We start from the raw sequence: 72089 nt of genomic DNA, 5'->3' as shown, positions 1-72089 counted from the left end.
GGAGCTACTAGATGTCATATAAAGAATACTGCCATAGCCTAGCTAAGAGCGGATTATCGCTCTATATATTTTAGGGAGAGATTCTTCATAAGCTCCCCAAGAGTAGCTCGCATGAGATTATTTAAGTAAATTGATTCTTTGGACACAGTTTCCTGAATATGCTGTCTCCAACTTTTTTTTCATCACTAGGTGGGGAATCTGCAAAAAGACGACGGAGGTAAACATTTCCGACAGTGCTGGGTTCCTGAGCTGAAACCTCATCAGCTCCGCTGTGGCCGGGACCAGCTAAACCCCACCCCTCTCATACTAGGGCATCAGGTTGGAATCTCCCGTTAGGGCATGACTTCTCCCCGATGTCCTTCTTTTGCCCGATTCTCAGTCGCTTGTCATCACGCATCAGCTTCCGTCTCTCGCACTCATCCGACCACCACGTCCGTTAATCCTATGCTGTCAACCTCTCATTCTTCCTACCTCTGCGGACCCAGTTCTGCCTCCTCGATTCGTGCTAGAACTGCGTCTAGCTCTCGCGCTTCCTTCTCGTTTATCGACAAAACCTTTCTCACATAATTGTGGATTATGTCCCACCATCGCTCATCCATCACCATCTTCTCTACCATCTCTCTCACAGACGCACACACTCTTTCCAGCTCATTCCTTTCCCTTGCCCATCTGACAGATAATAGTCTAGGCGCCTGTGTCCGCAGTCCAGCCAGCTTCGCAGATTCGGTATCAGTGACTTCGTCCACTGCGCCACATGCTCCGTTACATCCCACTCGGCCTGCCACATCTCAATAGATGTGGCTCTCTCCTCACTTCTAACGTTCTCCCCTTGTAGTTCCCTATTTCTCTGCTGGAACATATCTCTCTCACTCACCAACACATGTAAGGGAACACAGCCGGTGATCACCCACAGGGTAGCAGCAGACACAGTCCTGTAAGCACTTGCCACCCGCAGCAAACTAGTTCTGTTCGCGCGTACCAAAAGCCTCTTGTATGCCTATATTTCCACAGCTGCACTCCAGACTGGTGCCGCGTAGAGGATGACAGATTGAACAACACCGTGTAGAACCCTTCTCCTTTCGAATTTAGGTCCCCCGATGTTAGGCATTATCCTCCCCAGCGCAGCTGCTCTTTCCGCTGCCTTACGGGTCACCTCCCGGACGTGCTCTCCCCAACACGCCACGCAGGCTCCAATCGCTCCAGACACCTAACCGCCTCTGGCGGTATTCCGTCTAGACCGGGAGCCTTGCGCGACTTGAGGGACTCCGCCGTCGCTCGCCGCAGCGAGCTCCTCAGGGGAGAAGGGTACACCTCGCCGCGCATTCACGTCCCTCCGCACGCCATGCCAAATTCCGGGCGGGAATAACTCCCTGACAATCTCAAGTTTCTCGTCCAGCGACATGTCGTACGGACGATACGCTTTAAAATGCTTCATTACGATTTTATACCCGTCCCCCCAGAGGTACTCATCTAATCTGCTACACAGATCACTCCAGTGCCTCTTCTTCTCGGCTCTGATCGTCTTATTCAAATCCTTCTTCCGAGCTCTATACTCTCTTTCTTTATCTCTCGCTACTTCTTCCTGTCTTCTACTCCTCGCTCTTGTCATTTGTCGGCGTAGCGTGATGCACTCTCTTCTCAGTATTGCAATTTCATCATTCCACCAGTAAGGCATTCTGCTGGCGTGCACATTGCTCGTTCTACTATTACTCAACGCGGCTTTCATAACTCGTTCGAGACATTCCACCGTAGGTGGTTGGTCCCGGACGCATTGCACCTCCCACTGCACTATCTCTTCATATACGTCCCAGTTTATCTGACGGCTTCCTTGAATACTCGTCTCGCGCGCGGAGGACCTTCTTGTGGGAATTCCTGCCCCGCCTATCGCCAAGCCGATAAATCTGTGGTTGGTCTCAGTGTAGTCGATATATGTTCCAGACTCACCTCTCACAAACGTAGGCTCCAGGCCTGTATTTAGCACAACCAGGTCAAGAGCACCCACATACTGCATCATCACTTGCCCTCTGGTGTCAGTGATCGGCGAACCTTAAGCTGCGGATATCGCGTTGAAGTCGCCGAGCACTACACATCCGTTACTACTCTCTTTCCTCGCCTCTTCCTTTATTTCGTTCATTTTCCATTCGAAGTCATTCACTGGTATTTTTGGAGAGATATAGCAGCAAACGAGACTCACTCTCTCCAGCCTTACACACAGGAAGCCCATGTGAGCTTCGATACCTCTCACTCTTAACTTTGGATTCCGGATTCATACAGCGACGCGACCCGAGTCGTCCACATACCAGCCACGATTTCTGACCAAGGTAGGGTTTGGCTCCGACGCCACGAGAATGTCAAACATTCCTTCAGCGGCGGAAGCAATGGCTAGATCATGTGCCAATCTTGCCGTACCCACGTTGTACTGGAGAACCCTCAACTCAGGATAACGATTTTTATTCGCCATTTCAGACAAAGAGCTCACATCTACCGCACCGCGTTCGCAGACCTACGCCTGGCCTCGTCAACCAAACGCCTGAACTTCGGACACTCTCTACTCTGACCTCTATGACCTTCTACGTTATAGTTTTGCTGTCTCCAACTAAGCTTTTTGTCAAAAGTGACACCCAGAAGTGTGAAATACATGTTTACAAATTACAATGTTTGTAATCTAAGTCCGTTTAGAGTTATAGAAGGTGAATTAGGTCTATGCTTTTAGGAAAAGTGAACTTTGGATTTAGGAGCTAAAAAAACAAATCCAGCACGCGTAGATCAGATGTCTACTTTATTTATTGTATTTTGTAGCAAAGCGCTGGTGGTAGGTGTGTCTGCTTGGTAGTATATTATAATATCATCGGCATATATTCAGCACCTGATTGGTGGTTCAATACATGAGTGGAAGTAATTAATAATAAGTATAAATGAGCCGCTGAGAGCAAAAGTGGTGCAAGTAAAAAAATCCAGTCCTCAACAAGCAGGTGCTTTAGTAGAAATTCTGTACACACGAAGGTGTTTAGGGAATTTGTTTTTTTAAAATGTATACCATTTTTATTCCATTATTATATAAATTCCATATCATATAATTCCATATTATATAAATGTATACCATTAAACATTTAATTTGATTTTTGTTTGAACAAATAAGTATAATATATTCTTTTGTCCAAACAAAAAACAAATTCCATAAAAACCTTCGTGTGTACAGAATTTCTACTAAAGCACTTGCTTGCCGAAAACCTGATTTTTTGACTTCCACCACTTTTGCTCTCAGGGGCTCAAATAAGGTAGTGCTTAACACAGAACCCTGGGGTAAACCGTTATCTAGAGAGTGTGGTTTTAATATGTTACCAGTTAAATTGTGATCTGATTGTTCAGATACCGTTTCATTTTCACAATTTTCTGGAGGAGTGAGAGAGATGAGGTAAATTGGTTTGAGGTACATACGTTTCAGTATGAGAGGAAAGCTGTGTAATGTGTTGCTGTGGCGTTGATTCGGTAGTGGGGGTTAGGTCATGAGAAAAAGTAGCATTTTGTAAAAAAAGAAGATAGCGATTTCGCCAAAAGACGAAAGGCCTAAAACACAGCTTATGATTTACTATACGAAATATTGGAGGAATACGTTGTCAGAAAAAATGAATGTCTATTTTTTGATCATGTAAAGAAAGAATACCATAGATTATTATTAATTGAACGATACAATGGATTATCAGAATCCATAAACGACACCTCATTTTCAGATCGTCACTTAGAAAATAAGATACTGGAGACTTTTCCGAAGAACATCAAGTGTGTTTTTGCTGAAAAAAAGAAGTGCTCCCACATCGGCCAATATTGTTACTTGCAATTATTTAAAGCTATGTCAATGAAAGAAACAATTCGTTTAGTCGCAGCACAACTTCGCGAAGAAATTCTACATTCTATAACAACGAAATTGCCTGGATATTGCACTGCTGAAGATTTAATTAAAGGTGATTGTGATTATGTGCCAGAACTTTTAACGTGCTTTTTGGAAACATTTGTCTTGGGCGATGTTTCCCATTTATCACAGAAAAAACGTGATATAAAAAAACAGTAATGATCTCGCAAGTTTTGCAACTGCTTCCAGTCATAAAATCAAAACTTTCAAGCATATTACTTTAGGTTTGGCAGTAAAAAGCTTATGCAACAGCAAAATAATAATTAACTTACTGTCTAAATATGGGCACTGTTGCTCATATACTAATTTAGAAGAATTAGAGACCGAATTAACTTTTTCTACGGCAACCAGTAGTTACATATGCCCTGAAGATATTTTACATCGCGCGTCGTCCGGATTTAAATACGGCCGTTGCCTTTGACAACTTCGATCGCTTCGTTGAAACGCTAAACGGTAAGATACTCTTCACAACACGGTGGGGATAATTTTTCAAAATATTGCTCAAAATGAAGTTACGATGCCTATCATACCTTTAATTGACAGCGAAACTGTACACAGCAATATTTTATAATCTACGCTTTCGACACCGAGAAATCGAAAACGTAGAGCCTTTGAAGAAGTATCTTTTGAAATGCGCCCATTCACTAAAAAATTAAAAATGGCAACTTGGAACCAGCTTGACATTTCCGCACTCAATGAAGATCATACAAATGTGAATACAGTTAAAGAATTAGATATTATGCGGATGTTGTCGCATAAGCTCAATATACCTGATATTCCAATGTGGGTCGGATATCACAGTAAAATTTTAATTGATAATTCATTAGTACAAAAGATTTCTTCTAACTCCCATAAACGAATCTCTCACTTATCATTTTACAGTTTTGAAAACTTTAGAAATGAGCCAAGAGATTGCAAAAGAATGTAAAGCTCCATACATTCAGGTTACGTATGATTTAGCGATAGCTAGAACAAGTTATTGCATTCAAACTCAAGAATCTTCAAAATTCGACAACATTTTCATTCACTTGGGGGCCTTCCATATCGAAATGGCTTTTTTTTTAAAGCAGTTGACACTTTTATTGAAGAATGCGGACTCACCAATATCATGACCGAATCTGACCTAATTGCTGAAGGTTCAGTTTCAGGTTTTATTACGGGAAAAAATACAATAGGTGTAAAAGATTACATTCTATTATGGCGTTATCATTGCAACAATTTCATTTAGATTCTTTTTTGGAAAACACATATTTAACAATCGAAGAATCTGTAATTGACTACCACACCGCTTTCTCGCAACATAAAGATATCTTTCCTCAATTACAGCATCCAGAAACACAAAATCTACTCCAATTATATGATAGATATACAGCAGAGACTTTAGAGGGTAACACGGTAAAAGAGCACAATTTTATGCCATGTACATTGATTTTATAAATCTTTTTACCATATATTTATTAGAGAAATTAAGTGAATTTTACGTTAGATATACCCGTTGAAAAATTACAAGAGTGAATTGGTGAAGTTCCTGAGTAGGAGTTGCATCGGAGGCTCTGCAAGTCATATTACATTACATCAATAACAGTATTAAACAAGAATAAGCATTTAATAACACAAGAATAACCTTCAATTATTTCAATAATTACAAACAAGAATTCGTTATCTTTTTGTGTTTTGCACCGGTTAATTGGCTTCTTATTGTCTTAATACAGGACCGTAATCGGATCAAATGACTTATTTCAACGTTTATTTAAATGGATAACATAAATTCCGAATTAGCTCAAGAAATCAGCTCTATTTCACCACCAACACCTATAAAAACGTATTCAGCAGTTACCAGTACTCCTTCTAATGCTAGTTTTCCATCCACAAAGCAATCTGTTGTATTCATCTCGTTGGAAAATGTAAAACTTGAAGATTACCTTATATCACTTGGATCAGTTATATCTCCAAAAGATATACAATTCATCTCACGTATGTCTAATAACAGAATTTGTATTTATTTATCTAAAGAAGAATTAGTGAACAAATTTATCAATATTCGTCAAGGAAAAATCAGAGTTAACAATCAAATAATACAAGGCAGAAGATTAATTACTCCTAGTGAACGACTAATATTATCCAATGTATCCCTATCAATTCCACATACTATTCTAGAAACAGAACTACAGAAACTAGGTGTTAAACTTATGTCTCCCATATCATTCCTTAGAATTGGCACATCTCGTCCTGAATTTCAATACATACTAAGTTTCCGCAGACAGGTATATATTTCACCTTTAGTCGACCTACTACTTCCTGAATCCTTATTAATTTCTAATGACAATACAACCAATAGAATTTTTATGTCTTTAGACCAACATTCATGTTATATTTGTAAAAATATTGATCATGTAGCCTCAAACCGTCCTCAAAAAACTAATAACTTCAGTTCAGTAATAAATAACACGGTAACTACAGCAGACACTATATCTGACGTGACAATACATTCAGCACAAATACATTCTGAACCGAATCATTTTGTAGAAGATAGTCAATCTAAACAACATAAAAATAAAGACTTTAATATAACAAACAAATGCAACAAACCAAAGCCAGAAACCGAGAACCCGCCCACAAATAAAGATATAAACGTTAATGAACCAGGACCAGAAAACAATGAATCATCGTCCACTCCACAAATTAACGAAGAGTTAACACTACAAATACAGAGCAAAAGATCTTTCTCTGAAACAGTAACACCACCTGATACTCCCGAATGCTTTAAACAACTTATTACAGATACACGTTCAAAAAAGAAGAAAACTACCCACACAAGAGATACTATTGATATAAAGAAACAGATGGAACCAACTAAAGCATTTTTTGTAGACGAAAAAAATCACACTGTTCTTAATTATCAAGAAACGATACACTTTTTTGAAAACGCATATTGTTCAGCTGACACATTGAGTGTTGCTCAAACTTTCACAAAAGATATTCAGGGATTACTAGAATTATTAGACAACATCTATCCTCTGTTCGATGAAAAAATCATGAAAACACGTTGTACAAAAATTAAACGTAAAATATCTAAACAGTTGGATAGATAAACCTTCCTCCTCCGAAATAGATAGCGATCGAGTACAAGAATAAAAATTAACATATATGTATAACAAAATGTCAATACTGCAGTGGAACATAAACGGTTATTACACACAACTAGAAATGCTTAAATTATTAATTGCCAAACACTTACCGTGAATTATATGCCTCCAAGAGACTAATTTTACTGAACCGAAATTAGCAAAATTAAACCCATTTAAAGGTTATCATAAAAACCGACATGATTCTAAAAAAGCTAGTGGAGGAGTTTCCATTTATTTAAATAATTCATTGGAGTCTGAGCAAATACCTTTAAATACCAACTTTGAAGCAGTAGCAGTAAGCATAAAAACTCCCAAAATTATTAATATCTGCAACATTTATTTTCCACCAAATACTGATATAAGTATAAAAGAAATAACTAATATTATAGATCAAATTCCATCGCCTAAGATTGTAGGGGGAGATTTAAATGGGCACAATCCAATTTGGGGATCTAATAGCTATAACAAAATAGGACACATAATAGAAACTGTCATTAATAACACCAATATTACTCTGCTTAACGATGGATCTCCAACAAGATTTGATTCTTTTACTGGAAACACTTCCTGTATCGACATCTCTTGCAGATCCTTCTTTAGTAAAAAACATAACTTGGGAAGCTAGTACACAACTGTATGGGAGTGATCATTTTCCCATATTTATACATCTCGAAGATAAACAAGAAATTCAACCTTACACTAGATGGAATACAGAAATAGAGGATTGGTCACCATATACACAGTTCGTGGAGAATCAACTGGATTCTTTTTTAGATCCGTCTCCTAATGATAATATAAACGACATAGTAAATAAATTTTCCTCCGTCATACTTACCGCGCCAGATCATTTCATCGGAAAAAAGAAAATAGTAAGAAATCGCATAGGAGTACCGTGGTGGAATAATCACTGTCAAGATGCTGTAAAGAAGACTCACAGAGCTTTCAATAGATATAAAAAACAGAAAACACAAGAAAATCTCCTGGAATATAAGAAGTTAAGAGCCATAAGTAGAAAAGTGGTCAAAGAAGCAAAAAAGGAATCATGGAAAAAAAATTTTATCTACAATAAACAGTACAACCCCGGCAGCAATAGTGTGGAAACAAATTAACAAAATCTCGGGACGTCACACAAACTCTTCAATAAGATATTTAGAATATAATAACAAAATTCATACATCTAGACCTCAGATAGCTAATGCATTAGCCTCATCATATGAGTCATATTCAAGTAATGAAAATTATTCTCGAGTTTTTACAGTTTAAGACTAAAGAGGAATTAGTCGAATTCAGTCATAATGAAACCGATAGCCTGCCAATAAATTCACCAATATTAGAAGAAGAGTTAACTGAATCTATAAATTCTATTAAAAACTCAAGTCCTGGTCCAGATGATATCCCTATCATTTTCCTTAAAAAGTTGCCTAGAAATGGAACTGCCTATTTACTAAAGATATATAACAAAATATGGCTTGAAGGAGTTTTTCCAAACACTTGGAATAATGTTTACACAATACCTATCCTTAAACATGGTAAACCACGTTCAGACCCAAACTCCTACCGGCCGGTATCGTTAGGATGTGCAATGAGCAAAGTACTCGAGAAATTAATCAACCAACGCCTTATTTGGATACTCGAGCAAAGATCTGTTATATATAACAAACAAAGTGGATTTCGTAAAGATAGGTCAACCCTAGACAACTTAGTTGACCTCGAGTCCGAAATACACGAAACTGTAGCAAATAATCAGAGCTGCATAGCGGTATTTTTTGATATAACCAGAGCATTTGATACAGTGTGGCGCCATGGTATAATTAAAACTTTACAGGAATTAGGTATACAAGGAAATATTCTAAATTTTATCACTAATTTTTTAAAAAACCGAAGCTTCCAAGTAAAAGTAGACGATTTTATTTCTGACAAAAGAATACAGGAAAATGGTTCCCCCCGAGGATCATCGATTAGTGTTACTCTTTTTCTTGTTGCTATAAATAGCATTATGGAAAATGATACTCCACCAGTAAAGAGTAGACTATACGCAGATGACCTCATAGTTTATTGTAAAGGAAGAAACATAGAACTAATTAAACAAACTTTACAAGATGCTATTTTAAAATTAGAAAAATGGTCAGTGAAATCGGGAATGAAATTTAGTGCCAATAAAAGTAAATATATTCATTTCACCAGTAAACGCAATGTTAGTAGTCCCGAACTTTCGATGTTTAATCAAAAAATAGATTATGTTGATTGTATCAAGTTCCTTGGAGTATATTTTGACAATCATTTAAATTTTAAGCAACATATTTATCATCTTAAAAAATCTTGCCAACAATATTTGAACATAATGAAGGTCCTATCTACTAAAAATTGGGGATGTGATCAAGATATCCTATTGACAGTATATAAAAGCCTTATTAGGCCTAAAGTCGATTATGGCTCAATAGTGTATGGATCTACCAGTCAATCACTTTTAAAAGAGTTGCAAACAATCCAAAATGCTGCTGTAAGAATAGTCTTAGGAGATTTTTGTACTACACCCACAGATAGCTTACTATGTTTAGCAGGAGAAGTGCCTCTGGAATTAAGAAGACAATATCTAAGCCTAGCATATGCCGCAAATGTGTCAGCAAATAGTAAAAATCCCGTCAGAGATAATGTCTTTGCTTCTCGTTTTCACACAACATACCTTCAAAAGAAAAGATCTAAACCCCCTTTCTATGAAAGACTTAACAGATACATGACCAGTAATAATATTGTCTTCCCTACGTTATACCAAACCAACCTCTTTACCACTCCTCCTTGGATTGTCAGAAAACCCTTTTTAGACATGAGTTTAACAAAGACTAGTAATCAGCTGAATGCGTCCTCTATGGTTAAGCAATTTTATAGTAATATTGATAAGTATCAGAATTATCAACATATATATATATATATATATATATATATATATATATATATATATATATATAATATATATATAGTAAAGTTTTGAATATTGGGGAAATCTGCAAACCAAAACTCAATGCGTATCAATTGTACGGCCTAACGTTTTCGTGAATGATTATTCACTTCTTCAGGGCTGAAATAAAGAAAATGTTAATTAGCCATATATATTCCATGCAAAATGTTAGTTTTCATTACCAATACGTAGAATTGTAGAGTTACGTTGTTAAGTAATAAAAAAGACGATATGTATAAAAACATATCTCTTTTTGTTTGAAGTAAAAAGAAAACACAACACTTCAACTTGGAAAACTATGGCTATATGGTTACAATCAATGAATTATTTACTCAAGGAACCAATTACACTAGCATATAACTACATTTTATGTTGGAAGTAACTTTACATGTAGATGAGAACAATGAATGTTTAAATATGTCCTTCTTTTTTTGAACTTTCCCGTTCGGTGTTAACTATATTGAGCGCATGCTCATGAATAGACATGTAGGTTCATTTGACCTACGCATAGAAGTACCAAACACCCAATCGGTACGGACAAAAGGTATTATTAAACAAAAATATTAAGGTTTATTTATCTAAATATTACAAGAGGATGTACCGCAACATAAGTGTCATGTTACATAATTACATATTCTATTTATTTAAAGGTTTTTTTTTAAATTTTTTTTAAAATTATTGTTGATTATTGGCAAACAAAAATTACTTTTTATTCTAAGAACTATTAATATTGACAATTACGTATTATCAGTCAAGTTGGAGTCATGCAAATTCGATCTATGGCTGGTATCTGATCTGAGTAAAAGATGATAAATATCACTCAGATTTTTGAAGTCACCTTTAACATTAATAGAGGAATCATTAAGGAAGATATAGGACATTTCAATAAATTCCCTTTTAAATTTATTGTTCTCTTGATGAAGAACGAGGGTGTTTTCAAAATCCATGGAATGACCTGTGGTATGGACGTGTTTAGCCAATGCACAACGGTCGGGCTGAAGACGTGAATCACTTTTGTGTAAAGTGATCCTAAATTTAAGAAGTTGAGAAGTTTGACCAATGTACGATTTGTTACAAGAAGAACAGGGAACTTTGTAGACAATATTACTAAGCTTACCTATTTCTGTTTTATCCTTAACTTTTGAAAAAAGGTTGTTAATTGTTAAAGCTGATCTGAAAGCCACATTGATTTTAAAATGATTATCATTGTTGTTATTGTTACTTTCTAAATTATTAAATATCCTAGTCAACCCCGGAGTAATATCTTTGATATAAGGTATTGAAAAATATCTATTTAAAGTTGGAGTATTAGAGACCCTGTCATTGCCTAAGCCATCAAGGTCAACATTGTTAGTCGCGGGGGAAGGTGTTAAGTCTTCATTATGGACTGTGTTAAACAAGATCTTATTTATTAGTGTGGTTGGATAAGAATTTGAGATGAACAATTTAGTTAGTATTTGCAGGTTTTTGTTATGGAAGGAAGGATCTGATAATTTGATGACTCTGCTTTTCATCTGTTTTACTAAATTAACTTTGGTGGAATGTTTGTGATATGAATGGTAGTTTAAATACCTGCCCGAATGAGTAGGTTTCTGATACCAATCAATTTTAATTATATTGTTTGCATCCCTTATCATTCTGATGTCTAGAAAGGGTACTGAAAAGTTAGTATCCTCTTTCTCTATAGTAAATTGGATATTTGGGATGAAACTGTTGAAGGTGTTTAATAATTCATCAGTTTTATCAGATGGCACAGCCAAGATTATGTCATCAACATATTTTTTGATGAAGGGAATGTTGAAGGATAAGACAGGAATGACAGTGTCTAACACATAATCCATAACATAAGCAGCAATAATAGGAGAGATCTTTGCTCCCATAGGAGTACCGAAAGTTTGTTGATAGAATTTGTTGTTAAATGAGAAATAAGTGTTAGTAAACAAAAATTCGACGATGTTGATAAAGTTGTCAAAAGAAATGGAACAACAACCTCCAATACGGTCCCAATTAGCTTCTATGACCATTAAGCTTATTCTTAAGTAAACATTACTAAATAAGGATACGACATCCAGGCTGACGAGAACATAGTTATCTGGTAATTTGTAACCATTAAATTTTTCCACCATTTGAAAAGAATCTTTTACATAATACCTATTTTCATAATCGTACGCTTTAGTAAGAATGTCTGTGACAAAGGCAGAGATGTATTCAGTAGGGGTTCCATTGAAGCTACTATTGGACGCATTGATAGAATCGGTTTGTGGATTTTGGGCAATGCATAATTTCAGTAGGTTCAGTAGGGAAACCCTACTGAATACATCTCTGCCTTTGTCACAGACATTCTTACTAAAGCGTACGATTATGAAAATAGGTATTATGTAAAAGATTCTTTTCAAATGGTGGAAAAATTTAATGGTTACAAATTACCAGATAACTATGTTCTCGTCAGCCTGGATGTCGTATCCTTATTTAGTAATGTTTACTTAAGAATAAGCTTAATGGTCATAGAAGCTAATTGGGACCGTATTGGAGGTTGTTGTTCCATTTCTTTTGACAACTTTATCAACATCGTCGAATTTTTGTTTACTAACACTTATTTCTCATTTAACAACAAATTCTATCAACAAACTTTCGGTACTCCTATGGGAGCAAAGATCTCTCCTATTATTGCTGCTTATGTTATGGATTATGTGTTAGACACTGTCATTCCTGTCTTATCCTTCAACATTCCCTTCATCAAAAAATATGTTGATGACATAATCTTGGCTGTGCCATCTGATAAAACTGATGAATTATTAAACACCTTCAACAGTTTCATCCCAAATATCCAATTTACTATAGAGAAAGAGGATACTAACTTTTCAGTACCCTTTCTAGACATCAGAATGATAAGGGATGCAAACAATATAATTAAAATTGATTGGTATCAGAAACCTACTCATTCGGGCAGGTATTTAAACTACCATTCATATCACAAACATTCCACCAAAGTTAATTTAGTAAAACAGATGAAAAGCAGAGTCATCAAATTATCAGATCCTTCCTTCCATAACAAAAACCTGCAAATACTAACTAAATTGTTCATCTCAAATTCTTATCCAACCACACTAATAAATAAGATCTTGTTTAACACAGTCCATAATGAAGACTTAACACCTTCCCCCGCGACTAACAATGTTGACCTTGATGGCTTAGGCAATGACAGGGTCTCTAATACTCCAACTTTAAATAGATATTTTTCAATACCTTATATCAAAGATATTACTCCGGGGTTGACTAGGATATTTAATAATTTAGAAAGTAACAATAACAACAATGATAATCATTTTAAAATCAATGTGGCTTTCAGATCAGCTTTAACAATTAACAACCTTTTTTCAAAAGTTAAGGATAAAACAGAAATAGGTAAGCTTAGTAATATTGTCTACAAAGTTCCCTGTTCTTCTTGTAACAAATCGTACATTGGTCAAACTTCTCAACTTCTTAAATTTAGGATCACTTTACACAAAAGTGATTCACGTCTTCAGCCCGACCGTTGTGCATTGGCTAAACACGTCCATACCACAGGTCATTCCATGGATTTTGAAAACACCCTCGTTCTTCATCAAGAGAACAATAAATTTAAAAGGGAATTTATTGAAATGTCCTATATCTTCCTTAATGATTCCTCTATTAATGTTAAAGGTGACTTCAAAAATCTGAGTGATATTTATCATCTTTTACTCAGATCAGATACCAGCCATAGATCGAATTTGCATGACTCCAACTTGACTGATAATACGTAATTGTCAATATTAATAGTTCTTAGAATAAAAAGTAATTTTTGTTTGCCAATAATCAACAATAATTTTAAAAAAAATTTAAAAAAAAACCTTTAAATAAATAGAATATGTAATTATGTAACATGACACTTATGTTGCGGTACATCCTCTTGTAATATTTAGATAAATAAACCTTAATATTTTTGTTTAATAATACCTTTTGTCCGTACCGATTGGGTGTTTGGTACTTCTATGCGTAGGTCAAATGAACCTACATGTCTATTCATGAGCATGCGCTCAATATAGTTAACACCGAACGGGAAAGTTCAAAAAAAGAAGGACATATTTAAACATTCATTGTTCTCATCTACATGTAAAGTTACTTCCAACATAAAATGTAGTTATATGCTAGTGTAATTGGTTCCTTGAGTAAATAATTCATTGATTGTAACCATATAGCCATAGTTTTCCAAGTTGAAGTGTTGTGTTTTCTTTTTACTTCAAACAAAAAGAGATATGTTTTTATACATATCGTCTTTTTTATTACTTAACAACGTAACTCTACAATTCTACGTATTGGTAATGAAAACTAACATTTTGCATGGAATATATATGGCTAATTAACATTTTCTTTATTTCAGCCCTGAAGAAGTGAATAATCATTCACGAAAACGTTAGGCCGTACAATTGATACGCATTGAGTTTTGGTTTGCAGATTTCCCCAATATTCAAAACTTTACTGTTTAACTTATCTGCAAAGATTAATCTTTCTTTCTTTATATATATATATATATATATATATATATATATATATATATATATATATATATATATATATATACTTATGCATCCAAATCAGAAAAAGGAGTTGGATGTGCTTTTGTACACAATGACTATACTGCTTCATATAAAATCTCGAATTTTAGCACAGTATACATAGGAGAACTATTCGCAATCTACAAAGCATTAGAATATACCATAAATGTTAACATAGACAGATGCCTAATAATAACAGATTCTTTAAGTTCTATTAGCAGCTTAGGCACCATTTACCCAGCCCATCCTTTGTTGCGATTGATAAAGAACCATTTATACCAACTTCAGCAAAATAATGCCATAGTAAAGTTTATGTGGATTCCGTCGCATATAGGTATACATGGTAATGAAAGAGTAGATGCTGTAACCAAATCTTCAGTTAACAACGAAGAGTTAACAGACACCACATACAAGAAAGATTTTCATCACTGGATAAACTCCACACTAAGTGAACGGTGGCTTCAGACCTGGAACCAGTGTCAACAAAAGTTGCGGGACATAAAAACAACAGTTACAAGATGGAAGAGTAAGTGTACCAACAGGAAAGAGCAGACTATATTAAACACACTGAGATTAGGACATACACTCCTAACACATGAATACCATATTACTGGAAGTGTAAATCCAATGTGCGGTAAGTGCGGTAATAGCTTAAGTGTAAAACATATTATTATATTCCTTGAATGCCCGGCATATGCAAACAACCGGAAAAAGTGTAAACTACCGATAACGATACGTGAGTGTTTAGAAGAGGACTGTGACTTTTCGTCAGTTTTAAGTTTTTTGAAATCAATAGGGATCTACAACCAAATATAAACATCAACATTGTAAAAATCAATGTATGTGAAAATCTATGTATACGTATTAATGTTAATTTATGTATCTATCTATGTATCAACCATTGTAAACATACACTTTGTAATACCGAGCAGCGCTAATAACCATATAGGTTGATGCGCCTTAAATTTAAATAAAAAAAAATATATTTATTAGAAGTATAAGAGTTGGAGATTTAGATTTGTACTTTTATACCCTTGGAATAATTGTCTGTTTATTTTTTTACTTTAATCAACAAAATTACAGCCGGTGGCTTGTGTTTTACTTAAATCAACTTACTTACTTACTTAGTCCTAAGCCTTTCTACCTTTAGGTGTAAGGCTGGTGGAGTTGAGTTTGGCATTGTAGTCTCCATGCTTTCCGATCTTGCGCTAGGTTTCTTGCACTTTCCAATGTCAATCCCTTCTTCTCGACTTCTTTCCTGATTTCATCTACCCACATAACTCTTGGTCTCCCTCTTTTGTTTTTCCCCTGCACTCTCGTTTCGAACACTCGTTTTGTTAGCCTCTCGTTCGACATTCTACACACGTGCCCGAACCATCTAAGTTGTCCTTCTACTATTTTTTCATTGATTGGTTCTAGTTTTAGGTTTTGTCTAATTGTTTCGTTTCGTATTTTGTCTGTCCTTTTTCTGTTTGCTATTTTCCTCAGGAACCTCATTTCCATAGCATTGACTCTGGATTTTTGTCTCCCCGTCAATGTCCATGTCTCGCTGCTATACATGATTGTTGGTCTAACTACTGATTTAACGACTGCCGTTTTTACTTTTTCCGGTATCCCTTTTTTCCCAAAAAATGTTGTTTTCATAGTGTTAAATAAGCTTCCTGTTCGTCCCATTCTCTCGTTTATTTCCATGTCTTGTTTACCATTTGATTCGATTATTACTCCTAGGTATTTAAAATATTCCACTTGCTCTAGTTGTTTCCCGTCTAATTCTATTGCGTGTGTCTTCCTCGTATTTGAAATTATCATTGTTTTTGTTTTCTCTGTATTAATTTTCATATTTATGTTTGATAGTTCTTCTTCTAGGATTTCAAGATTGTTCTGTAAGTCTTCTCTGTTTTCTGCTATCAATACCATGTCGTCTGCAAATAGTAGCTCCGATAGTTGAGTCTGTTTCATTTGCCAGTATCCTAATGTTAGTTTTCTCATTCTTCTCTTGGCTTTCTTTATCGCTTCATCCAGTACCACTGAGAATAGCAGTGGACTCAGCACGCATCCCTGTTTGACGCCTTGACTTGTAGAAAATTCTCTGGATTCCTCGTTATTGGTTCTTACTGTATTTGTATTATTTTTGTACATATCCTTTATTACTTCTATTATGTGTCTGTCGACTCCCCTTTCTGTTAGTGTCTTCCAAACGTCCTTTCTTCGGATTCTGTCAAACGCCTTTTCCAGGTCAATGAAGCACATATATACTCTCTATTTTTCTTGATTACCTTCTCACTTACTTGTCTTAATGTGAATATTAGGTCTTGCGTGCTTCTGTCCTTCCTGAATCCACACTGTGTGTCTTCCATAGTTGTTTCTATTTGTGTTTTTATTCTTGTCTCTAGTATTCTTGCTAATACCTTCCCAGGGATACTTGATATGGTGATACCTCGGTAATTATTACAGTTTCTCTTGTCTCCCTTTTTGTGTATTGGTAATATAATGTCTTTCTTCCAGTCCTTTGGTAATTCTGCTCTATTTATGATATCATTCATTAGTTCTTTCATGCTATCCATTCCCTCTGTCCCCATGAATTTTATCATTTCCGGGGTGATATGATCCTTGCCTGGTGCTTTGCCCAGTTTTACTCTTTCTATTGCTTTCTCTAATTCCTCTCTTGTTATGGATTCCACTTGTTGTTCTTCATTCCTTTCTTGTATCTCCCCTATGTTGTCCTTGTCTACATGAGTTAGCTCTTTGAAATGTTCTCTCCATCTTTCCATTATTTGTTTTTCTTCTGTTAGTACGTTTCCATTCTTGTCTTTTATATTCGGCATCGTGTGCTCTTTCTTTTGTCTGAGTTGTTTTAATGCGCCGTAGAAGAGTTTTTGGTTTTCCCTATAATTTTTTGTCATTTTTTGTCCAAATATCTCCCATGACCTTTCCTTTCCTGCTTTCACCGCTATTTTAACCTCTTTCCTTTTTTCTTTATATGCTTCGTAATCTTCCGGGTGTTTTGTGCTTAGGTATCTTTTCCATTTGTCTTTTTTGTTCTTTATTTTCTCTCGTATTTCTTCCGTCCACCATTCTGTTCTCCTCATGTTAGTGTTTGCTATTTTTGCTTTCCCGCAAGTTTCCTCAGCTGCTTTGATTATGCTGGTTTTTAGATATTCCCATTTTTTTTCTATATTTGTATTTTTTGCCCTACCTTTCAAAGTATTATCTAATTTTTCTTGGAATTTCTTCTTATATATTTCCTCTTTTAATTTGTAACTTTTTATTTTTTCATTTACTACCTTTCTTCTCTTTTCTTCTTTTTCCTCTGTTGTTCTCATTCTCATTATTACTAGATGGTGGTCACTGCCAATCTCCGAGCCTCTTTTCACTTTCGTATCCTGTACTCTTTTCCATTTGTTGCTGCTTACCAAAAAGTAATCTATGATTGATTTTTCGTTTCTGCTGTCTTGTACTCTCGTGTATTTGTGTACTTCTTTATGTTTAAATTTTGTATTTGTTATAACTAGTTTATTCTCCATACATATTTCTATTATTCTTTCACCATTTCTGTTTAGCATTTCTTCTCCTTCTTTTCCCATGCACTCCTCTATTCCGCTGTTGTTGTTTCCGACTCTACCGTTTAGATCTCCCATTACAATTATGTTTTCTTCCCCATTATCAATTTGCATTTGGAGCTCCTCGAAAAATTTATCTTTCTCTTCCTTTCTTGCATCTTCATTTACTCCGTAGGCTGTTATTATTGTCCATATTTCTTCGTCCATCAGTTTAATTTTCACCGATAATATTCTCTGGTTAACATATGTTTCTTCTATAACGTGTTGTAGTCTATTCGGTGCAATTATTATCCCGACTCCTTCTTTTGCTCTCTCTTTTGTATCCGCTCCTACCCAAAGTAACCAATATCCTTTGTGTATTTTCTTAAGACCTTTTCCTTTCATCTTCGTTTCTGTTATTCCTAGTATTTCTATTTTTTGTCTTATCATATCTTCTACCAGTTCTTCCTCTTTTCCATTGATGCTTCTCACATTCCATGTTCCCATTTTTATCTCTCCTTTTTTCTGCAATCTAGCTTTCCCCTTTTTCCTATTTTCATCCTTGTTTACCTTTGCATCATCTTTTTCCCTATCGCTTTTCCCATTCATTGCCTTGGTTGTCATTGTTGTGGGTCCGGTCTCATTATTTTCTTTTAGTTTTTTGAAGTCCCTTCCCCGATATTTCTGTGAGTTAGTATAAGTTTCTCTTTATTATGGTCCCATTTCCACTCCTTTCCATTAATCTCCAGTTTCATATATCCTATCTTCGTAGTATTACCTTTGTCTTTTTCTTCTTTTGCCATTTTCCTAATTTTTGCTTGTATTTCCCTTTCCTTTCTTGTTAAATCTGATTCTATATACACCTTTTGTCCCTGTAGATTTTTCAGTTTTCCTTTGTTTTTTAGTACACTCATCTTATCCGTTAGGTTTTCCATTTCTGCTACAAAGATTTGGTCGCCGATCTTCACCGCTCCTCTCAGTCTGACCTCTAATTTCAGATTTCTTCCTATGAAGTGTTCTACTGACTCCTTTACAGGCTTTCCGTCGGTAGCATCTAGTGTTAGGCCTTTTAATACTATATTATTTCTCCGTCTATCTTTTTCCAATTGTTCTATTCTATTGTTTGCCATTTTTAAACCTTCTTCCAATTTTTCGTTTTTTTCTTTCAGCTCCTTAATATATTCCATCGTTTCTTTTTGGTCTTTCCGTATGGTTCTTATTTCTGCCATCATTTCATCATTTTTCCACATAACTTCCCGCATCATTTTTATCATCTCTTCATTTGTGTCGTTGCTTTTATTCGGTGTTCGTCTCGTCAGGTTACTCTTTTCAAAATATAATTTATCTTCTTTATATTTTTTCTTCTTAGATTCTTCGTCGCCACTATCAGATAGTTCTTCATTCTTTCTATAGGTTTCCTTTCGGATTGTTCCTGTTCCGCCACTGGCCATTTTAAATTAAATGTTAACCTCAGCACTAATATAAATATTATTATTATACACTTAGAAGTTTATTTTTATTTCGCACAAGAACGCTTTTTAAGTTTAACGATTATCGATAACGATAGGTCTTTTAAAAAACCGGTGTTTTTATTGTGATAGGTTTCGAATTCGAAATTACCTTATCGCCAATACACCTGCCACACGACCTCTCGCCTCGCTTGCCAAACTCGAACTCCCCCCGAGGATCATCGATTAGTGTTACTCTTTTTCTTGTTGCTATAAATAGCATTATGGAAAATGATACTCCACCAGTAAAGAGTAGACTATACGCAGATGACCTCATAGTTTATTGTAAAGGAAGAAACATAGAACTAATTAAACAAACTTTACAAGATGCTATTTTAAAATTAGAAAAATGGTCAGTGAAATCGGGAATGAAATTTAGTGCCAATAAAAGTAAATATATTCATTTCACCAGTAAACGCAATGTTAGTAGTCCCGAACTTTCGATGTTTAATCAAAAAATAGATTATGTTGATTGTATCAAGTTCCTTGGAGTATATTTTGACAATCATTTAAATTTTAAGCAACATATTTATCATCTTAAAAAATCTTGCCAACAATATTTGAACATAATGAAGGTCCTATCTACTAAAAATTGGGGATGTGATCAAGATATCCTATTGACAGTATATAAAAGCCTTATTAGGCCTAAAGTCGATTATGGCTCAATAGTGTATGGATCTACCAGTCAATCACTTTTAAAAGAGTTGCAAACAATCCAAAATGCTGCTGTAAGAATAGTCTTAGGAGATTTTTGTACTACACCCACAGATAGCTTACTATGTTTAGCAGGAGAAGTGCCTCTGGAATTAAGAAGACAATATCTAAGCCTAGCATATGCCGCAAATGTGTCAGCAAATAGTAAAAATCCCGTCAGAGATAATGTCTTTGCTTCTCGTTTTCACACAACATACCTTCAAAAGAAAAGATCTAAACCCCCTTTCTATGAAAGACTTAACAGATACATGACCAGTAATAATATTGTCTTCCCTACGTTATACCAAACCAACCTCTTTACCACTCCTCCTTGGATTGTCAGAAAACCCTTTTTAGACATGAGTTTAACAAAGACTAGTAATCAGCTGAATGCGTCCTCTATGGTTAAGCAATTTTATAGTAATATTGATAAGTATCAGAATTATCAACATATATATATATATATATATATATATATACTTATGCATCCAAATCAGAAAAAGGAGTTGGATGTGCTTTTGTACACAATGACTATACTGCTTCATATAAAATCTCGAATTTTAGCACAGTATACATAGGAGAACTATTCGCAATCTACAAAGCATTAGAATATACCATAAATGTTAACATAGACAGATGCCTAATAATAACAGATTCTTTAAGTTCTATTAGCAGCTTAGGCACCATTTACCCAGCCCATCCTTTGTTGCGATTGATAAAAAACCATTTATACCAACTTCAGCAAAAGAATGCCATAGTAAAGTTTATGTGGATTCCGTCGCATATAGGTATACATGGTAATGAAAGAGTAGATGCTGTAACCAAATCTTCAGTTAACAACGAAGAGTTAACAGACACCACATACAAGAAAGATTTTCATCACTGGATAAACTCCACACTAAGTGAACGGTGGCTTCAGACCTGGAACCAGTGTCAACAAAAGTTGCGGGACATAAAAACAACAGTTACAAGATGGAAGAGTAAGTGTACCAACAGGAAAGAGCAGACTATATTAAACAGACTGAGATTAGGACATACACTCCTAACACATGAATACCATATTACTGGAAGTGTAAATCCAATGTGCGGTAAGTGCGGTAATAGCTTAAGTGTAAAACATATTATTATATTCCTTGAATGCCCGGCATATGCAAACAACCGGAAAAAGTGTAAACTACCGATAACGATACGTGAGTGTTTAGAAGAGGACTGTGACTTTTCGTCAGTTTTAAGTTTTTTGAAATCAATAGGGATCTACAACCAAATATAAACATCAACATTGTAAAAATCAATGTATGTGAAAATCTATGTATACGTATTAATGTTAATTTATGTATCTATCTATGTATCAACCATTGTAAACATACACTTTGTAATACCGAGCAGCGCTAATAACCATATAGGTTGATGCGCCTTAAATTTAAATAAAAAAAAATATATTTATTAGAAGTATAAGAGTTGGAGATTTAGATTTGTACTTTTATACCCTTGGAATAATTGTCTGTTTATTTTTTTACTTTAATCAACAAAATTACAGCCGGTGGCTTGTGTTTTACTTAAATCAACTACAACACATTAATGAGACACATCCAGGCCTTCGAGAGGAAATTGCAAAAGGACCGTTTGGTATTAGAAGAACCAGTAAACCCTTCTCGCGGATCCTGGTTGATCTAACATTGGAGCAAACCATCAATGGTGAAGCAGCACGTCGTCTTACGGAAATCGTAAATCTACGAGTTCTATTTCTGCCAGACAACGTTGGGCGTGAAATCACGGAGCTCGCACTAGAATAATTTCACATGTTTTAAATCGTGCAGAGTTGAGTAACTGTAACGAAGACCTCACCGCAGACCTACATCCAGATAGACTCAAAAAGCATCAGAAGCAAATTAAAGCTTTCATGCATTGCATTGAACAGACTACTAGTCCATTCTCTTCTTCCTTAGATAACGACCAACTTTATAATATCTCTACTGGACAGGCTACTACCCCAGAAGTAGCTAATTGCTTGTTAAGAACTGTTTCGTCTGGGATGTTTCTCCGCGATCAGTTCATAACAGAATGTAATGTGGATCCGGATAGATTTCACAAATCATTGAAAAAAAATGCTGTACTGACTTTTGCAAGTCTCAAGAAGAAAAAGTCAATGAAGATTGGACAAAAAGTACATGAAGTCAAACTAAAGAGGGACTTATTTGGTAGATTATTAGCTCTATGTCTAGATAGTAATGTAAATCTTGAAAAAGTACTGTGCTTTCCAATAACACCTGTTCCGCTGTCACTATGCCATATGGATGGTTCCATCAATAAGACTGCAAAATCGATACTAATTCCAGAACTACAAAAACAGGTTGAAGAAATAGTACAACCACCACAGCAGTTAGATTGTCTAATTGTAGATGGTTTCTTCTTTTTAAATACTTTTAAACAAATGCCGCGCAGTTTTTTAGACTTATCGAAAAAAAAATTTGCAATCTCTGGTAAATACTTCAGCTAATAGTATAGCCATTGTATTTGATCGTTACTTCACACCGTCGATAAAAGATTGTGAGCATACTCTTCGAGGATATTCTGATAATAATCATGCTGGTCCTCAACAAATTAGAACTTCTGACTTCTCCAAAGATTTAAAAAACATTCAGTTTAAAGAAGCTTTAGTTAAATTTCTCATCGAGAATTGGACTGAGCAGGAAATGAAATCGATAATAGGCAACAAAACTATATTTCTAAATTATGATTCCTGCTTTTTATATAATGTTATTAACAATGAAGTTTAGAGAATCATTGATCATGAACTGTCATGTCCCGATAATAAAGAAGCAGATAAAAAAGTTGTATTTTTGCCTGTCAAATGAAAGAAGCCTCCACTGTTACCATCAGAACTTCCGATACAGATGTCGTGGTAATTATGCTTGCTAACATGGAGCATATTAAAGCATCGGTAAAAATCTGGGTTGATCTTGGAGTCGGCAATGCACGCCGATTTATCGACATTTCCGCTCTTTCTGCCCAATTAGGTCCACTTGTTTCACAAGCACTACCAGCTTTGCATGCGCTAACGGGATGTGATTTTGACCCAGCTTTTTACAGGCGAGGCAAAAAGAGGCCTTTTGACATTTTGATGGGATCTGCTTCTTTTCAATGGGATCTGAAGTTCATGATTTTGAAAAGTTCCTGTCATGGAATATTTTATATGCCATTTGTATGGATTAAAAAAACTAGCTGATGTCAACCGTGCTAGAATTGAAATATGTAATAAAACTTATAAAGTATCTGACACGTCTCAGCCCTTCTCATTAAATGTGCGCAACTACGACGCTTGTAACTTGCCACCTTGCCAATCAGAGCTACGGCAACATTTATTGCGAACTAAATACATCGCATGATTGTGGAGAAATGCGCACTATTTTAGCGTTTCTAAGATGTTACCAACAAACTGCGGTGGGAAAAATGTGGATGGAAAGTTATAACCGGCTTGGTTCGTTGGCAACCAACTTCCAGAAGCATACGAAGATATCGTACCTGACATTTTAGGAGGTACTTTACACTTAGGTACGTTGTCCTTTTAATACTATCATCCATAAAAAGCTAGTCTTCTACAGCTGGCACCGCTTCTCGGATCCTAAATTCCAGCATTTTCTGTGAAGGTACTCTTCAGTTTTTAGATCTCTGGCGGCCATTGCATCTTCGACATCTTCCCTTCAGGTTCTTTACTTACTCTATCGTGTTCGGACATATGTCATTCATAGAATTTCGGCTCAGTATCGGGCTACGTCGGTTCCATATTTGTTGGCGAGCTACAAATCTTCGAGGATAAACCGATGAGGACAGTTTCTGCATGTAAGAAAATGTTCTATATTCTGTATTTCTCCACAGTCACACTTCCCATCATCTTGATCTATTTTCCCATATTTGATTTTACTGGAGCGACCCTCTTTTTTATCCTATTCATAGTTTTCCACGTTTTAAAGTCTAGAGACTGGCCGGTCAGTTGAATCTGGGGAAGAGAAAATGTTCAGGCGGTTCATTCTGCACCGTTCCAAAGAAGCTTTTCATGGATTTTAGTCGCTTTCGTGGTATTCGAGGTTTGTATAGGGCATGCCGCTCGTCCGAGATCTGTTTAATTTTCTCTATGTGCACTGCAGCGCCTCTGCGTGTTGAAGGTTCTGCAAAACCCGCTGCTTTATCTAGATTTGAGAGTGGCGTTGGTTTCATGCACCCCGTTACTATCCTCCATATCTCATTTACCGCAGTATCAACATCAACTTGTTTGGTGGGGGCAGGTCTGCCCCGAATTGGGCACGCATATTCAGTAGTTCAGGCGAAACACAGTGCCTGTGTCGTTGTTTTTAAGACGCCAGGACATGCACTCCATTTACTTTGCGTTAGCTTTCTAAGTATGCTCTTTCTAGTTGTTACTTTCCCCTCTTGTTCTTATGTAATGTTCTCTCCGGGATCGTCTTGGTCTACCTCGTGGTCATCTAGTGGGCGGAGTCCATTTTTTTGTATACTATTTTCAGGAATTATCTGAAGGAGTCCATACCAATTAAGTCTTTTTGCTTCGATCGATCCACTAAAAATTTGGTCATTTTTGATGTTTCGAATTTCCTAAACCGGTTGTCCGATTTAACCGATTTTTTACCACGTTATAGCCTTATTCTTTGACAATATCGATGTAATAATATTGTTGCTAGACAGTCAAACTGTCATTGTATACCGGGTGTACGAATCAAACTGTGCTTTTTTCTCAAAGTTCGCATCACCCTGTGGATTTTTCTATCATTTATAAAATACTGAAATTAAAACCCAGCTATAGCCTCAGGTTTTCTTAACATTTTGTCTTTCGATTTATTCGCTTATGTTGGATAATAAAAAAGTTAGGTACTTTAACAACTGGCCATGTTCATCATCAGTACAGGGTGTTTTCTAAATAAGTGCGACAAACTTTAAGGGGTAATTTTACATGAGAAAATAATGACAATTTGCTTTATAATCATATGTCCGCAAACGCTTCGTTTCCGAGATACGGGATGTTCAATTTTTTTTACAAACTGACGATTTATTTATTGCTTTAAAACTAATTGAGATATGCAAATCAAATTTGGTGGGTTTTAAGACGTAGTTATTGCACATTTTTTGACATACAATTAAGAATTTAATATTCACCATTGGCGAGCAAACGGGTATTATGACCGATATTATTACTCGTACGCAAGCCAATGGTGAATATACAATTTTTAATTGTATGTTAAAAAATGTGCAATAACTACGTCTTAAAACCCACCAAATTTCATTTGCATATCTTAGCTGTTTTTAAAACAATAAATAAATCATCAGTTTGTAAAAAAAATTGAACATCCCGTATCTCGGAAACGAAGCGTTTGCAGACATATGATTATAAAGCAAATTGTCATTATTTTCTCATGTAAAATTACCCCTTAAAGTTTGTCGCACTTATTTAGAAATCACCCTGTACTGATGACGAACATGGCCAGTTGTTAAAGTACCTAACTTTTTTATTATCCAACATAAGCGAATAAATCGAATTCGAAGGTATTCAATGACAGTTTGACTGTCTTGCAACAATATTATTACATCGATATTGTCAATGAATAAGGCTATAACGTGGTAAACAATCACTTGAATCGGACAACAGGTTTAGGAAATTTGAAACATCAAAAATGACTAAATTTTTAGTGAATCGATTTTTTTGCACCGCAAATAGATCAATTTCCATTTTTTTCGTAATATCTTCGTTTCTCACCCTATCAAGTCTAGTGAGCCAGAACGTCGGCTACAATAATTCATTTCCATGGCCTTAATTTTTAATTTGTTTCTTTGGTATATTTCCCAGAGTTCGGCGACGTACAACAATAAAATAAATAAAAAATTATTCATAAGTTCATAAACATCCCTGATTACAGAAACACGAGATGACGAAGAAAGTGACCGAATGGAAACCAACTTCGAAGACGAATCCAGTGAGTAGGAACAATAAAATACTTAATTTTAACAATTTTTTACCTAGTTTTATATCAATAAATTATATACTTGTACATATCGTCGTCTTGGAAGCCAACTAGTCTAACCCACAAATTTAACAAAATGAGCCAAGTACACAATTTTGTTCAGAATCCACTAAATAATATGGTGGTCATTAATTCTAAGCCTCAAAAAATTTTCTGGGACTTATATAGAAAATTGTTAATAATACCAAGCCACATTGACAAAAGTGATGAAAAATTATATGCTGCATCGTTTTGTTTACCTCCAAAAGTAAAATGCTTTTGGTTTAGTTTTCAACTCAATTCAATTTTAGTTTTCAACTAGCCCAAGCGCACTTAGAATGGTTGACCACTGCCACATCTATTGTACTGTATTAAAGATAAGACTCGATTAGACTATGTCCTTCTAGGAAACATAACATTCTTGTGCGATAATCATCAAGTGTCTCACTCGGTCCTGCACAAATGCGTAAGATAACACTGACTGACAACACTTAAACTGAAATTTTTAACTGTTAGTTGAATGCTATCCTATGTAGAGTGAGTAGTGAGCAGTCTGTTTTTCGTATCTATATTAAGTTTTGTTAAAAGTTTTAAGTTTTGGTTTTCAAAAAACAAGAATAAAACATGAATAACAGTTCAACATGGCATAGATCTGGCGCAAGTATCATTAGGTCATCTCGTGTGAAAAAAATGGTTGAAGCAGCTTTATCACGACAATAAAATGTTCCTGGTAAGTAGCTGTTTTATTTCATAAATCAATAAAAAAATATGGAAACTCTGGTTTCTTAATTATTCCGAAGAGGCCTAGTACACATTAAAATTATTTTTAGAATGAATCACAATTTGTCTATCGGCGGAACGGGGTGGTGAAGAAAGAGAACCACAGGATCGGCTTGGATCTTCAAGCAAATGAAATGACTTGATGATTAATTTTGATGTATGAAATCTTCGTCTGCACATTGCATATCATTTAAGTAAAATAAACAGCATGATAATAAGGAACGTGTATTTTTGAAAAATTCGTATTTTAGTTACAAATGTTGAAAAAAATTAATAAAAACGATGAACTTAAAAAAACTACATACTAATAAAGTCATTCACGCACGTTTCAATAAACTGAATACATAGGAAATCAATCATTTTTCCGACTTCCGTAAAGGGACTTTATTGTTACATTGTAAAATAATTTTAATGTCTACTATAGCTGTATAAATTACACTACTAAAACCAGCATTTGATTTTCAGGTCCAGAACAAAGTGAAACAGTAACTGACTTCACAGTATTGCAGAATATTCTGTCAGAGCGAAACGAGGACTTTCAGAGTAAGTTGAAAGTTCACTTCAATACCTATAGTTCGTTCAGTACTATGCCATTAACATTACTAAGACTAGTGTTTCATTTTCAGATCCAGAACAGAGTGAGACAGTAACTAACTTCACAGTATTGCAGAATGTTCTGCCAGAACAAAACCAGAATTTTCAGAGGAAGTTGACAGCTCATTTCAAATCTATAGTTTAATCAGTACTATGCCATTAACATTACTAAGACTGTATTGGGATACACTGCATCTTAGTAATCATCTTAATAAGACAAATTCTTTAACAATTAAATGCCCTTGGTAAAAACAAATACGTTTGTTTTTAATAAATACGATTGACCTACATTACCACATCAATGCATGCGGTTTTGATACAAGGTCAGTTTGAAATAATAATTAGTATATGTTATTTATAATCTAGTCTATTTAGCAGTTTTAGTATCACTCTCACTTTTGTTTATATAAAAACAATAAACACGGCAATCCACTTTTAGATATACTTTCACGGAGAAAAGATTAGTCAATTGGTAGTTGAGATCCCAGCGGGTAACATCGCATCGATTAAATATTATACCACCAGCTACTTACCGTTAATACTCCAACGTACAAATAAATGTATGCACTGTGAGTATTATTTACTTCATCAACCCTTATGGTCGGGGGGTAACCACCCCTTAATTATCTGAGGTGGCTCAGAAGCTAGGAGCCACCATATGGCCATCCAAGAGCAGGGAAGAACACAGGACTAGTAAACGGGACGAGTATGGAGAAAAACGTCAATGTTCTGGCACCACGACCACCCTAGAACAGTGTGGTATATAGAAAAAGGATGGAGACGTCAGGCCCGAGACGGAGCTGAGTATGGTATGGAAAATGGAATGGTATGGAGATGGAACTTCGTGTGGACAATGGAAAATGGACAATGGTATGGGACGTGCAGCGAGGACTCTTGGTGATACGAACACAGACGTGTAAAAGTGGTAAGTCCATATTAGCTATTCTTATGGTATTTCCACGATATTACTCCTGATTCGTATAACCATATAATAAAGTAATATAATCGTAATTTAAGATACACATAATCTAAGTTTTACCTATTTTTATCTACCTATTCTATTTTAATTACCTTATTGGTATTATAAGGATTTTTTTTTTACAAATATTATGGTTATTTATAGGACGTAATGATACATTTTTATATGATTTTTATATATTTACTAGCATATATTTTTATCGTACCGACTTTTTATCCATTAATTTGATTTATCTACTGATTTATATTGATTGATATAATGATTTTTTATTGCAATTTACTATATTTTTACTATTTTTGACATAATATTTTATATACATATATATAAATAATGAATGGGTTGCATATGTGAGTCCATACTAGTGTAGTAAAGAAAAGAGAGACGTTCTCACAAACAATTTATTTTACCACTGACGACCGGTTTCGCTGTTTACAATTTGTACAGCATCATCAGGTCCGGTTAAGGTAAAATCAAATGCTACAAAACACAAAAAACCAGAGTTAGTTAGTCTGGTTTGAGTAAAATTTAATGATACAGCCAATATCAAAGTACATCATTCAAGTTTCATTCAAAAATTTCAAAAATTCCAAACTCCTGTTTGTCTATCTCCTATGTGTTTGTTCAAGAATTTTGTTATGTGTTATTTATCAACTTAAAAAACAAAAGAATTTTTTATCATTAAAAGAAACCATCAATGCAACAATACAGGTAATGTTTCACCATAAATTTTAAATTAAAATTAATTTTGATCTACACAACTATTTATTAAACTCAACAAATATTACTATACAATAGGAAAAAAGTTTTTACATAGTTTTTTCATCTTTCATTTATCATTAATAATTGTTCTACACTTTAACTTTTTTAAACTTCTAAGTGACATTCCATAGTTTATCATTGTACTATAGATAATTATAACTTCACATTACAGTAAGTTTAATTTACTTACTACATTACCTTAACACTTAGCTTCAACTCTGAGTCAGTTATGAATGATTTTAAATTTTGACTAATTTTTGACAATTTTAATATTTTTTAAATGAAAAAGTTTTAACAAATTACTATTGCTCAATTTCATCTTCAATTACAATTTTAAACATAGCAAATAAATATTCACAAACAGATCACATCTATTACATAAACGACCAATCTTTTCTTAAAGTCGCACACCCAACACAACATCTAACTATTATATATAAATAAAAGCTACATTAATAATTAAAATAACATCACCATATATATAATTAAAATAACATTACTATATACAGGGTGTCCAGAAACTCTACCTACAAACGAAAACAGGAGATTCTTCAGATAATTTTAAGATAATTTAACCCAATTCACTTAGTCCGAAAATGCTTCCTAAGGGAGCTAGAGCTCTTTGAAGATGGCGTCTTGTAATTAGTTTTTCTTAAATACCTCCAGAACGCTTCTATTTAGAAAAACAAAAATTGGTACGCGTATTTATCTTCAAGATATAAATTTAATCCATCCATTTCAAATTTCTAGTACCGATCATAGGCGTCCGTTTTGGGTAGGGCAACGGTTATTTTATCGCATAACTTTTTTATCTTTAACTTTTAAGCATTTCTGATACTGGATTATTAAATTAAGAAGTATTTTAGTACTAAAAGGTACTCTTTTTTTAAATCGATAGGACACACCGTTTTCTAGAAAAATCGATTTGAAAACTTTTCGCTTTTTAAATTAAAAAAAATTCAAAAAAAAAACTATTTAGAAAGGCGAAAACTGGTACATTTATTTATATTCCATAGATAAATCGATTTCATTAATTGCGAATTTCTAGTACTGGTCATAGGCGTCCGTTTTGGGTAGGTCAACGGTTATTTTATAGCATAACTTTTTTGTCTTGAATTTTTGAGCATTTTTGACACTAGATTATTAAATTATGAGGTATTCGAGTACTAAAAGTTACTCTTACTTTATGTTGGTAAAATACTTCGTTTTTTGTTGAAAAGTTCTTTCAATTTTTTTTCAAATTCCAAAAACGAACAACTTTCAAATCGATTTTTCTAGAAAACGGTGTGTCCTACCGACTTAAATCAAGAGTACCTTTTAGTACTGGAATTCCTCACAATTTAATAATCCGGTATCAAAAATGCATAAAAGTTAAGGACAAAAAAGTTATGCGATAAAATACCCGTTGCTCTACCCTAAACGCACGCCTATGACCGGTACTAGAAATTTGCAACGGATGGAATCGATTCATCTATGAAAAGTAAATATGCATACCAATTTTCGTTTTTCTAAATAGAAGCGTTCTGGAGATATTTAAGAAGAACTAATTTCATGACGCCATCTTCAAAGAGCTCTAGCTCCCTTAAGAAGCATTTTCGGACTAGGTGAATTGGGTTAAATTGTCTTAAAATTATCTGAGGAATCTCCTGTCTTCGTTTGTCGGTACAGTTTCTGGACACCCTGTATAATTAACAAATTAGATTATCGGTTTAATGTCGTATTTTCCTACTAAACCCTTCAAGACCCTATCGATGTTTAGTTAATATATTACATTGAAATCTTTCCCTTCACCAACCATCCCTCTAGCAAAGTGCATTAAAAGTATGATATTGAATACTACTACATTTTTCCCTTATACCGGAAAGTAAGTATATATCTTATACTTGACATACTTTTGTTTGCCACTGCACATGAATGCGTGCATGTTTGTGAGTATGAGGATTGTACACCATGCGCACGTACATTAAATTTTACTCAAACCAGACTAACTAACTCTGGTTTTTTGTGTTTTGTAGCATTTGATTTTACCTTAACCGGACCTGATGATGTACAAATTGTAAACAGCGAAACCGGTCGTCAGTGGTAAAATAAATTGTTTGTGAGAACGTCTCTCTTTTCTTTACTACACACACACACACACACACACATATATATATATATATATATATATATATATATATATATATATATATATATATATATATATATATATATAGTAAACTCTTAAATATTGGGGAAATCTGCAAGAAAGACTCTAATGAGTATCAATTGTTTCGCCGAACGTTTTCGCCAAAGAGAATTAATTTGGCTTCTTCAGGGCTGAAAGAGAAGAAATTATAATTAGCTACCATATATTACCTATTAAAAAAACATTGGAGATCTTACCGTAACTTAGAATTGTAGAGTTAGGATGTTATAAAAAACTTAGCTAGTAACAACATAGTGGTTTTTTTGTTACTGTTAGAAAAAAGTTACTGTTAGAAATGTATGGTAGCTGTGAACTTGAGACGCAAAAGTGTACCCAAGGGTAACCGAAAAAACCCAATGCAACTACATTTTGAAGGAATTAATTCTTTGAGTTGTCGGCAATAACTAAATTTTTGATTGTTAAAAAGATCACATGTGAGGTTCTGTTTTGCCAGAACGCATGCGCTGACATGTCAAAGTAGTTCTTATGATTCTTTATAATGTCGTTAAGGTTCATTGGTGTAACAAGATGAAATTAATTACCAGTTTAGGGTAATATTCTTATTTCAGATTTTTCTTGTTAAAAAATTGTTTTATATATTATATTGTTCATGTGATGTTATTCTAATATCTTATTGAGATGTATATAAGAAAAGCAAGGGAATGTTATCTTTTTTTTTTTTTTTTTTTTTAAATTAATGAAAATTATTATTTAAGTAGGTTAGTTATTAATGGATAAATCAGTCAAGTTAGTTCTCTGTGATGTTATACCTCTCTTGGTATCGGATTTAAGTAAGAAGTGGTATATATTGCTTAGATTCTTAATGTCACTCTTAACATTGATGGAAAAATCGTTAAGGAAAATATATGACATTTCAATGAACTCTCTTTTAGATTTATTGTTCTCACGGTGGAGAATTGTAGTGTTATTATAGTCCATGAGATGACCAGTGGAATGTACATGTTTGGCTAAAGCACAACGGTCTGGGTGAAGTCGAGAATCACTTTTGTGTAGTGTGATACGTGATTTCAATAATTGAGAGGTTTGGCCGATGTAAGAATTGTTGCAAGAGTGGCATGGAATGTTGTAGACAATGTTACTAAGCATATCTGTGGGTGTCTTATCTTTGATCTTAGAATAAAGATTATTAATTGTTAGGGCTGATCTACAAGCCACATTAAGTTTAATATTGATATTGTTATTACCAAAGCTATTTTCAACACTTTTCAGAATCCTTGTTAACCCCGGAGTGATATCACTGAAGTATGGTAATGAAAAATATTTGTTTATAGGAGTATCAGAGACTGGGTTCCCACTTAAGACATCAGGATCAGCATTGTTAGTCGCGAAGGAAGGTGAAGTACCCTCGTTTTGGACAGTGTTAAACAAAATCTTATTTACTAGTGGTGTTGGATAGGCATTCGAAATGAAAAGTTTCTGTAGGATTTGTAGGTTTTTTGTATGAAAAGAAGGATCTGATAGTTTTATTACTCTATTTTTCATCTGTTTGACTAAATTGACTTTGGTAGAATTATTATGGTAAGAGTGGTAGTTAAGGTATCTACCAGAATGGGTCGGTTTTTGATACCAATCTATTTTGATGTTGTTATTTTCCCTGATCATCCTTATGTCGAGAAAGGGGACGGACCAATTACCATCTTCCCTCTCTATAGTGAACTGGATGTAGGGGTCATAACTATTGAAGGTGTTTAATAGTTCATCTACCTTGTCATTGGGTATAGCCAAGATGATATCATCAACATATTTTTTAATGAATGGAATTTGAAAGGATAATAAAGGAATGACAGAGTCTAACACATAATCCATAACGTAAGTTGCAATTATAGGAGAAATCTTTGCTCCCATAGGGGTACCGAAAGTTTGTTGATAGAATTTTCCATTAAATGAGAAGTAGGTGTTATTAAAGAGAAATTCGACGATGCTGATGAATCTGTCATAAGACATGGAACAACAACCTCTAACACGGTCCCAATTGACCTCTATTGATGTCAAACAAATTCCTAGATGTACGTTGCTGAATAAGGATACAACGTCAAGGCTAATGAGGACATAATTTGATGGTAGTATGTAACCATTATATTTATTTACCATCTCAAAAGAATCTTTAATGTAATACTGAATTTCATAATCATATGCATTAGTAAGGATGTCTGTAACAAAGGCTGATATATTTTCAGTGGGAGTTCCAATGGAAGCTACTATGGGACGAACCGATAGTGTTGGTTTGTGAATTTTTGGCAAAGCATAAAACTTTGCAATGTTCCCATTATAAGTTGTTAATTTTTTCCTAGTGTTACGGTCAATCTCATTGGAAGAAGCTAAGGATGCTATTAATGTATTGCATTTCCTTTGTAGAGAAGAAGAGGGATTGGATGTAAGTGACGTGTAAGATCTATCGTTTTCAATGAGAGAAGAACAAAGTTGTAAGTAGTGAGTTCTTTCCAAGATGACTGTAACATTGCCTTTGTCTGCTTTTGTCACCAAAAGCTCAGGATTGGATTTAAGAAATTTTCTAGTTTTAGTATATAAGTTATGAAAAAAAGTATTAGATGGTTTAGAAGTATTCAAAATGTGATTAGTGATAATGTTGGTGGTTCTTGACCGGATTAAGTTTTGCTCTAATTCAGATGGCAATGATGAAATTATGTATTCCAAATCTGCTAACAGTGTTTTTACTTGACAATCTTTTCCTAACTTTGGTTCGATGCTAAATTTATTTCCTAACGCCAAGAAACCTAGAACATCATCAGGAATAATTGAGGTAGATAAATTTTTTATCCATTTTGGATCAGTTTTAAGAACAGATTTGCAACAGGACTGATATAGTGAGTCAATTTTTTTGATATTGTCAGATTTAATTGAAAAAAATATTTTATTATATCTAATAGATTGAATATGTGAAAATTGCAGCCAATCATATTCTGAGGTTGATCTAATGATTTCTGTTTTTTGTTCAGTAAGTGACTTTTCTAACTTTTTGAGAACTCTATGATTGGTTGCAATCTCAACATTTAAAAGTTTGCTATCTAACCTGATAAGTTGTTGGCATCCCTGCAATTGAAAGAAACCATTTCTGTGTATATAGTTTTGAACAGAGGAGGTGGCATGAACAATGTGTTTTGGTGTTATACCTTTAGAACGACATGATAATAAAAAAAGTCTCCGATTCCTTTCTTTAGCTAGTCTGATATTAGTTTTCTGGTAATCCTTGAGCAACCTCAACGCCTCAGCACCATAATTAACCCGTATGTTGTTATAGAACCCCATGTTCCTCTAAAAAAAAAATTAATTTAATCTTTGCAGATAAGTTAAATAGTAAACTCTTAAATATTGGGGAAATCTGCAAGAAAGACTCTAATGAGTATCAATTGTTTCGCCGAACGTTTTCGCCAAAGAGAATTAATTTGGCTTCTTCAGGGCTGAAAGAGAAGAAATTATAATAAGCTACCATATATTACCTATTAAAAAAACATTGGAGATCTTACCGTAACTTAGAATTGTAGAGTTAGGATGTTATAAAAAACTTAGCTAGTAACAACATAGTGGTTTTTTTGTTACTGTTAGAAAAAAGTTACTGTTAGAAATGTATGGTAGCTGTGAACTTGAGACGCAAAAGTGTACCCAAGGGTAACCGAAAAAACCCAATGCAACTACATTTTGAAGGAATTAATTCTTTGAGTTGTCGGCAATAACTAAATTTTTGATTGTTAAAAAGATCACATGTGAGGTTCTGTTTTGCCAGAACGCATGCGCTGACATGTCAAAGTAGTTCTTATGATTCTTTATAATGTCGTTAAGGTTCATTGGTGTAACAAGATGAAATTAATTACCAGTTTAGGGTAATATTCTTATTTCAGATTTTTCTTGTTAAAAAATTGTTTTATATATTATATTGTTCATGTGATGTTATTCTAATATCTTATTGAGATGTATATAAGAAAAGCAAGGGAATGTTATCTTTTTTTTTTTTTTTTTTTTTTTTTTTTTTTTTTAAATTAATGAAAATTATTATTTAAGTAGGTTAGTTATTAATGGATAAATCAGTCAAGTTAGTTCTCTGTGATGTTATACCTCTCTTGGTATCGGATTTAAGTAAGAAGTGGTATATATTGCTTAGATTCTTAATGTCACTCTTAACATTGATGGAAAAATCGTTAAGGAAAATATATGACATTTCAATGAACTCTCTTTTAGATTTATTGTTCTCACGGTGGAGAATTGTAGTGTTATTATAGTCCATGAGATGACCAGTGGAATGTACATGTTTGGCTAAAGCACAACGGTCTGGGTGAAGTCGAGAATCACTTTTGTGTAGTGTGATACGTGATTTCAATAATTGAGAGGTTTGGCCGATGTAAGAATTGTTGCAAGAGTGGCATGGAATGTTGTAGACAATGTTACTAAGCATATCTGTGGGTGTCTTATCTTTGATCTTAGAATAAAGATTATTAATTGTTAGTCTAATACTTTTTTTCATAACTTATATACTAAAACTAGAAAATTTCTTAAATCCAATCCTGAGCTTTTGGTGACAAAAGCAGACAAAGGCAATGTTACAGTCATCTTGGAAAGAACTCACTACTTACAACTTTGTTCTTCTCTCATTGAAAACGATAGATCTTACACGTCACTTACATCCAATCCCTCTTCTTCTCTACAAAGGAAATGCAATACATTAATAGCATCCTTAGCTTCTTCCAATGAGATTGACCGTAACACTAGGAAAAAATTAACAACTTATAATGGGAACATTGCAAAGTTTTATGCTTTGCCAAAAATTCACAAACCAACACTATCGGTTCGTCCCATAGTAGCTTCCATTGGAACTCCCACTGAAAATATATCAGCCTTTGTTACAGACATCCTTACTAATGCATATGATTATGAAATTCAGTATTACATTAAAGATTCTTTTGAGATGGTAAATAAATATAATGGTTACATACTACCATCAAATTATGTCCTCATTAGCCTTGACGTTGTATCCTTATTCAGCAACGTACATCTAGGAATTTGTTTGACATCAATAGAGGTCAATTGGGACCGTGTTAGAGGTTGTTGTTCCATGTCTTATGACAGATTCATCAGCATCGTCGAATTTCTCTTTAATAACACCTACTTCTCATTTAATGGAAAATTCTATCAACAAACTTTCGGTACCCCTATGGGAGCAAAGATTTCTCCTATAATTGCAACTTACGTTATGGATTATGTGTTAGACTCTGTCATTCCTTTATTATCCTTTCAAATTCCATTCATTAAAAAATATGTTGATGATATCATCTTGGCTATACCCAATGACAAGGTAGATGAACTATTAAACACCTTCAATAGTTATGACCCCTACATCCAGTTCACTATAGAGAGGGAAGATGGTAATTGGTCCGTCCCCTTTCTCGACATAAGGATGATCAGGGAAAATAACAACATCAAAATAGATTGGTATCAAAAACCGACCCATTCTGGTAGATACCTTAACTACCACTCTTACCATAATAATTCTACCAAAGTCAATTTAGTCAAACAGATGAAAAATAGAGTAATAAAACTATCAGATCCTTCTTTTCATACAAAAAACCTACAAATCCTACAGAAACTTTTCATTTCGAATGCCTATCCAACACCACTAGTAAATAAGATTTTGTTTAACACTGTCCAAAACGAGGGTACTTCACCTTCCTTCGCGACTAACAATGCTGATCCTGATGTCTTAAGTGGGAACCCAGTCTCTGATACTCCTATAAACAAATATTTTTCATTACCATACTTCAGTGATATCACTCCGGGGTTAACAAGGATTCTGAAAAGTGTTGAAAATAGCTTTGGTAATAACAATATCAATATTAAACTTAATGTGGCTTGTAGATCAGCCCTAACAATTAATAATCTTTATTCTAAGATCAAAGATAAGACACCCACAGATATGCTTAGTAACATTGTCTACAACATTCCATGCCACTCTTGCAACAATTCTTACATCGGCCAAACCTCTCAATTATTGAAATCACGTATCACACTACACAAAAGTGATTCTCGACTTCACCCAGACCGTTGTGCTTTAGCCAAACATGTACATTCCACTGGTCATCTCATGGACTATAATAACACTACAATTCTCCACCGTGAGAACAATAAATCTAAAAGAGAGTTCATTGAAATGTCATATATTTTCCTTAACGATTTTTCCATCAATGTTAAGAGTGACATTAAGAATCTAAGCAATATATACCACTTCTTACTTAAATCCGATACCAAGAGAGGTATAACATCACAGAGAACTAACTTGACTGATTTATCCATTAATAACTAACCTACTTAAATAATAATTTTCATTAATTTAAAAAAAAAAAAAAAGATAACATTCCCTTGCTTTTCTTATATACATCTCAATAAGATATTAGAATAACATCACATGAACAATATAATATATAAAACAATTTTTTAACAAGAAAAATCTGAAATAAGAATATTACCCTAAACTGGTAATTAATTTCATCTTGTTACACCAATGAACCTTAACGACATTATAAAGAATCATAAGAACTACTTTGACATGTCAGCGCATGCGTTCTGGCAAAACAGAACCTCACATGTGATCTTTTTAACAATCAAAAATTTAGTTATTGCCGACAACTCAAAGAATTAATTCCTTCAAAATGTAGTTGCATTGGGTTTTTTCGGTTACCCTTGGGTACACTTTTGCGTCTCAAGTTCACAGCTACCATACATTTCTAACAGTAACTTTTTTCTAACAGTAACAAAAAAACCACTATGTTGTTACTAGCTAAGTTTTTTATAACATCCTAACTCTACAATTCTAAGTTACGGTAAGATCTCCAATGTTTTTTTAATAGGTAATATATGGTAGCTAATTATAATTTCTTCTCTTTCAGCCCTGAAGAAGCCAAATTAATTCTCTTTGGCGAAAACGTTCGGCGAAACAATTGATACTCATTAGAGTCTTTCTTGCAGATTTCCCCAATATTTAAGAGTTTACTATTTAACTTATCTGCAAAGATTAAATTAATTTTTTTTTAGAGGAACATGGGGTTCTATAACAACATACGGGTTAATTATGGTGCTGAGGCGTTGAGGTTGCTCAAGGATTACCAGAAAACTAATATCAGACTAGCTAAAGAAAGGAATCGGAGACTTTTTTTATTATCATGTCGTTCTAAAGGTATAACACCAAAACACATTGTTCATGCCACCTCCTCTGTTCAAAACTATATACACAGAAATGGTTTCTTTCAATTGCAGGGATGCCAACAACTTATCAGGTTAGATAGCAAACTTTTAAATGTTGAGATTGCAACCAATCATAGAGTTCTCAAAAAGTTAGAAAAGTCACTTACTGAACAAAAAACAGAAATCATTAGATCAACCTCAGAATATGATTGGCTGCAATTTTCACATATTCAATCTATTAGATATAATAAAATATTTTTTTCAATTAAATCTGACAATATCAAAAAAATTGACTCACTATATCAGTCCTGTTGCAAATCTGTTCTTAAAACTGATCCAAAATGGATAAAAAATTTATCTACCTCAATTATTCCTGATGATGTTCTAGGTTTCTTGGCGTTAGGAAATAAATTTAGCATCGAACCAAAGTTAGGAAAAGATTGTCAAGTAAAAACACTGTTAGCAGATTTGGAATACATAATTTCATCATTGCCATCTGAATTAGAGCAAAACTTAATCCGGTCAAGAACCACCAACATTATCACTAATCACATTTTGAATACTTCTAAACCATCTAATACTTTTTTTCATAACTTATATACTAAAACTAGAAAATTTCTTAAATCCAATCCTGAGCTTTTGGTGACAAAAGCAGACAAAGGCAATGTTACAGTCATCTTGGAAAGAACTCACTACTTACAACTTTGTTCTTCTCTCATTGAAAACGATAGATCTTACACGTCACTTACATCCAATCCCTCTTCTTCTCTACAAAGGAAATGCAATACATTAATAGCATCCTTAGCTTCTTCCAATGAGATTGACCGTAACACTAGGAAAAAATTAACAACTTATAATGGGAACATTGCAAAGTTTTATGCTTTGCCAAAAATTCACAAACCAACACTATCGGTTCGTCCCATAGTAGCTTCCATTGGAACTCCCACTGAAAATATATCAGCCTTTGTTACAGACATCCTTACTAATGCATATGATTATGAAATTCAGTATTACATTAAAGATTCTTTTGAGATGGTAAATAAATATAATGGTTACATACTACCATCAAATTATGTCCTCGTTAGCCTTGACGTTGTATCCTTATTCAGCAACGTACATCTAGGAATTTGTTTGACATCAATAGAGGTCAATTGGGACCGTGTTAGAGGTTGTTGTTCCATGTCTTATGACAGATTCATCAGCATCGTCGAATTTCTCTTTAATAACACCTACTTCTCATTTAATGGAAAATTCTATCAACAAACTTTCGGTACCCCTATGGGAGCAAAGATTTCTCCTATAATTGCAACTTACGTTATGGATTATGTGTTAGACTCTGTCATTCCTTTATTATCCTTTCAAATTCCATTCATTAAAAAATATGTTGATGATATCATCTTGGCTATACCCAATGACAAGGTAGATGAACTATTAAACACCTTCAATAGTTATGACCCCTACATCCAGTTCACTATAGAGAGGGAAGATGGTAATTGGTCCGTCCCCTTTCTCGACATAAGGATGATCAGGGAAAATAACAACATCAAAATAGATTGGTATCAAAAACCGACCCATTCTGGTAGATACCTTAACTACCACTCTTACCATAATAATTCTACCAAAGTCAATTTAGTCAAACAGATGAAAAATAGAGTAATAAAACTATCAGATCCTTCTTTTCATACAAAAAACCTACAAATCCTACAGAAACTTTTCATTTCGAATGCCTATCCAACACCACTAGTAAATAAGATTTTGTTTAACACTGTCCAAAACGAGGGTACTTCACCTTCCTTCGCGACTAACAATGCTGATCCTGATGTCTTAAGTGGGAACCCAGTCTCTGATACTCCTATAAACAAATATTTTTCATTACCATACTTCAGTGATATCACTCCGGGGTTAACAAGGATTCTGAAAAGTGTTGAAAATAGCTTTGGTAATAACAATATCAATATTAAACTTAATGTGGCTTGTAGATCAGCCCTAACAATTAATAATCTTTATTCTAAGATCAAAGATAAGACACCCACAGATATGCTTAGTAACATTGTCTACAACATTCCATGCCACTCTTGCAACAATTCTTACATCGGCCAAACCTCTCAATTATTGAAATCACGTATCACACTACACAAAAGTGATTCTCGACTTCACCCAGACCGTTGTGCTTTAGCCAAACATGTACATTCCACTGGTCATCTCATGGACTATAATAACACTACAATTCTCCACCGTGAGAACAATAAATCTAAAAGAGAGTTCATTGAAATGTCATATATTTTCCTTAACGATTTTTCCATCAATGTTAAGAGTGACATTAAGAATCTAAGCAATATATACCACTTCTTACTTAAATCCGATACCAAGAGAGGTATAACATCACAGAGAACTAACTTGACTGATTTATCCATTAATAACTAACCTACTTAAATAATAATTTTCATTAATTTAAAAAAAAAAAAAAAAAAAAAAAAAAAAAAAAAAAAAAAAAAAAGATAACATTCCCTTGCTTTTCTTATATACATCTCAATAAGATATTAGAATAACATCACATGAACAATATAATATATAAAACAATTTTTTAACAAGAAAAATCTGAAATAAGAATATTACCCTAAACTGGTAATTAATTTCATCTTGTTACACCAATGAACCTTAACGACATTATAAAGAATCATAAGAACTACTTTGACATGTCAGCGCATGCGTTCTGGCAAAACAGAACCTCACATGTGATCTTTTTAACAATCAAAAATTTAGTTATTGCCGACAACTCAAAGAATTAATTCCTTCAAAATGTAGTTGCATTGGGTTTTTTCGGTTACCCTTGGGTACACTTTTGCGTCTCAAGTTCACAGCTACCATACATTTCTAACAGTAACTTTTTTCTAACAGTAACAAAAAAACCACTATGTTGTTACTAGCTAAGTTTTTTATAACATCCTAACTCTACAATTCTAAGTTACGGTAAGATCTCCAATGTTTTTTTAATAGGTAATATATGGTAGCTTATTATAATTTCTTCTCTTTCAGCCCTGAAGAAGCCAAATTAATTCTCTTTGGCGAAAACGTTCGGCGAAACAATTGATACTCATTAGAGTCTTTCTTGCAGATTTCCCCAATATTTAAGAGTTTACTATTTAACTTATCTGCAAAGATTAAATTAATTTTTTTTTTAGAGGAACATGGGGTTCTATAACAACATACGGGTTAATTATGGTGCTGAGGCGTTGAGGTTGCTCAAGGATTACCAGAAAACTAATATCAGACTAGCTAAAGAAAGGAATCGGAGACTTTTTTTATTATCATGTCGTTCTAAAGGTATAACACCAAAACACATTGTTCATGCCACCTCCTCTGTTCAAAACTATATACACAGAAATGGTTTCTTTCAATTGCAGGGATGCCAACAACTTATCAGGTTAGATAGCAAACTTTTAAATGTTGAGATTGCAACCAATCATAGAGTTCTCAAAAAGTTAGAAAAGTCACTTACTGAACAAAAAACAGAAATCATTAGATCAACCTCAGAATATGATTGGCTGCAATTTTCACATATTCAATCTATTAGATATAATAAAATATTTTTTTCAATTAAATCTGACAATATCAAAAAAATTGACTCACTATATCAGTCCTGTTGCAAATCTGTTCTTAAAACTGATCCAAAATGGATAAAAAATTTATCTACCTCAATTATTCCTGATGATGTTCTAGGTTTCTTGGCGTTAGGAAATAATTTAGCATCGAACCAAAGTTAGGAAAAGATTGTCAAGTAAAAACACTGTTAGCAGATTTGGAATACATAATTTCATCATTGCCATCTGAATTAGAGCAAAACTTAATCCGGTCAAGAACCACCAACATTATCACTAATCACATTTTGAATACTTCTAAACCATCTAATACTTTTTTTCATAACTTATATACTAAAACTAGAAAATTTCTTAAATCCAATCCTGAGCTTTTGGTGACAAAAGCAGACAAAGGCAATGTTACAGTCATCTTGGAAAGAACTCACTACTTACAACTTTGTTCTTCTCTCATTGAAAACGATAGATCTTACACGTCACTTACATCCAATCCCTCTTCTTCTCTACAAAGGAAATGCAATACATTAATAGCATCCTTAGCTTCTTCCAATGCGATTGACCGTAACACTAGGAAAAAATTAACAACTTATAATGGGAACATTGCAAAGTTTTATGCTTTGCCAAAAATTCACAAACCAACACTATCGGTTCGTCCCATAGTAGCTTCCATTGGAACTCCCACTGAAAATATATCAGCCTTTGTTACAGACATCCTTACTAATGCATATGATTATGAAATTCAGTATTACATTAAAGATTCTTTTGAGATGGTAAATAAATATAATGGTTACATACTACCATCAAATTATGTCCTCGTTAGCCTTGACGTTGTATCCTTATTCAGCAACGTACATCTAGGAATTTGTTTGACATCAATAGAGGTCAATTGGGACCGTGTTAGAGGTTGTTGTTCCATGTCTTATGACAGATTCATCAGCATCGTCGAATTTCTCTTTAATAACACCTACTTCTCATTTAATGGAAAATTCTATCAACAAACTTTCGGTACCCCTATGGGAGCAAAGATTTCTCCTATAATTGCAACTTACGTTATGGATTATGTGTTAGACTCTGTCATTCCTTTATTATCCTTTCAAATTCCATTCATTAAAAAATATGTTGATGATATCATCTTGGCTATACCCAATGACAAGGTAGATGAACTATTAAACACCTTCAATAGTTATGACCCCTACATCCAGTTCACTATAGAGAGGGAAGATGGTAATTGGTCCGTCCCCTTTCTCGACATAAGGATGATCAGGGAAAATAACAACATCAAAATAGATTGGTATCAAAAACCGACCCATTCTGGTAGATACCTTAACTACCACTCTTACCATAATAATTCTACCAAAGTCAATTTAGTCAAACAGATGAAAAATAGAGTAATAAAACTATCAGATCCTTCTTTTCATACAAAAAACCTACAAATCCTACAGAAACTTTTCATTTCGAATGCCTATCCAACACCACTAGTAAATAAGATTTTGTTTAACACTGTCCAAAACGAGGGTACTTCACCTTCCTTCGCGACTAACAATGCTGATCCTGATGTCTTAAGTGGGAACCCAGTCTCTGATACTCCTATAAACAAATATTTTTCATTACCATACTTCAGTGATATCACTCCGGGGTTAACAAGGATTCTGAAAAGTGTTGAAAATAGCTTTGGTAATAACAATATCAATATTAAACTTAATGTGGCTTGTAGATCAGCCCTAACAATTAATAATCTTTATTCTAAGATCAAAGATAAGACACCCACAGATATGCTTAGTAACATTGTCTACAACATTCCATGCCACTCTTGCAACAATTCTTACATCGGCCAAACCTCTCAATTATTGAAATCACGTATCACACTACACAAAAGTGATTCTCGACTTCACCCAGACCGTTGTGCTTTAGCCAAACATGTACATTCCACTGGTCATCTCATGGACTATAATAACACTACAATTCTCCACCGTGAGAACAATAAATCTAAAAGAGAGTTCATTGAAATGTCATATATTTTCCTTAACGATTTTTCCATCAATGTTAAGAGTGACATTAAGAATCTAAGCAATATATACCACTTCTTACTTAAATCCGATACCAAGAGAGGTATAACATCACAGAGAACTAACTTGACTGATTTATCCATTAATAACTAACCTACTTAAATAATAATTTTCATTAATTTAAAAAAAAAAAAAAAAAAAAAAAAAAAAAGATAACATTCCCTTGCTTTTCTTATATACATCTCAATAAGATATTAGAATAACATCACATGAACAATATAATATATAAAACAATTTTTTAACAAGAAAAATCTGAAATAAGAATATTACCCTAAACTGGTAATTAATTTCATCTTGTTACACCAATGAACCTTAACGACATTATAAAGAATCATAAGAACTACTTTGACATGTCAGCGCATGCGTTCTGGCAAAACAGAACCTCACATGTGATCTTTTTAACAATCAAAAATTTAGTTATTGCCGACAACTCAAAGAATTAATTCCTTCAAAATGTAGTTGCATTGGGTTTTTTCGGTTACCCTTGGGTACACTTTTGCGTCTCAAGTTCACAGCTACCATACATTTCTAACAGTAACTTTTTTCTAACAGTAACAAAAAAACCACTATGTTGTTACTAGCTAAGTTTTTTATAACATCCTAACTCTACAATTCTAAGTTACGGTAAGATCTCCAATGTTTTTTTAATAGGTAATATATGGTAGCTAATTATAATTTCTTCTCTTTCAGCCCTGAAGAAGCCAAATTAATTCTCTTTGGCGAAAACGTTCGGCGAAACAATTGATACTCATTAGAGTCTTTCTTGCAGATTTCCCCAATATTTAAGAGTTTACTATATATATATATATATATATATATATATATATATATATATATATATATATATATATATATATATATACATCCCGCTATCATTATGTCATCTTTTCATGTTGCAGTCATTTGGCATCACCAAGAAATACTATCATTTTCGAATTTTAATTCGTGTATGTTTGTTGAGCGCATTTTTTAACGCCCTGTATCGTTCTCAGTTTTCTAAAATTTTAATTTTAAAAATTTAAATTATATACAAAAATTTTTACACTTCATAACCATTTTGACTTCCACCACATAAAAATGTGTATTTCCCATCATTTTGCCGCTTTTCGACGTTGCCACGAGTTAAAAATACCGATCTTTTGAGGACAGGTAGAAAAGGTCTATTGTAAACTTAGAGGATGGAATATTTTGGTAAAATATTCCATCCTCTCAGATTATAAACTACATAAAAGGTAGGTTCTTTACCTGTTCAGCTGGATTACCAAGCAAGGGTCTAAATATTTTACGAGTTGAATTGTGTTTATTTGATTTCATCTGTTAAATTAAAATTTCTCATACCGACTTAAAATATTTGTTTGAAAAATTCATTTTATATTTTCGTTTAATTTACTTAGGGTTTTTGGTCAGAATTTTGAAGAAACGCTTGGTTTGACATAAAATTTGGGACACGTACCTATAGCTAATATGTTAAAGAAAAAAAGTGATATTGTGCCGATATGTGCTTTTGATCTGGAGGTGAGTTTCGTCGGTTATAGGGTATGAAAACAAATACGTTCAAATAAGTCCGGAATTGGATAAACTGACTAATTCTAAGCAACTTCTATTTTATAGCGTTTTTCACTAAGTCAATACTTTTAGGGATATTTGCGAGTGAATATGTTCATTTTTCAACAAAAAAAAAACGTTTTTATACGGTTTTTCGCAAATAACTCAAAAAGTAGGTACTTTATTGAAAAAAAATTAGCAAATAGTAAATATAGCTTATAAAAAAGTGAAAAAATGGTATATCAGGTCTGTAGACCCAGTAGAAGCAGAGTTATTGCTAAGCTTTGTTTTAAAACCAAGAGGAGTAGGTAAACTAAATGGCAGATTCACACCCAAGAAAGTCACTAGAAATATCATCAGATAAATCTTCTTTTTTGGTTGATCATATCGGCCTTTGACGGTAATCTTGACTAAAAATCTAAAAATAAAAGGAAGAACGCAGAAAATACAAAAATTGCTGATAAAATAAATAAACTAACCTATGAAATGCCAATAGTGTCAAAATTTGATATGAGTAAAATTGCCTGAGGTTTTACCAATTACAAACAAGGTGTACGGCGCGGGAAATTTGAATGACTCCTCTTGTTTAAAAACAGACTATAGTGAAAAATAAGCTCTTATATCTCAAATTCCAAATCGAATATTTTAACGTGAAATAAAAAAAATGAAACACTTTTCTGGGAAAACTTATTACAACTTTCTTAAAGTGTTTAAGAAAACGTTTATTTTTATTTTTTTTTTAAGTTTCCAGCAGCAAGAGTAAGCAGGTTACGCTCAAAATACAGTTGTTCCTTTTTTTTTGGTTAAAAATATTCTAAAAACTCCCTCTAATTAACAGCCCAAATGGAATTAATCGTTACCACTTCACAAGTAACTTTATGTATTGTTTGTGTTTGTAAGTTTCATCAGTTCAAAGTGCTTATTTGTGGAAAAATTTGGTTTTAAAGTAAATTTTTTTAAATCTTTAATTTTGAAAAAAGACTTTTGTCAAAATAACTTAAAAATTATTAGTGATACCAAATATCTTAAAGAGTAAAAAATGTAGGTGTTGCTTTTTTAAATATTTGGAATTTTTTGATTTTCTGGAAGACAAAAATTGGTTAAGATATGGCTGTTCAAAATTTGCATATACATACTCGTGACTAGTGATTCGTTCGAGGCCTTTCAACAAAACCCCTTTCAATAATAAGCATTTTGAACCAATGCAGCTTACAGATCATATACAGGGTTTCCCCGAAAATAGTGCGTTCCTTAAAGGTATAGATAGAAAGCACAATGTAGAGCAAAAAAGTCTTATAACATTTTATTCTAAATTCAGCCGTTTGACCAAAAAACGAAAATACATTTTGATATGCAAATTGATACTCAATTAGTAAATAAACAAGGGGTCCCATTAGATTAAATTTCACAGTCACAAGTTCTTCTACGCCATGTTGCCAGGTCATATAAATTTATGAAAATAAAAATTTACTCTTATGGAGAACAACGTAATTTTTGTTGAAACGGTTAACTTTAGGAAAAAATGTTACAACACCTTTTTGTTCTAAATTGTGTATTATATCCACACCTTAAAGGAACGCACTATTTTCGGAGACACCCTGTATAAACAATACATTTATCTAAAGTAACGTGTGAAGCGGTAACAATTAATTTTCATGACTTTCTTTTGCCAAAAAAAAAACGATTTTATTTTCAGCGTAACTTGCTTACTTTTCACGCTAGAAACTGTTTTAAAAACACCAAAAAAAATTTTTTTTAAACACTTTAAAAGAGTTATGATGAGTGTTTCCCGAAAAGTGCTTTATTTTTTTGGTTATTTTACGTTGAAATATTCGATTTGGTATTTGACGAATAAGAACCTATTTTTCATTAGCTGCAACCCTGCTTCTACTGGGTCTACAGACCTTATACTGACACCTCTTTTTCATAAGCTATATTATTGCTAGGAATATTTTCTTCGATAAAATATGTACATACTTACTTTTTGAGTTATTTGCGAAAATCCGTCCAAAACGTGTTTTTCTATGAAAAATAAACGTAGTCACTCGCACATACCTCGAAAAGTATTGACCTAAAACTTTTATAGAACAAAATTTGCTTAGAATTAGAATTAGTCAGTTTATCCACTTCCGGACTTATTTTGCACGTATGTTTTTTCACCTCCAAGAAGGGGTGAAAGTCACATCCAGGACAAGAGAACATATCGGCATAATCTCACTTTTTTCTTTGGCATTTTAGCTACGTGTGTGCCAAATTTTATGTCAATCCAAGCGGTTCTTTAAAATCTGGAGGTTTTGCGATATTTTATCGTGAGTGAATGGAATAATAATTATTACAACGGCAATTATTGCCGTTGTCACTTTTAGATAAGAAGTCATTATCACAATGATATAGTCAGGTTAACTGAATTGTATAATTATTGTTTTTATCATTAAATGTGAAAACCTAGAATTATCCATGTCTGTCCGTCAATAAACACAACTCGTCTATTAGTAGGACAGAAAGAATGACAAATAAGGTGTCAAATGAAAGCCTATAACCAAAATATGATATTACATGTGAGAAGTTTGACCTCGGACTGCCTGTTCCAGAGTTGCAACCGAAAGTACTGTTTTAAATTCGTCGAAATAGTACAAACTATTGGTCAACACGACTAAGAAAGACCAGAACAAATACATACTTCCGGTTTCATGCCTGTCTGTTCGTCCATATCTGTAGGTGAACAAAATTCATCCGTCATATCAGCTGACAAAAAGTTACACGAAGGGTTCAAATATCGACTGCCGGTTCAACTTCCGGTCACTTTTTGTGAAAAATTAGAACTTACGATGTCCAATTGCTTGTTACAATTTTTTTTATAAGTGTTCTACTCTATCTATTCTGACTTTTCAATAACTTACTTAGATTACATATAATTTAATACAGTTTTGATGTCAGGGTCTTCAAAATTTATGTGGTGAGTTCCGGTATGTGATGAATGAAAAACGACTCCATAAGCAGAAGAAAAAAGTGTTCTCAAGACCTAAGACAATACATCGACTCACAAGAGCGTTGTGACAGTAGCAAAAATTTGAGTTGGGGTTCTAATTACTTTCTCATGCGGCTTACTCTCCTGACTTGGCCCCCTCCGATTATTAAGTGTTCCCAAATCTGAAGAAATGATGGGCGAGTCACAAAGTTTCACAAAAAAGCGAATATTTCGCGAAATGAACGTCAGATCGAAAAACTAAAAAATGCGTGTTCAATATTTTTCAAAAGTCTATCGAATGATACCAAAAACGAACCCCCACGGAAAGGGGTGAGGAGTAAATTAAAAATTTTAAATACGAACCCTGCGATATTTCGCGAAATGAACATCAGAGTGCCAGTGTGTGCTTTTTTTCTGGGGATGAGTACCACCCCCTTCTCGAGTGTGAAAAAATATAGGTCCAAATAAGTCCGTAAGTGGATAAACTAATTAAATTCCTTGTAACTTTTGTTTTTAGATGGTTTTTCGCAAATAAATCAAAAAGTAAGTATTTGATCGAAAAACTATTCCTAGCAAATATAAAGCTTATAAAACAGTAAAAAAAATGATGTATGTATGAAGTCTGGACACACAATAAAAACAGAGTTGGAGCTAATCAAAAGTTGGTTCTTATTCGTCAAATTCCAAATCGACTAGTTCAACGTAAAATGTCCAAAAAATAACGCACTTTTCGGGGAAAACCCGCCACAAATTTTTTAAAGTGTTTAAAAAAAGTTTTATTTTTGTTATATAAAAAGTATCTATTCTATCACCATCAGCATCAAAAGTAGACCGGGCAGTATCGTCGCCCCCGCTAGCGAAATTATTCCGATTCGATTTTTTTGCACAAACTTACTCAAAAAGAGGTCCTTATAACATATCCAAAGGGTGCCGGGCGGTGCATTGGTCGAAAAATTGTTTAAAAAATTTTTTTGAAACAAATTCACAAAAACAATTTTTTCATTTCGAACAATTTTTTTTAGATAACTTGTGTCATTCTGGGCAAAAAAGGTGTCTTGCCATTTTTGTTTAAAATTGATTGTTGTCGAGTTATATGCGATTAAAAATTTGAAAAATGCGAAAATGGCCATTTTTAAGTCTTAATAACTCGATTAAAAGTTATTATTATGAAATTAAAAAGTGAGCAGATCAAGTTTCAAACCCTTGCTTCAAGGTCCTTAAGAGATTTTTGTCATTATTTTATTACAAAGCTGTTATTTTTAATTATTAATAATTAGCGCTATAGTCCCGGATTTATCGTCGCCCCTGTTAGTGAAATTATTCCGATTCGATTTTTTTGCACAAACTTACTCAAAAAGAGGTCCTTATAACATATTCACAAGGTGCCGTGGTCGAAAAATTGTTTAAACAATTTTTTAAACAAATCCACAAAAATAATTTTTTCACTTTGAACAATTTTTTTTAGATAATTTTGGACATTCTGAACAAAAAAGGTCTCTTGTCAATTTTCTCTAAAATTGATTGTTGTCGAGTTATACGCGATTTAAAACCTGAAAAATGCGAAAATGGCCATATAACTCGACAAAAATCAATTTTAGAGAAAAATCTCAAGATACCTTTTTTGCTCAGAATAACCCAACTTATCTAAAAAATCGTTCGTAATGAAAAAATTATTTTTGTGAATTTGTTTAAAAAATTGTTTAAGGTGATACAGTAGCGATCAACAGGTAGCCAAAACGCGTTCCAAGATTGCGGCTGTAATTTTGAATATTTTTTCAAGATATTTGGCACACGTATCCGTAATATAATAAAGAATGGCGGTACAGAGCCCAATTTGAAAAATATATTAGGTAATATTTGAAAATTATTCTGTAATTAAATACAATATTAAAAAAACGAGCCTGTACCGCCATTAAGAAGAACAAAAAAATACACTTTCTTCAAATAAACTTTTTTATCCGATGCCTAGATTTTGTGTCATTTTGGAACTACTAAAATGTTTTATTTCATTAGTCCAAAACAAAATTTAAATTTTTTAATTCGACAAAATATTTCCACGCACAGGCTGTGGTCTGTATTAATTCGAGAACCAAGAGAGACAGCTCATTAACCGCCTTTCATTTTTTCTTAGAAAATAAACGATCTCTACACAAAGTACTTATAGGATAATACGCCGCCGTTATGAAATGATTGTAGGATGTTAAAATGACGAAGGATGTTTTACCCGGAAATCCGAATTTTATATACTTTTGTTATATTTAATACCCTAATAGCACACGACGTCCTTTGGACGTCCAAAATAGGTCAATTTTTGGTCCTAACGTCCATGGACCATAAACGGACGTCCTTTGGACGTCCGACGCTGGACGTACTTCGGGTGTACTAAATATGTACGTCCTTTGGACGTCCGGCGTTGGACGTCCTTCAGGTGGACTAAATATGTACGTCCTTTGGACGTCCGGCGTTGGACGTCCTTCGGGTGGACTAAATATGTACGTCCTTCGGACGTCCGGTGTTGGACGTCCTTCGGGTGGAATAAATATGAACGTCCTTTGGACGTCCGTACTCGGACGAAATACGGACCTTTTCCAATCGTCCATATTGGACATATTCTACCAATAAGGGGATTAAACAGCAAAATTATTTAATAAAATATTAACTTAATTATGTTAATAAAATAGTTTAAATGGAAAAGATTATAAATCATATTTAATTCAAAACTGTATATGTAGTTTAATATCTAATACATGTTTTTGTTTTTATGTAAAGTGTGAAAATCTGATCGGTAAATTATTCGTTATGTCCACTCTACATCAACAATAAATTGAACAAGAAATTGACTAAGTTATTCAAGGCCAAATTTGACGAGTACAAAATGTATGATTTGTAAAAGAAAATGAAGGAATTTGATGAAATAGAACAATTGGATATGTTTTATTTTGTCAAATTTCTTTATTTTCTGTTTATTCACGGCAAAATTGGAAGTAGAATTGTGTTTTGTATAAGCCAAATTTGACCTTGAATAACTTGTCGTCAATTTCTTGTTCAATTATTGTTGATGTAAAGTGGACTTTATAATGTTTTATTATTCCCGTTACCAAGATGATAGAAGTTTGGTGGTTAATTCTAATAAGCAAAAATATAATTTTTATCAATGTATCCTTACTACAGATGAATATTGAGAGCATCTTTTTGAAGTTGAGCGTACGTGTGCCCAAAATAGGTCCAGTTTTAGTCCTAATGCGGATGGACTATAAATGAACGTCCTTCGGACGTCCGACGTTGGACGTACTTACGTGTTGAATAAATATGAACGTCCTTTGGACGTCCATTGGACGTCCGTGCTCGGACGTCCGTTGGACATTGACATCGATCCGTGAGCGTCATCTGCAAAGAAGAAAATCACAAGCCAGGACAATCAATCCAAATAGTGAGTGTTTCAAACTTTTGTGTTGTGTTGTCAAAAGTTTATTTAATTATTTATGTTTTTCCTTACATACTTACATATTTTTTCAAGCTTTTTGGTATATTTTTCATATTTTTTACTATATTTCGATAAAAAAATTCTTCGCAGTTTTATCCTAATCAACATCATCATCATTCTATCCAAAAAGGCAAATCGCCAAAATCGCAATTTTATCATAATATGATATGTATATTTGCATTTTACCACATTTTTTCGATGTTTTGAAACATTTTTGTATATCTTTTGTGTATCTATCTATATTTTGTATATCACCCCTCCTCGGGGTGAAACTCACCCCCCAAATTCACATACTAATTTGAAAGTACACATACTTTGTAAGTATGGAATAAAGGTTGCTTAATATTAATCAGTTTATCGAAGTCCGGACTTATTTTGAACGTTTTTCACCCCAGAGAAAGAGTGAAACTCACCCCAGGGCAATAGCACACATTGGCACAATATCACTTTTTTTCTTTGGCATGTTAGCTATGCGTATGCCAAATTTCATGTCAATCCTTTAAAATTTACAGCAAAAACCATCAAAGAATGTAGTAATACTTGTTTTCATGAAGTCGGTGATAGAGTTTGACAAATCTTTATGGTTGTTAAATATATTTTAATTTGTGTATTCGATTTTTAAAGGTAGGTACTATATACGTCCATTTGGCACAATAAAAAATAACCTTCGACCGGTACATATTGCTTGTATCGATGCTCGGTGCATTGTTCAGTCATAAATTTTACCTGTCCCTATAGCGTCGGCCGTCGGGTCCTATTGTAAATTATTATAATAATAGTCCGTCTCGGTATTTTATTATTTCTGTCATAAGTATCTCTGTGGAAATGCAAATGCTGCTTGTAACATCCCAAAAACCAGCTCTACTATTAATTGTACTCGTATAAATAAGTGTATAATATGTACCTACCTACTTATTTATTGTATTCATTTATAGACCTGGATCCCGCGTAATAAAAAAAGTTGATTAACAGCAAGCTGAAAATTTGTTAATAGCTTCACGGTGTCTAGTCGGACAAACTTTGATGTACGGGAATACTGGAACCGGGGAAGTTTTAATTGTGGAACAGGTTAAAAACTTGGAACATCAGACTACCGAAAACGTTCCATGTATTTTGTCGGACAGAACTTCCAATTGATTTGTTACCATTTCATTAAACTCTTATGCAAAAATCAGACTGCGTACCAGTCTACTTTTATTCTCTTAATATTTTTAATTAAAAAAAGTGTACTACAATCATCTCGCTAAACTTAATATAACTGTTTTCGAGATAAACCCATTTTAAATCTGCGATATAACATAATTTTTTGCATAATATTGTAGTTAAATCCGAAAAATCAACTTAAAACCATAATAATAATTGTGCCAATTCTCATTTATGTCATTTATATTTTTGGAGATTTTTATGGTTTATAAGTTATTTTTCGAGTTTAGCGAGACGAATGTAGTATATATTTTTTAAGTAATAATATTAAGAGAATAAAAGTTTTGATTCGAAAAGTATATGTAATGTAGAGTTCCCTCAGCGATGTGATATAATATTATTACAGTATAGCTCCCCGTGCATGACAAGCTTATGGAGGTAGCCCATATAGCCTAGGCTATAATATTATTAAAAAAATCACTTAGATGGGACAATGGCTTTAGGAAATTCGAGACATCAAAAATGGCCCATTTTTAAGGTGGTGCGTTAATTTCTTGGAGAAATGTAATTATAATTTAATGTAAATAATCTAATATCCAATAATTGTAAATTAATATAAGATGTAATATAAGTTCCTTAAAAAATATATTTTTTATTTCCCACAATACATTCTCCACAGGTATAAATATCGTCTCTAGACGTCCACCGAACGTCCTCCCAGGACGTTAGATGGATGATCGGCAGCAATACATTGGACCAAACTGGGACGTCCTATGAAGGCCCAATTGACGTCCACCGAACGTCCCTTCGGACGTTAGGTGGACCTCCATTGGGCGTTTGGCAACGTGGAATTTGGACCAAAATTGGACGTCCTGTTAAGGTCCAATTCACGTCCCCTAAGACGTCCGATTAAGATCCAATTTACTCCGATTAAGGTCCAATTTACGTCCAATTAAGGTCCCATTTACGTCCGATTAAGGTCCAATTTACGTCCGATTAAAGTCCAATTTACGTCCGATTAAGGTTCAATTTACGTCCGATTAAGGTTCAATTTACGTTCGATCAAGGTTCAATTTACGTCCGATTAAGGTCCAATTTACGTCCGATTAGGGTCCAATTTACGTCCCCTAGGACGTCCGATTAAGGTCCAATTTACGTCCGATTAAGATCCAATATATGTCCCCTCGGACATTAGATGGACGTCCAATGGACGTTCGGTAGCGCGACATTTGGACCAAAATAGGACGTATAAAGGACGTTCCTCGGACGAAAACGGACGTCCAATGGACGTCCCTAAAGTCCGTGAAGGACGTCCATTGGACGTCCTTGTGCTATTAGGGTAGGTACCTACATATAATTCTGGTGATTTTTTAAATCCTCTATTGTTAAGAGAATTTACACCTTTAGCCAAAGTTTTACGATTTTCTAACGGAAATTAACAAGTTATTTTAAATACGCACCAATTATCGATGTTGAAAGGAGTTTTTCAAGTTATAAAAATATTTTGTCTGATCAAAGAATATGTTTCCTCGTAAAGAATTTGGAAAAACGCATTGTAGTGAATTATAATCGAAGATATATTTATAGTGATATTGTTGTTTTATTTTAAATAGGTAACTATTGGTAGCAGTTTTTGTAAAAACTGTGAATAAATTGCATATATAAAAAATGATTTTATTTGAAAAATAATAAATAAGATTACTAAATAAGACAGAAAATTTGTGGTTTCCCGAAATGCGCATTTCTTGAATTTTTGTGCATATCTTGCGCATATTTCGTAATTTTTTACCGCATATATATGCGAATATTTCATCAAAATTGATCGCATATAAATCCGCTCCCTAGTCATTGTATTCTGTTGGCTGATTCCAATGATTTGAGCCGCCGTACGACACGTTGGGACCAATGGGAGTGAAGATACGTAACTAATACCTATCAAGAGGTTTACTCAAACTTCTTTTCTGTACTTATACCTACCACTCGGTATAAGTACAAAAAAGAAGTTTGTGTAAACCTTTGCACAACTGTGTAAATACTAAAGAAAAATCTAAAATATTAAAAAAAATAGTGGAATCCGTTAATCTGTTCTCGAAAAAATTAGCTATGAAAATGAGCATAATTTTCTATATCCCTAACTTTTGACGAGCAGTTTAGCTTAAATGGGGAAAAGCGGTAAGCTTAGACCAAACACCAGTAGGAGGCATTCAATTAATTGAGGAAAAAAATTAAATGGATAACAATATTCATTTCAGTTATAGAAAAGGCATTGCCCCGCTAGAATGGTTGAAATCACAAGTAACAATTAATAGTCCTACAAAAAAGACAGGCGTTTGAAAGTGATAAGACCATTGAACAATAAGCCTGCGAACTGCCTTTTAAACACATTCTTAAAAATAATCCATAACACAATTAAAAAAAGGTTTGTTAAGAAATTCTTTTATAGACTTCAGAAATTCAACAACTTCTCCTGATTATGTTTAAAAAACGTACGGAATGCACTAAATGAAAAAAAGAAGAAAAAGATTTATCATACCGTTATACTGTAATATATTCTTACGTTGAATATTTGATGCTTCCCTGTAGAGTATAAAACGGACAGTTGTGTTTTTCCCGTGAGCTGCCTTGTTTAGTCTTCTTTGTCGTTCTATTCGTTAAATCCTATCCTCTCAAGTCACAGCGTCAGAAATCAGTGGGTATATGCAGTGAACGGGAGGCCTATGTCGAGCAGTGAACGTTGGGGCCCTTTCGCGTTTATCATATGTAGAGAAGTCGCTTGTCAAAAACTGGACGTATGTAATCGTATTCTATTTGTTAAATACTCTCACCTAATATGTCATACCATGTGTGTTAATCCATTTTATTTCTACAATTTTAAAGTGTTATTACATGCCGTCATTTTCATTTGTCTACACCATCTTATTCTGCCAGTTAAATCCCATCATTTCAGACGCTGTACGTCACGATTGAACCAATAGAACCGTAGATACAAGACTAAGGCCCTTTTGACATGATGCTGTAATTGATTTTCATACGTCATTGTATTATATTAGTCAAATCCAGTTATTTTAGGTGCTGTACGCCACGATTGGACCAATAGGAGCGAAGATACGTAAATAAGGCCCTTTTGACATATTGCTGTATTTGATTTTTCTGTGTCATTGTATTCTGTTCATTAAACCCTACCATTTGAGCTGCTGTACGTCACAATTGGACCAATAGGACTAGATATACATAACTAGGGCCCTTTTGACTTGTTGCTGTATTTGATTTTTCTGTGTCATTGTATTTTATTTGTCAAGTCCTATTATTTGAGATGCCGTACGTCACGATTGGTCTTATAGGACCGAAGATACGCGACTAAGGCCCTTTTGACATGAGGTTGTATTTGATTTTTCTCTCATTGTATTCTGTTTGTCAAATCCTATCATTTGAGGTGCTATACATCACGATTGGACCAACAGGACCGAAGATACATAACTAAGGCCCTTTTGACATATTGCTTGTTTGATTTTTCTGTGTCATTGTCTTCTATGATGTCTAAGGCATATCTCTGATATGCCCTATTTTTAAATTGGACTTCGTAAGTCCTAGGTTTTCACACACAAGCTTTTATTTGACACCTCATTTGTCATTCTACCCGGTATAATGGCGGAGGAGTTATATTGGCGGTCGTACGGACCGACAGAAAGAGTACCCAGCTCAAATATCTCACCTATAGTACCATCCTTGGATTATAAGCTTTCATTTGACACCTCATTTATTATTATAGCTGGTATAATGATAGAGGAGTTACATTCGCGGTCGGACGGACCCACCGACAGACCGCCTAGGTCAAATATCTCACCTTTAGTACCATCCTTGTATTACCAGCTTACATTTGACACCATATTTGTCATTCTACCTGGTATAATGACGGAGAAGTTATATTCGCGGTCGTACGGACCGACAGAAAGATTGTCTAGGCCAAATATCTCACTTTTAGTACCATCCTTGGATTATAAGCTTTCATTTGACACCTTATTTATCATTCTACTTGGTATAAAGACGCAGAAGTTATAGTCGCGGTCGTACGGACCGGCGGAAAGACAGCTTAGGTCAAATCGCTCACCTGTAGTACCATCATTGGATTATCAGCTTTCATTTGACACCTCATTTGTCATTCTACTTGGTATAAAGACGCAGAAGTTATAGTCGCGGTCGTACGGACCGGCGGAAAGACAGCCTAGGTCAAATCGCTCACCTGTAGTACTATCATTGGATTATCAGCTTTCATTTGACACCTTATTTGTCATTCTACCTGGTATAACGACTGAGGGGTTATATGCGCGGTCGTACGGACCGACGGAAAGACAGCCTGGGTCAAATATCTCACCTTTAGTACCATCCTTGGAATATAAGCTTTCATTTGACACCTCATTGGTCATTCTACCTGGTATAATGACGGAGAAGTTATATTCGCGGTCGTACGGACCGACAGAAAGATTGCCTAGGCCAAATATCTCACCTTTAGTACCATCCTTGGATTATAAGCTTTCATTTGACACCTCATTTATCATTCTACCTGGTATAATGATTGAGGAGTTATACTCGCGGTCGGACGGACCGACGGACAGACCATGTAGGTCAAATATCTCACCTTTAGTACCATCCTTGGAATATCAGCCTTCATTTGACACCTCATTTCTCATTCTACATGGTATAATGACGGAGGAGTTATATTCCCGGTCGTACGGACCGTCGGAAAGACAGCCTATGTCAAATATCTCACCTTTATTACCATCCTTGGAATATAAGCTTTCATTTGACACCTCATTTGTCATTCTACCTATTATAATGATGGAGGAGTTATATTGGCGGTCGGAGGGACCGGCGCACAGATCGCCTAAGTTAAATATCTCACCTTTAGTACCATCCTTGTATTATAAGCTTTCTTTTGACACCTCATTTGTCATTCTACCTGGTATAATGACGGAGGAGTTATATTCGCGGTCGGAGGGACCGACGGAAAGACAGCCTAGGTCAAATATCTCACCTTTAGTACCATCCTAGGATCATCAGCTTTCATTTGACACCTCATTTGTCATTCTACCTGGTATAATGACGGATAAGTTATATTCGCGGTCGGAGGGACCGAGTCACAGACCGCCTAAGTCAAATATCTCACCTTTAGTACCATCCTTGTATTATAAGCTTTCTTTTGACACCTCATTTGTCATTCTACCTGGTATAATGACGGAGGAGTTATATTCGCGGTCGGAGGGACCGACGGAAAGACAGCCTAGGTCAAGTATCTCACCTTTAGTACCATCCTAGGATTATCAGCTTTCATTTGACACCTCATTTGTCATTCTACCTGGTATAATGACGGATAAGTTATATTCGCGGTCGGAGGGACCGAGTCACAGACCGCCTAAGTCAAATATCTCACCTTTAGTACCATCCTTGTATTATAAGCTTTCTTTTGACACCTCACTTGTCATTCTACCTGGTATAATGACGGAGGAGTTATATTCGCGGTCGGAGGGACCGACGGAAAGACAGCCTAGGTCAAATATCTCACCTTTAGTACCATCCTAGGATTATCAGCTTTCATTTGACACCTCATTTGTCATTCTACCTGGTATAATGAAGGATAAGTTATATTCGCGGTCGGAGGGACCGAGTCACAGACCGCCTAAGTCAAATATCTCACCTTTAGTACCATCCTTGTATTATAAGCTTTCTTTTGACACCTTATTTGTCATTCTACCTGGTATAATGACGGAGGAGTTATATTTGCGGTCGGAGGGACCGACGGAAAGACAGCCTAGGTCAAATATCTCACCGTTAGTACCATCCTTGGATTATATGCTTTCATTTGACACCTCATTTGTCATTCTACCTGGTCTAATGATGGAGGAGTTATATTCGCGGTCGTAAAGACCGACGGACAGACCGCCAAGGTCAAATATCTCACCTTTAGTACCATCTTTGGATTATCAGCTTTCATTTGATACCTCATTTGTCATTCTAGCTGGTATATTGACGGAGGAGTTGTGGTTACAGACAGACGGACAGACGGACGTGGATAATACAAAGTTTTCACATTTTTTCAAAATTGGGTGAAAACAATAAAACATGATGCCAGACTGATTTCTTTATGAAAATAATATATACATTCTCAAATTGTCTATTTTTCGTTGTGAATAATATTGTATTCAACAGTGATGCCAAATTTCTGATGCCAAAATGATTGATAATGAAAGTGGGATATACGTTTTCATGTATATAACGGCAGCGACAAAACGGTAAAACACTGAACTAAATGTATATAATATTTTCACTGTACGATCATTTTGAACTCAAACATTTTATGGAATAAACTTATATAACTTAGTAAGAGGTAAACAAGGAAAGCTGATATATTAAAGTAACATCAAGGAATCAAATCTCTAACTACCGAGCTGATTAGACTTCTGGTAGCAAGTACAGGAATAAAGTTATTAAGGTAGTGTAAAGTGGCATCGATATACAGATGCCACTTTGCAAGACGATGCCAAATCGATGGTAAATGCATAATGTATCGATGCCAAATTGATAGTAGGATGTATATATATATATATATATATATATATATATATATATATATATATATATATATATATATATATATATATATATATATATATGTATATATAATATATATTTGTTTTTCTTGGGTTTAGGTTCAGAGATTATGTTTTAAATTTGGAACTAGATTTTATTGTTCATTTACAATCAACGTTTCGGCAGAAACTCTTGCCTTTGTCAAGATTGATTTCTAAAAATTTTTACAAATGAAAAACAATACATTATTTTAGAACAATATTAAAACTTACCAAACGCGTAAAACGACACACTAACGACGATGAACAGATACAAATTAAAAATTGAGTGTTGATATATCATTGCTTACTGTGCTAGTTAATTACAGGAGCGTATCTTTAATGTAGTAAAAGGGATACAAAATGGAAATATGTTACTTTAAGAAATTTTTTAATGGTGTTATTTATTATTAATTAAATTAGATTAAAATAAATTCTATTCAGGTTGTCCGTGTCTTTCCTATCGTTGATTGATTTTTTGTTTCTTTTTATTTCTATTGATTCGTAAATCTCCCTCTTCTTTTTGTTCTTCTCGGTTTTTAAAATCTTTGTGTTTTCGAAGTCAAATGTATGCTTCTTCCCCTTCTCATGTTTTGTCAGTGCAGTTGTGTTGTTTTTGTCGTATTTGTGGGAACGAATTCTGGATTGAAGCATTTGACTAGTCTGACCAATATAGACACCATCACAGTTTGTACAGGGTATCTCATAAACAACATGCGATTTTTTGAGTTTGGGAGTTTTTGTTTTTAGTTTGGTGAAATATTTATTTAAAAGGTTGTTGCCTTTATGAGCCACTGTTATGTTGTGTTGGGCTAGAAGATGCATTAGTTGTTCGGATAAACCTTTTATATATGGAAGAGTTGTATACGTAGTTTTGGTTCTACTACTTTTATTGTTGTTGGTGTTGTTATAAAATTTGTTTATTCTTGACTTAAATACCGATTCGATTAGATGTTCGGGATATGCATTACTTAGGAGAGCATCTTTTGCTTTTTTTATTGCAGTTGGTCTGTATTCTGGATCTGTTAGTTTTATGGATCTATCAGCAAGGCCTATAATTACCGACTTTTTCTGGGAGAGTGGATGGTGAGATTTATAGTTGAGGTAATTATAGGCCTTGGTGATAGATCCATAAAACTAACAGATCCAGAATACAGACCAACTGCAATAAAAAAAAGCAAAAGATGCTCTCCTAAGTAATGCATATCCCGAACATCTAATCGAATCGGTATTTAAGTCAAGAATAAACAAATTTTATAACAACACCAACAACAATAAAAGTAGTAGAACCAAAACTACGTATACAACTCTTCCATATATAAAAGGTTTATCCGAACAACTAATGCATCTTCTAGCCCAACACAACATAACAGTGGCTCATAAAGGCAACAACCTTTTAAATAAATATTTCACCAAACTAAAAACAAAAACTCCCAAACTCAAAAAATCGCATGTTGTTTATGAGATACCCTGTACAAACTGTGATGTGTCTATATTGGTCAGACTAGTCAACTGCTTCAATCCAGAATTCGTTCCCACAAATACGACAAAAACAACACAACTGCACTGACAAAACATGAGAAGGGGAAGAAGCATACATTTGACTTCGAAAACACAAAGATTTTAAAAACCGAGAAGAACAAAAAGAAGAGGGAGATTTACGAATCAATAGAAATAAAAAGAAACAAAAATTCAATCAACGATAGGAAAGACACGGACAACCTGAATAGAATTTATTTTAATCTAATTTAATTAATAATAAATAACACCATTAAAAAATTTCTTAAAGTAACATATTTCCATTTTGTATCCCTTTTACTACATTAAAGATACGCTCCTGTAATTAACTAGCACAGTAAGCAATGAGATATCACACTCAATTTTTAATTTGTATCTGTTCATCGTCGTTAGTGTGTCGTTTTACGTGTTTGGTAAGTTTTAATATTGTTCTAAAATAATGTATTGTTTTTCATTTGTAAAAATTTTTAGAAATCAATCTTGACAAAGGCAAGAGTTTCTGCCGAAACGTTGATTGTAAATGAACAATAAAATCTAGTTCCAAATTTAAAACGTAATCTCTGAACCTAAACCCAAGAAAAACAAATATATATTATATATAATTAGTATGGTTCAAGAACATCAATAAAACTATATATATATATATATATATATATATATATATATATATACAGGTACAGGAGTAAGGAAAATTATGAATAAATGAGCAGCAACAAAGTTACTTGGGAAGACTTCCTCAAAATAGTTGAGGAGATTACGCAAGAAGTAGTAAGACAAAGTAGAAGGGTCTTGAAGAAGAAAGTACCTAAATCTAAGGAAATAGAGGAAGAACAAAGCGACGAAGAAGTAGAAGAGGAAAAAGTGACGAGGAAATAGAGGAAAAATTGACGAGGAAATAGAAGAGGGAAAAAGCGACATAAAACAAGATATAAAAATTTTAAACATGGTTCTGGCAATTAACGAATTTTTGAATATTGCAAGCAAGGTATTGCCCAATGAGTTTGATGGAAGCGCAGGTAAACTACAACCATTTTTAGACGCATTAGTTTTAATTCCTCTGTTTGTGCATGAGGTGTCCTATAGTTTTTAATATATACCGGAGTTTGGTCTTTAACTCTCAGTTTCTGCTCGTAGAATTTGTTACATGTTAGCATGTCATGCCTTAGGGCGAATATATCTGAATAATCTTCACATAAAGATACTAACTTATCGCGTATGTATTCTGGAATGTCTAACTTCAATGATTCCCGTAATTCCTTTTTCCTATCCTTGCTGTCGTTGATCAGTCTATATATGTTGAATAATTTAATGTCTGTTTTGATTGCGTTTATCTCTACTTTTACTGTTTCGTAGGTTGTGTTTAAAATTTTGATGTACGGATTATTACTTGAAATAATTGCTCTCGCTATGAATATTCCTGGTTGTGTTTCCTGTTGTTCCACTATCCTGTCATTCTTCAGCGTTTGAAACATTTTTACGACTCTGTAAATTTCACATCTGGGCGGTATTATTATCGTGTCATTGTCTATATTATCCAGTATGTTCGTACTAATGTAACAATCATTTTCCTCTTTAATGTGCATTTTAAGGTTAGCGTAGTCTAGTATGCATTGAAAGTTTGAAATAAAGTCTCTCCCAATGATTCCGTCGGTTGGAATAGGAAAGCTAGGTTCAACTAATTGAAAGATATGCTCAAATCGAGATCCTTTTACTTCTACCGTTGTTTCAACTTCTCCCATTGTTTGTAATTCTCCTTTAGTTACTCCTTTTATTTTCGCCTTTGTGTTTTTTTTCACATGTTCCTCCATAAAATCTTGTGAACATTTCAGTATTGAAATATCAGCTCCTGTGTCTATGATAAAGGTGTTTGTGTTTTCTAGGATTCCTGTTTTCATTCGTACAAAATTCGTTAGGTTTAAGTCGAAGTTGTAAATATTATATTCCACTTCTGACTGTGTACTTTCCTTGTTTCGTTCATTCAAAACCCAAACTGCTGGTTTTCTGGTTCCTCTTGGCTGTCTTCTAACTCAAGTAACCTTACGTTTCTGTTACTTCTTCCTCTCTGGTTCCCTCTGTACGTTTGGTTGTTAAATTGTCTATATCCTCTGTTCGAATAATTCCGTTGGTTTTCTGTTGCTTCTCCTTCATTCCGTTATCGCTGTTTCTTCGTGTCCTTCTGCTATTTTTCCAAGTAGCTCTAATGCATTAGAATTAAAATGATGCATCATTTTATCTGGTTGTACACATTTTAGGATTTCACTGATGATGATCGGTCAACCGATCGAAAACTAGTTCTTTCTTTGATGTAGCCCTGTATAGGGATTTTAACAAATATACCTTTTATAAAGGATTTTATGTTTTTGTAATGGTATACAGCCAGCTACAGGAAATTTTTCCTCGTGGAGATGGAAATAAAGCATGGAGATTATGCATAGATTTTAGGCAACTGAACAAGAAAATAGTCACTGAAAAATTTCCTTTACCAAGGATAAGACTCGATACTAGATCAACTAGGAAGAGCAAAATGGTTTTCAGTTATAGACTTAATGTCAGGTTTTCACCAGAAACCATTAGAAAAATCATCGAGAAAATACACATCGTTTAGCACAGAAAATGGAGCATTTCAATTTACCAGATTACCTTTTGGATTAAATGTAAGCCCAAATAGCTTTTCAAGGATGATGTCAATAGCATTTTCAGGATTAACACCAGACAAAGCATTTCTTTACATGGACGATATAGTAGTAATATAATATAATATAGATTATCCGAAAAACATCACCTAGACAACCTGAAAAAGACATTCGAGACATGTCGAAAATTCAATTTGAAACTTAACCCAGGAAAATGTCAATTTTTTAGAAGAGAAGTAACATATTTAGGACATGATCTTTCTCAGGAAGGAGTATCACCAGACAAAGCGAAATATGCAACGATCGAACAATACCCGACACCTAAGACAGCGGAAGAAACAAAAAGATTCGTAGCATTTTGTAACTATTATAGACGTTTTATTCAAAATTTTGCTGAAATATGCAGACCACTCAACAGATTATCAAGAAACGGAGTAGAATTTTTTTGGTCAGAAGAATGTGAAAAAGCATTCAATAAGCTTAAATCATCTCTGTTGAAGCCACCGATCCTAAAATATCCAGATTTCAATAAACAATTCATCCTAACAACAGACGCATCCAACGAGAGTTGTTCAGCAATTTTAAGTCAAGATTATAACGGAATAGACCTACCAATAGCATACGCATCAAGAAGTTTCAATAAAGGAGAATGTAATAAACCTATAATCGTTAAGGAATTACTAGCGATTCATTGGGGAATTAATCATTTCAAATGTTATTTATATGGAGCACCAACATTTTTAGTAAAAACGGATCATAAACCACTAACACATTTATTTGCAATGAAAGAACCAACTTCGAAACTTACAAGAATCAGATTAGATTTAGAGGAATACGATTTCGAAATAGAATACATAACAGGGAAAAATAACTACGCAGACAGCCTTTCAAGAATAACATTACATCAACTAAAGAACCTATACATAGACAATACCCATATATTAGCTATAACACGAGCTAAAGCAAGAGAAAAGAAGAAAGAAGCAAGGCAAACGAAGGCAGAAAGTGAACTTACACTACAGCCAGAAGCCCCCAAACATACAGTAAGAAAGGTACTAAATAATTTAGAGGCGCATAGACTACCAATTTTGTCTTTTGGAGCAGAACTAATCTCACCAAGACTGAGCATTAGGGTCAAAAACAAAATAAAGTGCAGCAAGAGCATAGCCACGGGATGCAATCGTTTTGATTTAAACCAAATGTTGGCACAGCTTGATAAGCTGGCGGTAGAGAATGCAGTACGTAAAGTAAAAATATACGTAAACGATATTTTTAAAGTGTGCACAATTGAGAAATTTATTAAACAAGGAAACGAAATATTGAAGAATGTAGAAATATACATATGTGAAGTACCAGAAACAATAGAAGATGACAAAGAAAAACACAGATTAATAGAAGAATACCATAACCACCCGATGTTTGGAGGACACGTAGGAGAAATAATAGACTAGTAAAGAAGCTAAAAGCAAGATTTAGATGGAAAAATTTGGAAAAAGACGTAAGAAAATACGTTAAACAATGTCATAAATCAAATTAACAAACCGAAAAGAACACATGTCGAAGAATTCGTGATATCGGACACATAGATACGATAGGTCCATTCACTAAAAGTAACGAAGGTAATAGATACTGTATAACAATGTTATGTGAGCTTACGAAATACGCGGTCAGTATACCCGTGTGCAATAAAGAAGCAGAGACAATAGCCCGAGGAATTTTTGATCATTTTATACCAACATACGGACTAATGAAGCAAATAAGAACAGACCAAGGCACAGAGTATAATAATGAAGTAATGCAGGAACTAACAAAGCTACTTAAAATAGAGCACAACTTCTCAACGGCATACCATCCACAGTCCATTGGAAGTTGCGAAAAACTGCACAGAACATTAAACGAGTACGTAAGAGCATTCATAGACGAAGACAGAGAAAATTGGGATGTGTGTTGGAGGATGTTCACATACTGCTACAATACAACACCTAACGCGTATCATGGTTACACACCGTTTGAACTGTTATATGGCTGGAAGGTTAACCTAGCAGAAAACCTTACACAGGAGATTCAACCATGTTACAATATAGATGCTTACTACAATGAGCTACGCTACAAACTACAAAGCGCACACGAGAGAGCTAGAACCTTCTTACTAAAACACAAAAAGAGCGACTAGAAAATAACAAGCTCAAAGCAACACCACAACACTTTGAAATAGGAGACCTAGTCCTGGTAAAAAGGGAAGAGAATGGTAAGTTTGATAGTCTTTATGTAGGCCCCTTCACAATAACAGAGGTAAATAATGTTAATTGTAAGATCAGATTGGAAAACAATAAAATCAGGGAAATACATAAGAATAGATTATATGCTTACAATCCGAGAACACAGTGAGTGACAAGTGGAACGGGAACAATGTTGATAACGAACATTTTTATTTTTTTTTGTATTTAATTATTATTTATAGGAAAAAATGTACATATTGTATTTATTAGAACGCAGTAAGCAATTGGTGGTATTATTAGAAAATTTTCTTCCTTTTCCGTAGTCAGAAAATTTTCGGAAGGAAAGGAAAATGTATTGGGATACACTGCATCTTAGTAATCATCTTATTAAGACAAATTCTTTAATAATTAAATGCCCTTGGTAAAAACAAATACGTTTGTTTTTAATAAATACGATTGACCTACATTACCACATCAATGCATGCGGTTTTGATACAAGGTCAGTTTGAAATAATAATTAGTATATGTTATTTATAATCTAGTCTATTCAGCAGTTTTAGTATCACTCTCACTTTTGTTTATATAAAAACAATAAACACGGCAATTCACTTTTAGATATACTTTCACGGAGAAAAGATTAGTCAATTGGTAGTTGAGATCCCAGCGGGTAACATCGCATCGATTAAATATTATACCACCAGCTACTTACCGTTAATACTCCAACGTACAAATAAATGTATGCACTGTGAGTATTATTTACTTCATCAACCCTTATGGTCGGGGGGTAACCACCCCTTAATTATCTGAGATGGCTCAGAAGCTAGGAGCCACCATAAGACTAGCGTTGATTTTCAGACCCAGAACAAAGTGAGACAGTAACTAACTTCACAGTATTGCAGAATGTTCTACCATAACGAAACGAGGACTTTCAGAGTAAGTTGAAAGCTCATTTCAATACCTATAGTTCGTTCAGTACTATGCTATTAACATTAATTAACATTACTAAGACTATCGTTGATTTTCAGGCCCAGAACAATGTGAAACAGTAACTGACTTCACAGTATTGCAGAATGTTCTGTCAGAGCGATACGAGGACTTTCAGAGTAAGTGGAAAGCTCATTTCAATAACTAAAGTTTGTTCACTACAATGCCATTAACATTACTAAGACCAGCATTTGATTTTCAGATCCAGAACAACGCGAAACAGTGACTGACTTTACAAAAGGTTCAAAAGGAGCAAATTCAGACGAATCATTTGTAAACCAAGAGCCTAGCGTATCACATACTATTCAGGAGACATCACAGTCTTCATTATCGTCATGTTATGTCTCCAGAAGCGACAGAGACGACGAACCGTGTTCTCTAGAAACGAGAAGAATGTTGAGTCGGACACAAACCAATGAAAATGTTGATGTAACTACTGAAGAGAGCTCGACTAGAAAACGCAAAAGACACCCAAAAGATTGGAAAAGAAACAAGCAGAAAAAACTAAGAATGATGGGAAAAGAATTCGAGAACCGAGCTGGAAGGAAAATACTTGATAAAACGCTGAAACCAGTCAACTGCAAATGTCATTATAAATGCAATGATAAAATATCCCACGAAAACTAAAAGTCCTCGAAGAATACCTAAAAATGGAATGTGAACAACTAAGGTGGAGTTTTATTGCAAAATATGTGTCAAGTATGCCCGTGAAAAGGCGATATCAAGGTGAAGCAGAATCTAGACGAAATAACACATTAGCTTTCAGCTTAACTGTAGATGGAAACAAAATCCAAGTGTGCAAAATATCTTTTTTTGCCACACTAAATTTTTCTGCTCAAAAAATTCGGACGGCACTATCAAAGAAGACGCCAGAAGGCGCCAGAAGGTAAAATGGAACCACTAAACAAAAAAACAGAGCAAGTCAAAAATGTTATAAGAGAGCACATTCCCACTGCTGTAGGAGCAGCACTAAAAGGCAGCACCTACAATCTGGTTTAAGTGAAAATAGGTTGTACCTGAATTACGTACAATTTTGTAAGGAAAAACATTTGCAACCTGAAAAGGCAAGTTATTACAAGCACATTTTTACATCAGAGTTCAATTATGGATTCTACAAGCCAAAAAAAGATCAATGCGATTACTGTACACAGGTGAAAAATATGCTCCCAAATGATAAAGATAAAACTGTAGATGAATACAATCTACACCTAACAGGAAAAGATGAAGTCAGACTTCGCAAGGAACAAGACAAAACAAGAGCAAAGACGCTCATTTCTTCACGCTCATAGCTTCATTTCTTTTACGATGGATATGGAAAAAAATTCTACTATCTCTCAGTCTACAAATCGGTCAGTTATATTATAAATGAAAATTAAAGACATGTAATTTCACAATCTATAACCTCGGAACTTCTGAAGCAACCAATTATATGTGGCATGAAAAAGAAGGTGCGAAAGGATCTTCGGAGACTGCCACATGTCTATGGAAACTTGTTTCAGAATTAAAGCCGGAAGTTAAGGAGATAACCTTCTACTCTGATACCGCCACTGGTCAAAATAGAAACTCGATCGTTTCTGCGATGTTTCTCCGTGCTGTAAGGGATTTGCCTATTGAGGTCATCAATCAGAAATTCATGGAGTCAGGTCATTCAGAGATAGAGTGTGACAGCGTCACTCTGCGATAGAATCGAGAGGTCGAAAAATCGATGTATTCACTCCGGAGGGATGGTACACTGCTGCTCGCGCGGCAAAAATATCGCAGCCTTACTACAAAGTAACGGAACTACATCATACCGATTTTTTAGATTTTAAATCATACTTTACAAAAGTTATAACTAATAAGACTAAGGCTGAGGATGAAACTATGAACTGGCTCCATGTAAAATGGTTCCAGTATCGAAAATCTGATCCAGAAGTAATATTCTTTAAAAAACAACTCAGTCAGGAAACTTTTCAATCACTAAGAATACATCGACGCCGGCGAAACAACCAACACGATGTAGCTAAACTCTACAGTAGAAAATTGAAGATTGATTCCTCAAAGCTGAAGGACCTGAAACAGTTATGTTTGCAAGGCAGCATACCTTCTACTTACCATGCATTCTACAACAGCTCGGAAGAAGGTCAGGAACCTCCCTTAGACAGTAATTCAGAAGACGAGAAATGTTATACCTAGTTATTATACTTACATTTAATTTTAGTTTTTTTTTAATTTAGTTATATCAAAATACCTAGTTAATATACTTAGATTTAATTTTAGTTTTTTTTTTAAATTTAGTTATATCAAAATACCTAGTTACTATACTTAGATTTAATTTTATTTTTTTTTGTAATTTAGTTGTATCAAAATAAACTGGATTTAAAAACATACTCGATTTTCACTAATAAAAAATTTGATCACCATGTTTGCTACATTCCCAATTTCGTTCATTTCTGTAGTGGCCAAAAGACCTATGCGGTATAGTCGAATAGTGGAGTAAACAATTACATTAATAATGTCGGCGGTCAATAATACTAAGCAACTAAACTCTCACATTTTATTAACAATGTCATTATGAACATTATTATATGATAAGTTTGACCATAAACAAAGTATGTTGTGAGTTTTAACTTTCTATAAAAAAAATTAACTTGTTATGATTAAAAATGTTCCAAAAAGGTTTCCAGCACGCGAAAATCTTTAATCGTCGATTTCTCTAGTTTGTACTATTGTGTGTTAGACTTATTGGCTTCTAAGACGGCGATATATTAGTATATTATTTTCAACATCCAGTAATAAAAAAAAACAAAAATAAATTTTTTCAAATTGTCAGATTAACAATTGTCTTCCATATAATTGTCAGAATATTATTAAGGACGATTAGGACATCAAGTTGAACCAACTGTATGAAAATCTGACACGCTTGAGTATTTCAAGGTCGCATTTTTTTACATCTTTGAAAATCGGCCATGACTTTTGGCCCCGTCCAAATCGTCAGATATTTGAATGAGATACTTTTTTGAGTTCACTTAACACCCACTCTGAATATCTGACACGCTCGAATAACTTTTTTTCTACCTCTTTTTACGTCAACGTTCCCCTCACTACTCGTCAGATTAATGTCTTTCGGTTATCAGAAAGACCTAGTGGGTATACACTATGAATATCTGACGCGCTTGAGTATTTCCATGTGACTGTTTTTTTATATTTTTGATAATTGTTTACACACTCAAGTCCCCACTTAAATGGAAAACTTAACTTTACTTTTTTTGGTCTTAGGACCTAATCTTCACAACCCAATAGGTCCCCATAACGCTCGAGTAACTGCAAATTTAGCATACTGTCCTCCCCTACTACAACGATTTTGGTACATTTCAACACTTTAATATTTTTCTTAGAGTGGTCTAGTGGTCGTCGTAGAGAGGTACTTCTATCGACCGTTGCGATAGAAAACGCGGCTATTTCTCCCGAAAACCGCGGAAAGTGCAGTGCTGCTAGTGCAAAAGTGCTGTGAATTAGTGGTGTGCCCGGGGAGATCGAGATTATCTCGTAGGACTACTGTAAGTACACAAGAACTTTGATTTTGTTAGACCTAACCTATAAGTTCCGCGTTCTAACCTATATGGGTCGCGTGGTCTTGCGTTTTCAGGTTCCAACACACCAAATTCCACTACCAGCACGGAGACCTGCCTAGAAAGGGCCCCATTCTAATATTAATATCTATATTAGACACCAGCGGGGACTTCAGAGACACGAGACGCTACCTGGTAGTGTCTTTGTGTACAGTGGGCCCCATTTCTCTAGGCAAGCAATTATTGGTTATTACACCAACCGACCAATTTCCAGCCCCACAACCCGCTTTCCGATACCACATCAGCCCTAACTTTGGCCCCAAAGGCTCAAAAGCACGCTCTTCCAACACCAACATATCAGGATAGCATAATTCCGAAAAGGTATCGGACACATCAAAATACGTCAGCCTGAAGGAGTGGCCTATCCAAATACCAGCTTTTCGGTTTTAAACTCCAAATATATACACATAAATTCATCATAATAAATTTCCCTAAAGAACAGAAGGTAGGAGGTCTTAACATCCTTTTTTTCTCAGGTAGCTAGAGTCGGTCAGGTGGGCAAATCGACTCTACATTCTTCCTTATTCTTAACAACCACCATATATTCCAGCCAAAAGGGCTCTAAATACATACACATCAATCAATAATCCCAGGGTAGCAGGAACCTAAGAAGGTAGAACGGGGCTCCTACCCACTAACAGTCAGCTGTGGGGGGTTTGAGCGTCGCTACGCGTCCGTGAGTGACGAGCGCGGAATAAAGGGCGAAGTCTGACAAATCTGTCGACTTATCCCCGGGCATTACGTGAAAAACACCGAACATTAACCAGATAGACCAACTAGAAAGAATGTCTGAGAAAAACGACCAACTAGAGTCTCTACCGTCATCCGACGAGAACCTCACGGGGGATGGAAATAACCCAAACTCTCTTGA

The 72089-nt window shown here is 34.3% G+C and overlaps 2 protein-coding genes across 2 annotated transcripts; one reads left to right on the top strand and one right to left on the bottom strand.

The window, feature by feature from the left end:
• Positions 1-31609: 31609 nt before the first annotated feature.
• On the bottom strand, positions 31610-33679 carry LOC126892704 (uncharacterized). The gene is made up of 2 exons (XM_050662336.1): positions 31817-33679; positions 31610-31750 (listed from the first exon to the last, which is right to left on the bottom strand). The coding sequence occupies exon 1, from the start codon at positions 33582-33584 to the stop codon at positions 32340-32342; it is 1245 nt and encodes a 414-aa protein (XP_050518293.1). The 5' UTR covers positions 33585-33679; the 3' UTR covers positions 31610-31750; positions 31817-32339.
• Positions 33680-36613: 2934 nt separating this feature from the next.
• LOC126892703 (uncharacterized) lies at positions 36614-41286 on the top strand. Its single transcript, XM_050662335.1, has 2 exons — positions 36614-38467; positions 38534-41286. Exon 2 carries the CDS (start codon positions 38685-38687, stop codon positions 41250-41252), a length of 2568 nt encoding a protein of 855 aa, XP_050518292.1. The 5' UTR covers positions 36614-38467; positions 38534-38684; the 3' UTR covers positions 41253-41286.
• Positions 41287-72089: the final 30803 nt, after the last annotated feature.

Source organism: Diabrotica virgifera, chromosome 9, assembly GCF_917563875.1.
Source record: "Diabrotica virgifera virgifera chromosome 9, PGI_DIABVI_V3a".
In the NCBI taxonomy this organism is placed as follows: domain Eukaryota; kingdom Metazoa; phylum Arthropoda; class Insecta; order Coleoptera; family Chrysomelidae; genus Diabrotica; species Diabrotica virgifera.
This window is presented reverse-complemented; position numbering and strand designations above follow the sequence as displayed.

Excerpts from the sequence above, each read along its gene's own strand:
- LOC126892704 (XM_050662336.1), bottom strand. The coding sequence starts at position 33,584 with ATGTCTTATGACAGATTCATCAGCATCGTCGAATTTCTCTTTAATAAC.
- LOC126892703 (XM_050662335.1), top strand. The coding sequence starts at position 38,685 with ATGGGGTTCTATAACAACATACGGGTTAATTATGGTGCTGAGGCGTTG.